The sequence below is a fragment of the Perca flavescens genome, chromosome 11 (genome assembly GCF_004354835.1).
Source record: "Perca flavescens isolate YP-PL-M2 chromosome 11, PFLA_1.0, whole genome shotgun sequence".
Classification (NCBI taxonomy): Eukaryota; Metazoa; Chordata; class Actinopteri; order Perciformes; family Percidae; genus Perca; species Perca flavescens.
Window position 1 is genome coordinate 9,270,471 of NC_041341.1, and position 71,735 is coordinate 9,342,205.

Consider the following 71,735-nt stretch of genomic DNA (forward strand, 5'->3'; position numbering starts at 1 on the left):
CAACGGTGCGCTGCCATTTAATATTTTATAAGTTAGCAGCAACACCTTAAAGTCTGCTCTGGCATGAACAGGGAGCCAATGGAGAGAAACTAACACTGGTGTAATATGTTCATATCTGGAGGCTCCAGTCAGAACACGAGCTGCAGCATTCTGAACCAACTGCAGACTCCGCAGACTTTTCTTTGGCAGACCCGACAGAAGCACATTACAATAATCTAGCCTGGATGACACAAAGGCATGAATGAGGACCTCAGCGTCCTTAAACGACAGTATTGATCTTATCTTTGAGAGGTTTCTGAGATGGAAAAAAGCAACTCTGGTCACCTCCTTAATATGTAAACCAAAAGAAAGTGTCTGATCAAAGAGCACACCAAGATTCTTAACTTGGTGTCTACGATTGATTACACAATCATCGAGAGACAAAGTAAAGTGATCATAAAGATGACCTAGTTTTGCTGGTCCAATAACCATCATTTCGGTCTTGGCAGAATTAAACAACAAGAAATTTGTTGATAACCACCTCTTAACAGCTGCAAGACAGGCCTCAAGTTTAGCTGTGTTAGACTCGCTTCCTACATCTAGTGGCATATACAGCTGCATGTCGTCAGCATAACAATGAAAAGCAATCCCAAAAGAATGGAAAATCTGACCCAATGGGGATAGGTAAAGTGAAAAAAGCAATGGACCCAGTACAGAGCCTTGGGGAACCCCGTGGTTAACGGCACAGGACTCCGAAAATATGTTGTCATATAAAACACATTGAAATCTTTCTGACAGGTAGGATCTTAACCACTCTAGAACTTGTCCTGAGATACCAAAGAATTTCTCAAGTCTATCCAGTAATATACAGTGGTCAACCGTGTCGAAAGCAGCGCTAAGATCTAACAGCAAGAAAACGCTTGTTGACCCCGAATCTATAGACAGTAGCAAGTCATTAAGGGTTAATAAACTAATCGACAGAAATGTTATTGATTTCTATGAACTAATAATCAATATTAACTAATTGATTAATAGTTGATGTCATCTTTTAAATAAAAGGTTCCGCTCTGTAGTAGGCTATACAGTGGATTTGCATGTTAAGAGCTTTGGGGTCCTTCTGTAAGTCATTTTGGGGTACAATTTGTATTTGAAGAATTCTACAAGCAGCACTACCACAGGCCAAGCAATCGGCCCTGTTCCCAAACAGGCACATTTTGAACAGGCACTGTACTAGTAGACCAAATGATTATCAGATGAATCAACAAAATAATAATGATCTATATTTAGTCGTGGCGCACAAGCAAAAAAAAGTGCAAAGTGAAAAGTGCCAGTGCATAAAGTCTCCTCAGATCAAGAATAAGAATTAAAATCTTATCTTATACAGTGTCAGCCACCTACTGCTGCCGTTGGCCCTTCATCATTTTGTGGCTATTAAATCACATCTCATACTTCATTGTATCTGCACTCAATGGCAGAGATTTACTTTACATTTACTCAAGTACTGTACAAGTTTTAGGTACAGTACCTACTTAAGTATTGTCTGACAGCTGGAGTTACTAGGTACTTTGCAGATTAATAATACAAAAACAAATAAACAAATAAACTGTTATATGCAATATTATAGACTGTGATACTTTATTGATCCCTGGAAGGAAATTCACAAACTACCCAGCAGTATATAAAGTATTTCAAATAATCTCCACCTTTACCTGCTGCAACAACAAAGTGATGGACACATTAATACATCAATAATTATTATTATATAGGTTAATATATACTGAAAATGAGCCATTCTGCATAATGAATACTTATGTACTTGCGTTTTACTTGTAACAGAGTATTTATATTCCTATTCATTTATGTTTGGTGTTTGATGTATTCTGTAAAGCACTTAGAATTGCCTTGTTGTTATTAATGGTAGTATTCAGCTTGCTGGTTAACTTATAAAATGGGCGGAGCCGGACGTGACGTATGCGGGGTCAAAGGTAATTTTGTACGTCGGCGTGGTGGTTTGGCGCCAGCAATTTCGCGGGGCAAGAAGAGCACACAAGGGAAGAAGGAAGCCAGAAATATTGATGAAAATAAAACCTAAAGAACATAGTTACAAACGCCACGAAGTGAACCGGACCGGTGGCCTTAACTGGTTTTGATGGTTTGTCTGTGGAGTTTCTGCTTCTTGCGTTTCGTCCTGAACTCCCGAGGTGAGCTGCGAGTGTGTATGCGTGTTGTGTTTAAAAAAAAAAAAAGTGTAAATATTTGTTCGGTTGCTGTGTCTATTTGCTTGTCAGTAAGTCAAAACAAAGAAGGACAAGTGAGCCGGGAGGTGAGGCGGTGTCACCCCGCTGTTAGTCCACTTTTCCCTGCATGGAACTTCGCTAGCTACAGGCTCGAACATTCAGCCTGTTAGCTAACTTGTTAAAGCTAGTTAACGTTAGCAGGCTGCTTGCTAGTGCTGTCTTGCAAGATGCGGTCAACGACTCGGGTCCCTGAGTAATTCACGTTTCTGAAATGTCGGTAGGGTTGTTTACAACCGGACACACTTGTCAGACTTGTTTTGGTTCCACTGGGTGTCCGAGAGGAAGTTGCTATTTAACTGCTGGCCTCCGGTAGCATCCACAAAACGTGTCAACACATTTGTTCAGGCGTAACCTTTTTTTCTCCTTCATTTATCTCGTGTTTACAGATCTGGATACAGTGGAGGGTGAACGCAGCTCTGCTTAAATCTTACTGAGGTAAGTTATGTGCATCTGTCTGCCTGCCTGTGTATTCCTTTTCATTATGGCAGCTCTGTGGCCATGGTGTGTATAAAAAGCTCATGCGAACCACTGACTATATTAACATCACCAAATCTAGGTCGCACACTTAATTATTTATACAGTACAGGCCAAAAGTTTGGACACACCTTCTCATTCAATGCATTTCCTTTTTATTTTCATGACTATTTACATTGTAGATTCTCACTGAAGGCATCAAAACTATGAATGAACACATATGGAATTATGTACTTAACAAAAAAGTGTGAAATAACTGAAAACATGTCTTATATTTTAGAGACCTCAAAGTAGCCACCCTTTGCTTTTTTATTAATAAGGGATACAATTTCACTAATTAACCCTGACAAAGCACACCTGCGAAGTGAAAACCGTTTCAGGTGACTACCTCATGAAGCTCATTGAGAGAACACCAATGGTTTGCAGAGTTACCAAAAAAAGCAAAGGGTGGCTACTTTGAAGAATCTAAAATATAAGTCAGTATATAGTGTATATATATAAGTATATAGTCATGAAAATAAAGGAACACATTGAATGAGAAGGTGTGTCCAAACTTTTGGCCTGTACTGTAAATATATCAGTTCTTCTTACATTAGGAATACGCCAATCTATGCACAGAACACTGCACCATCTGATCCAGATTAATATTTTTGCACACCCTGCACAAAACCATACATCCTTCTTTTCCTTTCTGAAGCAGTTTTATTGTACATGCTTGGTCTTTCACATCTCGTCTTTTTTATATTTATTGTAATATTTCTATTCTTTATTTGTGTTCTTGACTGTTGCAGTACTTTGCTTGATTGTTTGTTCCCTTGTCATGTGTTTATTGTATGCACCAGACACACACCTAGGCAAATTCCAAACTTACTTTGGCAATAAATCTGATATGATACTATAGTTTTTATTTATTTTTGTAAATCTTAACCCACTTGTGCCCAAAGACTACTAACTCTCATCCGCTCTCTGTTTTGTAAAGGCCTTGAGGAGGGGAGTAATAATGATGGCGTCGGCGGAGCCTCCGAGCAGTTCCAGCCTTCTCCCCTTGCTGGAGTCTCTGGAGGACAGCGCTGCTGGACTGTCTGAGCAGACGGACGCCTACCTCACCATCGCCAAGTACGATCCCTGTGCTCGTCTTTGACCATCCTCTGGATATGTCTGAGCATGTGCTGTGTCAGATTGTTTCCTCAGTTACAACTGGAATTTGTTGACTAGAAAATAACGTTAGTTTTTCCTTTCCAGTCGGCTCAGTGGAGAGGAAGGCCAGCAGTTTCTCCCTGCAGTTGAAAAGCACTTTTCTCATTTGGGTAAAGCAATCTTGGTGAGTGTTTTGCACATAAAAAGTTGGAGAACCTCTAAATCTCCCATATTAAAGTTCCTGATATCTATGATGCCTAATTCTGTTCTTGCCTCCTGTTGTTTCCAGGTTCACATAGCTAGTCCGAATGCAGAGCTGAGCCAAGCTGCCCTGCAAGCTTTAGGGTTTTGTTTGTACCATTCTCGCGTCGTCTCTGGAGTGCCTGGTACATGAATTTACATATTTTATTATACATCATTATTTTTTCACGTGTGACTTCTATGGTAATGCAATTGCCGCAGAGGGTAAGGCTCTCTTTTTCTTGTTTTCCAGAAACCTTTGCATCAGAAATACTATCGGCACTTTGCTCCCAGGTGGTGAAGTCGGCAGATAAAAACACATGCACCAGAGCATTATGGGTCATTTCCAAACAGAGCTTTCCTCCAGACGTGGTTGGCAAAAAAGTGAGCATCAGCAGAGGTTTAAATCCACGGAGATATGACTGAAAACGAGGCAGTGATGTTTTGTTTTTTCAAGAGTGAAAGGTGCCACAGCGCTGCTGTATTGATCCATGTTGCTTGACTCACTCAGGTGTCGTCTATACTGGGAACACTGGAGAGTGTGTGTAGCAGAGAGGACATCCAGTCTGTGGTGATGGAGCATGAGGCCTTAAACGTCGTCATCAGGTAAATGAACACCAAATCATGTTAATGCTTTACCGGATGGGAATATTTATATGAGCAAACGGTACATGAATCAGATCCTCCGTGGGTGTTGGTTCTACATTGTTATTGGTTACGGATCATTCTCCCTTTATTTGACCATGCAAGTTACAGGAATGTTCACATATGACATTGAATAGTAGGAAAAATACTATTACATGCGTATATAGTTATGAATACTGGAACGTTGATTGCGATAACAAGAGTTGGTTCTTATTTGTCCTGGTGTTTCCAGGATGCTGGAGCAAGCGCCGGCCCAGATGGGCGAAGGAGCGCTGCGGTGGGCGAAGCTCGTCATCCCGCTGGTGGTCCACTCGGCCTCCAAGGTGCGACTACGGGCCGCGGCAGCCATGGAGTTGGGCATGCCTCTTCTCCTGGAAAAACAGATGGAGGTGGCTGGTATCATCGAGCCAATGATGTCCTCTGTGAGTGTCTCTCTGTGTCATTAACAGTGCTTCAATAGTTTCATTGTGTTATTGTTTGCACTTTGTGGGATGTAACTAAATTCACTGCACCAAATGTCTGAAAACATTCAGCCCCAATAATTACACAACAGCAGATTGGGGCTGCAACTAACAATTTTTATTTTAATCGGTCTCATATTTTCTCTAATAATGGATTAGTTTGGTCTATGAAAAGAAAATAGTGACAAATGGCAATCAGTGCTTTCCAAAGCCCAAGATGGCTCAAATGTCTTGTTTTGTCCACAAGTCAAAGATATTCACTTTACTGTCATAGAGGAGAGAAGAAACTAGAACATGTTCACATTTAAGAAGCTGGAATCAGAATTTTTTTTTTTTTTTTTTCTCAGAACAAAGGACTCAAACTGAATAATCAATTACTACCGCAGATCTTGTATAGTTAGTTTGATTTTCAAATTGTTGATATTAATTAGGATATATCAATAGTCAAGGTGCATGCTTCATTACTGCCAGCCTTCCACATGTTGAACACCTGCGAAAAGGAATTGAGCAGTGTAAGTAACTCTGCTGGTGTGCCTCATTTTGTTTTCACAGAAACTGATCCCAGAGCTCCAGAAACTTTTCATGTCCAAGAATGAAACCAATGTCCTGAAGCTCTGGCCCTTATTTGTGAAACTGCTCGGGAAGGTAAAGTGTGTGTGTATGTGTCCGTGTTCTGTCTCTGAGATTACTGGCACATGAATGTGTGACTAAAGAACAGGCCTTTCCTACAAATCCCGAATGTCCATAAAGGAATCTGAATTTACAGTGAGGCACATTAAACTTTATAGAGCATTAGAAACACTTTGTATTTCCAATTTTAGTAGCTCCTCAGTTAGCAAAATGGTTGCAGATTTATTTCTGTCAATCCACCAATCAATTAATCATTTCAGTGCTAGTTGAGAGTAGATTCTTAAAATGAACATAAGTCTTGACAGTTCTCCGACATATTGAAACATATTTCCTACACAGTTGCTGCACAGAGGAGGTCCCTTCATCAACTCTCTGCTGCATCTGGAGGAACTTGGTTTCCGCAGCTCTTCTCCCACCATCAAGAAGATCGCCTTCATTGCCTGGAAGAGCCTCATAGATAACTTTGCCCTCAATCCAGGTGAGCCTCCACTCTCTGTTCCCAGTTTTTATTTCCTCAGACTAATCCTGTTTTTGAGCTCTTCGATTTAGCTTTGCTGGGTCTCTGTGGCTGAGTTTTAATTTCTTACATGTCAATCCTGAAGCCATCCTATGCAGTGCCAAACGTGTGAAGCTCCTGATGCAGCCGCTCGCATCCATCAACGTCAGGACGGAGGCCCTGATGCTCACCAAGGTGGAGGTCTGGTGGTACCTGGTGGTCCAACTCGGTCCCAACCTGTCACCCATTTTTGATCAGGTTAGACATGCCCCTCTTTTCTCTCTCAATTCAAGTTTATTTATAGTATGAAATCATAACAAGAGTTATCTCAGGACACTTTACAGATAGAGTAGGTCTAGACCACACTGTATAATTTACAAACTCCCAACAATTTCGTTAGTAACAAGCATTTCTGGAACATGAATGCACACAGATGGAAAGAGACAGGAGATCAGTGTGTCAAAGGAAGTCCCCCCGGGAGTCTAAAACTATAACGGCATAACTATGAGCTGGTCCAAGGCAAACCTGAGCCAGCCCTACAGTGGTTGGTAGATGAATCGGACGACTATGAAGAGAAGCAGACTACTGTAACACCTCATCACCTGTCCTATCCAGTCTGCACCAGTAAAAACAAGATGTAGATCCCACATTATGTCCATTATCTGTAGTGCTGATTTAAAAACAATATGAAGGAATTATACACTCTATCAAGGAGCTGCTGTCCCCTGTCAGCATGGGGTGGAGTCTCAGTGTCATGCACTCGATTTTTATATTTGAATCAGAAAAGGGTTTATTGCCACAATACGTTACACTTATGTGGAATATGCCTTGGTGAATGGTGCATACATAAACAAACCTATTAAACTTGATACGAAATAAACAATACATACAGAAACAAATCTATACATACAAAATAACTGTAGTCTTCGTCTATTTTTACTTTTTCACCATGAAACAATTTAAATTTTTCGCTTAAAGGCTCTGAACACCCACACAGGTGTTTTTAGTTATTCTGGCTGATTAGACTCTGTTCAGGTTGAAGGTGGGCCGGAGCTTAGATGCGAACGTATTGGGTCACAAATTCTTTCTACCAATAAGGATGATTTAAGGTGTAATTTGTCCCGCCCTAACAGGTGCAACAATAGTTAACAGTGGCCTAAGGAAGATGTCAGTCACTCAGTCTAACCACACCCTCACAGTCCTGGAAAAGGTCCAATCGGCCACATTAACTTTAAACACCTGTGTGGGTATTCAGGGCCTTTTTTAAGTTTTATTTTGATGCCGATATAAAGACTCTTCTTTATTTAGACACACTTAGTCAATGCAAAGTCAGAGAGCAGCACAAAGAAAGTTAGGCAGGTATAGTAGCATGCTGCCCAATAAAAAAAGATGTGTAATCTCTACCAAGCCCGCCTAGCAGAGCAGCAGCTTCAGTCCTCCTTCTGTGTGTACGCAGGATACGTTGAGGCGCAGTATTGAGTGTAGGTCACACACATATTAACATCCCTCAGAGCCCCACACACACACAATCACTGTAGTTAGAGCATGAAACAGAAGAAAATATGATTGTGATTATGTTTGTAAGCTTGATTGATTAAAAATAAGTTCCGTGAGACGGCTCCTGTGTAGACGAGAACAAAAGTCCCAAAAGATTTTAAAAGGTCTCCCATTTAGCCTCATGACAGCTGCCTCTTTTTGATATGAAGATATATGAAACATTAGATGATGTACTAACTTGTGTCATCCTGAGTAAAATGTGTTGTGAGTAAATAGTATTTGTCTCTCTCCAGGTTTCTGTTCCTCTGCTGCAGTGCACTATTGGATCCGACTCCTCAGTTCCAAGCACCCCTTCTAGAGCTGTCAGTCAAAATGGTGCTGTCGCACCTGGCACGCCAAAGACTAGTACGTTTACACATCCTTTTACACAGGCCTCTCAATCCCCTACAGTCTATGATGCTCTACACCATCTTACACAAAGACTGAAGTTGCACCAGAGTCAACAAGGACATTGTGTATTTTTTCCTCCTTTCCTATGGCAGGCACTTCAGTCTTGAACAGCTTCAGCAGCCCTGCCAATACGTCTCGGATGAACCTGAACTCTAGCGTCCAGATCCCCTCCACCTTCCCCTCCATCCAGCTGCTGGGCCTGGAGATGTTGCTTCACTATTTTCTGGGACCAGAGGTTCTTGCCACAGCAGCAAAGAAAAAACTCCCCCTCAGTCTTGGTAAGAATTGGAGCCACACATTACCTACTACCAGAGATGTTCACAAGTCATTTTTTTGGAAGTCCAAGTTGAGTCTCAAGTCTTTGAGCTCGAGTCCAAGTCAAGTTTTTTGCCACGAGTCATTGTTTTGAAAGTCCAAGTCAAGTCTCTGGCCATCTGATCTGGATACAACTATAAAGATACAATTTGCGATGGTTAGCTTGTTACCTGTGACGATATATGCTAAATTTAACATCTGATGACTGACCTATCTGGGTGTGTTTTGAGATGCCTGATGAATTTTGATGTTGTTGATCCTGCATCATTTATGTTGGTGCCGCACTCCTTGCATGTAGCTGTTCGCTTACTGACACTGTTTACAAAGTTATTGAAATCAAAACTAATGACCAAAGCCAAAACTCCGGGAGGACTTGGTGTTGCCATCGTCAATGCATTTTTTGATATTCAATTTTATTTATAGTATCAATTCATAGTTCCATTCAAGAGTTATTTCAAGACACTTTACAGATAGAGTAGGTCTAGACCACACTCTATAATTTACAAAGACCCAACAATTCCAGTAATTCCCCCAAGAGCAAGCATTCAGGAAAAACTCCCTCTCAAGAAGAAACCTCGGACAGACCCAGGCTCTGAGTTACATTGCACATCATGGCAGAGGGCAGGCGACATGCAGCTCGTCATACGTTTCCCCAACATTTATGCGCCAGTACAAGAAAACATAAATACATGAATACATTTAGATTTAAAAAGCAATAATTGCATGAAAACAGGTTGTTGACGAGTCTCGAAGCTCGACTCCGAGTCAAGTCTGAAGTCAGCTGTTTGTGCGACTCGAGTCCCCATCTCTACTACCTCCATGATGGCGTAACGGCCATTCATACATTGGCACCGACCTGCTCTGGAACATGGTGATCGTGAACCTGTTACTTCTTTATATGTTGCTCGTGTGTACTTTTTAACTGAAGGGTTGTATTGTACCTTGTGAAGTTTTTGACCACCACTAGAGCCATGAATAGAATACAGTGGGTCCTCAATTTGTTTGTAAGAGCACGCAGGCAGTGCAATCTTAACATTCTGCTTTTGGTTTCAAGCTGTTCTGCCTATCAGTAGTTAGAAACGTAACACACCAACAATTTTTCCTAGCAATCACCACTTCGCAATTGTGTCGACTGAAAATTAAATTGGCGGGAGAAACGCAAACTTTCTATTAATTGACCAACAAACTGTGAAAACAAATGGAAATTCAGTCTAATCGTGCTACCTTCAGCTGTTCAACCTTTTCATAATGTGTATGTGTTGGGTAGGTGAATCAAAATATGGCAGTTTAATTGCAACATATAAAGCCACATTCTCTTTTCTTTCCAGAGCCCTTGAACCACCCACTCCTCTCTGGCACTTCCGCTTTCACTAAACATTCTGCTGTGCTCATCTCGAACGTCAGAGATGGATTCATCAACATCGGCAAAGACGCTCCAGGTAAACGCCATAGCTCTACTGGACTGAGTTGATTGAAATTCACCACCAATCCTTTTTTCAGTTGTGTAGTTTCTAAACCGTTAAATGGAATACCCTCTCCACCTCCTCCTCGTGTCAGCCTTTGGCAGAATGTTGATTTAAGTGAGTTTTATTGTCAAAAACTCCATATAAACTGTAGGAGGCCATGCTTGTGTAAATGCTCAAGTTCACAAATATGGAAACTGCTGTTCTTGACAATTTATATTAATCTAATTTAAAAAATATATAATGAAAAGGAATAGTGTTGGTAGCTAGATGGCGGATTTAAAAGAATCAAAAGGACTTTTACATGTACTTTCATAACCTGGTTGTTGGCTTTCTGTAGCAACTTAATTTCTTAATGGGACCTGTGGGACAATAAAATATCAGTTAGTTCAAAGTGGTTTTTAAGATTGTGTAAGTGCACGATCGAGCCCCTTTCACACATGCATGGCAACCCTGAACTTATCTAGACATTACCCAGAGGAGCTCTGTGTGAGAACGCAAATCTGAATCAGTTGGACCGGACATTAAACCGACTTTACCCGGCCAGCTTCTTCTTCTTCTTCTTGTCGTCTGTGTATCGATTGAGCGCATGTGTGAAGAGAGCGTCTCATTGTTCAGAGAATTCACAGCCAGCTAAATTCTATCATGCGGATGGTGCAAATCTGGAGAAAACAAACCTCCAAAGGTGAAGAAGAATGGCTGTTATGGGAACACGGTAACAAAAATGTCTAACTGGAAAGACGACCAGTTTAAGCAATTTCTGTCAAGAGACTCTGCTGTTGATGACCAAATTACGAACCCGCTACTTGACCGCGGTGTAACTGTGTTAACGCAGCAGAGGAATGAAAAGGAAAGATGATTACTCATAGCCACTAAAATGTCTATGCCCATATAAGACCTCATCAGTGAAAGTATGCACACCTTGTTTCAAAAGTAGGGCTACTGGTTGCTGCTCATCATCCGCATAGACATCCGGATATTCCATTGAAAGTTCTTAGATTTCCGGCCTTAGGCATCTTTTGTCTGGAGCACACGTAACCTATTGACGTTCCATCTCTTTTTCTCCTACAGATTCTCTTTTGGCTGTCATATGGACGAGTCTTGTCCGGTTTGTCAACCTAACTATAGAGTCTGGTAAGTACTTGGATGTTAAGTCATCTTTAGTACACTCTATGTGGAGAACTACAAAAGAGCTCTCTGTGTTTATAAAGACACTTGCGGGGCTTTTATTTGTTTATTTTTTGACATGCCTTGTGGCTTTTTATTACCACAATAATACTTGTTTGGTTGTAGAATTGAAAACTTTGATTACTTGCAAATTCCAGCTTTGGAGTAAAGGGACAAATGGCATTCCCACTGCTTTGTCTTAATAGAGAACCATTTCAACTGTCATTGTGGCTGCTGCTCAGCAGTGTGGGGATCTTAAACTTGTGGTTCCCGCCTCAAAGCTCCACATAGAGCACCCTGATTGGGTCTGGGCTCTGTCATTTGGGAGGAGGACTAGTGAGACCTCGACCTCGTCTCCTGCCCGACCCACTCCCACTGTCACATCAGTTTAAGTTGGAGCGGTCAGATCCTCGTGGTCTGGACTGCGGTGAAAAGAAAAAAACACTGAGGGGTCCGTCCCCAATGATGACCCTCTTCTCTTAAATTAGACCCATTTCCTTCTCTCAAGAAAAGACCAGGTTTTTGTTTGCATTAGTCATTCTGCTGATGAGTTTCTGAGATGGATTTTGTCCCTGGCTCTCAGTAGGCAGTAAGAAGGATCGTCAGGGCAGTGAAGTTCTGACACTGATGCTTCAGGCTCTGCAGAGCATAGTCACCTCAGAAGCTCTGCCTGCTGACAAAGTCCTGGTAAGACTAAAACCTTCAAGTCTCATCACTCACTGTAGTTACACACGGAACAGATGGATGGATGGATGGATGGATGGATAGATCGATCGATCCTTGCTCACAATACCACCTGGTGGTCAAAGAGTGTAAAACAGGCCGATATATCAGAGATGATCTGTTATACTGTGTCAGAAGGTTTTTGACTGTATTTTGTGCCAGTAATAACAAAGAAATGTATTTCCATTTATATCAATGTCTTTTCTGGTGGTGTACTGTAACTAACGTAACTGTATAATAATAAACGGATTTCCTTGAGAGGAATGCAGCTATGAAACGTGTGTAAATCAATCCTTTTGGTCATAATATAATAATAGCAGGAGGGGCAATATTAGCATTCTAAAACCTGTAAAGTGCCTGTGGTTTTAACCGGGCAGAGGGCAGTGAATGTGCTCGTGTAAATCATGGATGTGTAATAAAACCGTGTAGATTCGAACCACCTCCTATTCCAGTGACCTCAATGACATTTGTCTACACCGATACAAGCCTAGATACGCGCCTCGCGGAAAACTTTTCTCGACAAACCGTTCGAAGCCTCGGCACAGACCCTAACATCACCATCTATCGCACCTCATTTTAATTTTCATATTTTCTTTGAGGTTTTCATTGACCTACGTAAGACCGTTACCGTACCATTTTAACTGTTTAATCTTTTACCTCCAGATTCTGTTTGAGGCCACGGTGAAAGGTATTCCCCAGAGAGTTCTAGGCTCTGCCTCCTATCAAGTGGGCAAGATGGATGTGCTGAATGTGAGTGATTCTTTCTCGTCTGTTAAGCAAATATTCATATTCAGTAGTCATGGGACTGCTCATAAAGAGAATTGGTTAACATTTGTATTTCATTCCTCAGGGAACGCCAGCTCTGTTCCTCATTCTTCTCCTCTACAACAGCAACGTGCTCTCAGCCTACATAGAGGACGAGAGGTGGGTCTAATGTTATTTATTTATATCAGTTGAATCTGTGCTCTCTCTACACCAAAGCAAATTTCCCAGGTATTTAGTCAGTTTTTCACCTCAGGACTGAAACCTGATTGTCATAATTTAGTGCAGAAGCTAAATCTGCAAGCACTTGCATGTCATGGCCTATTTTTTTATTTTTATTTTTTATTATTAATTGAGTAATGTTTAATATACAGTACTAAAACATGTTTGAACTGTGGTAGTTTTGTCAGAGAATGGTTTGGAGCCCTGTGACACTGCAAATGTAAACTGCCGGATTAGTTTGTTACTCCACCAATACAGGTCTGTTTTTTAGTTATATTGATTTAAACAATTGGATATTCTCCTAGCCCCCCAAAAAGAACTCCCTTAATACATCTTCAAGCTATATAAAACATTGTTCGTATATATTGTGCATTTGAGTTATTTGGGTCCATGAATGTGTTGCAAACTCACATCCCATACAAGTGTTACTTAATCGCTTTCCCTCTGCAGGTTTTTTCACTGCCTTCAAACGCTGGTGGGCTGCGGTCTGTCAGGCCCCACTTCCCCTCTGGCGTTTGGGGAGGCGGTGCTGGCTGCCATCAGACGCAGCGCTGGGTGTGTGCAGAACAAGGAGCAGCTGTGGAGGATGTGGAGCGTGATGGTCAGCCCCTTTACCGACACCATCACACAGGTAGGCAGAGAATCCAAGGGATTGACGACCCGTGTCGTTGTCAATAGGCTTGTTTGAGATGAGCCAGATCTGCGCAGAATCGATCACCGGCGTTCGCCGCCCAATGCATGCCGGTTAGATTTGTGTCCGACTTGATCCCGACTTCCTCTGACGTCATGCACACGTGGGCAACGATAACCTCACATCAAGGCGGCCACAATTTTTAGAGCCAGGCGCCGCAGTTGCTCTCCACAGACTGCGAGATCCAGGCGGACACAGTGCATGCTGGGAAACGCCAGCCTCTCAGCTGATCTAACAGCTGATTGGTTCAGAATCGATTCAACATGACGTTTTATATAAACTTTTTATTGATTTTGAATTGGAGGGACTTTAACTGCTATTTGTCTGATTTTAAAAGCTTATTCTGTGCAGATCACGTGTGGCTGATACGTTTAGAAGTCAGAGACTAGATCTGTTCAGATTACAGATCATCTATAGTGTGGTGTTAATTAACATCAGCAACAGATCGCATGTAGAGCATTTTGACAGCTACTCTGTCATAATAAAACCAACTGGAGACTGTATACAAGCTGATATATGGGTCTGATAACATTTCATTAAATCGGAATTGGACCACAGTGTTTCTGTGACTTCTTGTTCAGCCTGAAGGCTGCTGGAATCGGCTGGAAACTGTCCGACTTGACAGCGGATTTTTGTCACCTCCCCTGGCTGCTGCCGCCTGCTCTCGTCCACTTTACAAGCGAGGTGCACTTCATCTCGAACGAGCCTATTGTGTGGCTATATTTAACACGTTCTTAGTAGGGGAGTGCTCTGAAAGTTAGCTTGACTGTGTCAGCAGGAAGTGGAGGACAAAATGTAATTTCTTAAGTTTTAGTTTGGATTTTAGTCTTGCTCAAGCTGATCGTCAAGTTGGGTTTAATGGTCAATCGAGGAATTTTGTTAATAGGTCAGTATTTGTGAAAAGACCCACGAGCAACAACTGATCCCTGAGTTATGAAAAGAAGTTTTACCACCGAGCAGCAATTATTGAAACATTAGGTTTGTGATCATAGGAAAAGCTGCTAACTGCGAAGTGAGGTGTGCACTCAATGAACTTAACATTTTCAATCACTACTTTGTCTTTTTTTTGTTTTTGTTTTTTACAGTCTAATGAAGTCAACCAAGGTGACGCTCTGGAGCACAACTTCAGTGCCATGCACTCTGCCTTGTTGTTCCCCATCACACACCTACTAAATGGCACACCACTACAGCAGGTCTCTTAATCTTTTTTTTAATTTTTTTATCTTGCCTACATGACCACCACTTTTGCCATTTTAAAAACCATGAAGCATTGGTCAAAAATCCTGTTTTCACTTCAACCAAAGGACCCTATTCTGACACCTGTATTTTGTCCAGGCGCCCCAGAAGTCAATGCTGTCTTCGTGGTCCAAACTGTACAAAGTGTTCGCCCGCTGCTCTGCGCTGGTGGTCACAGCTGAGGAGAACATCTGCTGCGAGGAGCTCTGTGCAAAGATGGCGGCTGCAATAGACAGAGATGCCCTAATGGTGAGGAGAGGAAAACTGCCATCACGTTAAAGCAACGATAACCGTGATGATATGTAACATCTAAACAAAGATTATGTTTTGTACGATTACCACCGCTAGAAAAAGTCCATTGATTAAAGGGTTTTCAAAATAATAAAACATAAATGATGGTGGTTGCTACTTTGCCATCATCAGGAAAATGTATGCCACAAATAAATCTTCATCTGGAGGTTATGGTTCTTTCTTTGGTTTAACTAAACAAAAGCCGAAATTAAAAAGCTTTTTTATTTCTTCAAAAAAGTATTTGTGAAAAAAAACAGTTGTGAAAGTGTTAAATTATTTGTTTTGAAAACAACCTTGATTTGAGATATTGATGCTGTCTGATCTCTGCAGGTTCCTTCAACATTGCATGCCGTTGCAAGCATCCTCCAAGTCATTGTTGAGTGTGTGAACTTCTCGCCGTACACGCCACAATTTCAGCAGAGGCTGAAGTGTAAGAGAACTCAAGCTAACCTTATTTCAGTCTTCCCACTTGGATTAAATGGAGAATTTAATCTGTATTCACTCCGTGTTTCTTCCAGCTCCTCACACTCCAGTAAACTGGATGAAAAAGAGGAATAAGGTCCTGGGGAATCTGTCCACCTTCCAGTCCTTGCTGGTACAGTGTCTAGAGGTTTATCTGGAGGGCCCCGAGGCTTCCTCTGACGCCACAGGACTGGCCCTGGTCTCCATCCTGTCTGCGCTCTTCACCAACCTCTCTCTCGCCAACACTGTCAAAGAAGCTCTGAGTTCTCTGATTCAACCTCTCACCCTCTTCTACAAACAAGCAGCCAGTGAGCCGCCCAAATTCTTGTCGCAGCTTCTGGGAAAGGTGGGATCTTTGTCAAATGGTTACACAGTTTTTGAACATTTTTAACCATTTGATGTTAAAACAGTCTTGTTTTTTTTTTTTCAGCTGGAGAAGCTTCTCTGTGAGATTCTCGGCTGCCTTCAGACCCGCTCTACTCTGCCGTACGACGACGAACTCCTGGCTCTCCTTTGCCCTTTGCTTTGTGTGTCGTTTCCTCACAAGAACAAGCATCTCCGCACCTCAGTCGCTCAATTCTGGAACTCCACTTTCGGCAACTCAGCCACTCTCACGTACCCCGATGAGATTAGGTGAACATCTTCAGGTTACGTTTAATGCTGTAGTCCCATTTTGACTCAGAGGAAAAAGCCAAATTTGTATTGATTTGGTTTGAGATCAACCTTTAAGAAAAAATGCTAAACAGATTGGATCTTTGGCTCGTAATTAATTTTAATTTAAGGTGTTTTTCTGCTTTTAAATTTAAAATCATTCATCCTCACATTAAGCTATCAAAATATGTTACATATAAAAGTTATGGTGTGGGCACCTGTGCCATCATCAGGAAAATGGTTCCCACAAATTTCTTTTTCTGGAGGTTATGAAGGGCTGGGCGATATGGAGAAAATCAAATATCACGGTATTTCTGACTAAATACATCGATGCCGATACTACGGCGATATTGTAGGTTTGACAATTGGTGCTTTCACAAAATATTAACACAATGAGAGTTTTTAAATTGAATCACCAATAATGTTGAATAATGATTAAGTCTGTAAAGGCAAATAAAAAACAGTCTGGTAAATTCAGAAAAATACATCACTTTACTGTAATCCAGCCTTTAAAACCAGGAAAACACTTGTCATATCACAATATCCAAAATTTAAGACGAAGATATCTAACCACATATCGATGCCAATTAGGGCTGGGAAAAAAATCTATTTGATTTAAAAATCGAGTTGGTAGGTCAAATTGATTCATATTTTCAAAAAAAAACGATTCTTTTGATTTTTTTTTTTTTAATCCAAATACAGTATAAATAATTTGGATGTTTAACAATCTTTGTTGCACACTGCAAAGTAACTTTTCAATTAGAGAAAGGTTTTGCCTTTGCAATTTTGTTTATGTTGATGCACTTTAATTAAATACAATAAATATATATTTTTAAAATATATTTACAGTTCGCAGTTATTTTGTTTTAAATGGAAGGGGGGGGAAATCGAATCGTAAATCGAGTTTTTTATAAAAAAATTGCCTTTTTTTTTTTTTTTTTTTTTTTTTTTTTTTTTTTTTTTTAGGGAAACAAATCGCCCAGCTCTAATGCCAATATAATATCGATATATTGCCCAGCCCTAAGGTTATGGCAGTTTCTTTGGTTTGAATGAACAGACAAAAGGAAAAACCTTTTTTGGTTTTCAAAAGAAATCATGATTAAAGAAATAAATATATTAAATTTGCTACAACAGTAATGCAACAATAGAAAAGTTTGTTTTATGACTGGAACAAACAATACAAGTAATTGGATCGATCCAGGTGGCCCAATCTTATCAATGTTGCCAATTTCCTTACACAGACCAATATTGAGCCAAGTGAAGCAGAAGACCCCGATCATTCTTCCTGGCTTTGAGGTGGTCTGTGTTTCTGATGACCTCAGTGGACCGTATTCAGTGAGTTGCTTTTACCTTTAGTGTTGTAATTTCAGCTATATTCACTGCGCTCTCTGTTCTTATTGTCATTTGTGGCTGATCTTGTTTGTGTCTGAAGAGTGAGAGTTCCCAGTTGGAGACCAATCTCAGTGGGATGCCAGTTTCATCTGTGGGGAAGAGGGACTCACTGCTGGGAAAGGCTGCTGAGCTGAAGGACAGGAGCGCTGGGAAAACCTCTAAACCGGTTTCTGTAAGTTTAGACTCTAACCACACCAGGTAACCATGTGGCCTAGCTGTTTAAGGTGCTGACATGTGGTAGCAGTGTCTCGGTTTCAAGTTTGAGGCTTTTGTTGCATCTTTCTCCCCCACATATATCCTGCCAACTCTACTGTACTCTCAAGAAGACAAAACATATCTACTAACCTAAAAAATGCCCTATATACTTCCACTAGTTAACATGCATGCATACTTTGAGATGGGTTGATTGGTCATCCTATCATATATGTATTTAGATTAGTTAAGGTGCCATCTTCTGAGGTGTTTTCTGTGATTTCATCGGTTGTTCCAGCCTGCTGCTGTACTCCTAAATATGTTGCTCATTATATTGTATATCCTTATATTCATGCCTGATGTTCTGTGATAGAAACAGATTTATCAAGATCAAATCATTGCAAAGACAAAATGTTTAGGCTTGTATTGGAGGTAGAAATATATTTTTACATACTAAAACTAAATGTAAGATGTAGATTTTGGAAAAATGAGAAGTCTCCCATTCTGTAAGAAGAGAAAACATTTTGTGACCATGCGAGACAAGTTATTGTGCTGAGACTGTTTTTTTTAGTGCTCATCCCAACATTGCACAATTGTGTTCCTTTCAACAGACAAAACTGGACTTTGGCTCTCCCAAGCCTCCCCGCAGAGGAGTTTTGGAGGAAGAGGCCTCCATCGACTTTGTCTTCATTCCTCCTGAGACGAAGGAGCGAGTTCTGACGGAGCACCAGAAGGAAGTGAAGAGGACTAAAAGGTCAGATTTGTCCTCTTGACTGTCCATCAGTGGCGTTTAAAAAAATACAATGTTAGTTTCCATGTTGTCAGTCTTGTGTAGAGATAATGTTTTCTTTGGTGCACAGGGTTGACATCCCTGCCATGTACAACAACCTTGATGCTTCTCTGGATACAACAGCTTTCACTCAGTACACACAGAGCCAAGAAGACTCTTTGTAAGTTCGGAGCATCTGCTACCAGAATCAAGATAAATCCCTCTCATAAAAACACAGCAGTCACGTAATAAACCATGTTTTTCCCATAGGGACAAACTGGCAACTGAACAAGCTGACAAGGTTACCAAAGAGGCTCCTGGCAAGGTAATGAAACACACATCCTAATCATTGGAAAAACAAAAATCAGCACTGCCAGGAAAGACTCTACTGGGGGCTGTTTTTGTCCTGTTTTTCATTCTGCTAAAGTGAGAATGAACAAAACCGAAAACTTCTTGTACATTGTTACTTTGCATTTGCATCACCAACACAGCCCATGTGTATTTTGGGTCTCAGTTTTTGCCATTAATGGATTTAACACTGTTACTACAGAAATCATTCGGAGCATTAATTAAGACCGTAGCAGGATTGTGCATCAGTCGGCACACTTGAAGTCGCTCATTAATTGACTTAGTCAAAAAAATAAACTGTAGACTTGCTTTATGCCAGCTCAAATATGAACATACTTTATAAAAACATACTTAAAAAATCCATCTATCAATTTCCAGTGCTTACTTGTGTTGGGTGGCAACAGGCAAAGTCTACATGTCTTTCTCCCCAAATACACCATCCAGCTCTTCCTGGGGGTCGTGAGCTGTCCCAGGCCTGATGTGAAATCTCTACAGTATGTTCTGGATCTGCCCCAGATTCTCCTCACAGTTGGACTTGCCCTGGATACCTCCCCATGAGGCATCCAGGAGGCATTCTGATCAGAGGGGGGTTGTTGTTACGTTACACAATTTTATAATGAATCACAGTAGCTCCCACAGTGCATAAAAACGATGAGTCACGAACATTATTGTTTTGCTTTGGAATTATTTTAATTAGTACACGCACTTCTTAAACCTATTAAAGCTTTAGCACATTATCTTCTATAGTGTGCCCTTTCTCACACAGATTTGAAATTAGGTTACTGTTAAGGATTAGGGAAAGACTCAGAATATTCTTGTTTCAAATGACGATTTTTGGAGCAATGAAACATTTACATCAGTACACGTCTGTGATTTTCTACATATTCACACTTGCAGACAGATTTACTTACTTGCCTTTGGTTTCTTTCAGGTTCCTCAGGAAGATGTGGAAAAAGACGACACTGAAATTCTAATAGAAGACACTCAAGACTTTACTAGCCCAAAAGCAGTAGAGAATATGCCAGAAAACCACAAACCGGAAGAGATGATCCCTGAGTCAGCAGATGTTTCTATAGAGGATTATGTCAAGAGTGATGATAAAGCAGAAGACTTGGACATGCAGTCTAAAGAAGGCACAAGTCCTAACATCTCTAGTTCTTCAGATTTGGTATCAGGGACTCCCCAGAAACCCAACAGTCGCCGTCAGTCCTTTATCACCCTGGAGAAGTATGCTGAGGGAAAATCTGCCAGTCCCAGCAGTGCGTCCACATTCACAGGTCTCCTAAAGACCTCCAATAGCCAAGAATGCTCTAAGACCAACAATAAGTCTTCCTCTCAGGCCTCCCTGACATCAACTGGTCCTAATTCTCAGGATTCCCAGTCCTCAAGGACAGAAAAAACTTACTCGCAGTGTCCTGTGAACAATGCCCTTGAGTCCCCTGTAAGGCCAAAAGACTCTGGGACAAAAAGTGGGCCAGTAAGGCTGATTGAGAGACTGCCCAGTGACCCAACAGAGGATGAAGACGTTATTCCGGACACCCAGACTGAAGTGGAGGACAAAGAAGGTACAAAAGTGTCTTCCTTATCAGAGGAAATTAAACCCTCAAGCCAGGACGAAGAATCTGAACCGACTCTGGATGATTCTCACTCTTCTGGGACTTCTCCAGGCGAACCCAGACGGTCAGGACGCTACAGGGTCCGACCTCTGCTGCCTGGAGAGGACCCTGAGGAACGAGAAGAGAAATACACGCCGTTGAAAAGGAGACGTTCCGGAGAGGAATCCAAAAGTGATTCTCCAAAGCCGAGCTCAACGCAAAACAGACCAAACACAAGAGGTAAGCAGGCTGCTGAAGAGGACAGTGGCAGAAACAGATTACGAACGAGGGCCCAGAGGGACAAGAGTGAGTCAAGCCAAACCAACTCTCAGGGTAGAGCACACAAGAAGATGAAACTGTTCAGAAATTCTGAGAACTTCCTTGATAAACCTGAACCCAAAAGGAGATTCACCAGAGAGGATGAATCCAGCCAAACTGACTCGCAGTCTGATTTTGAAAGCCAGTCACAGGGTAGACCAAGACGGCAGAGCAAAGCATCTTTGGAAATCAAGGAGGAGGGTGGAATGAAGAAAAAGGTTTTGCCTGAAAAAGAAGAGTCCCTCCAAACTGCCAAACATGAGCTTAAGATTGTAGAACGGGCAGAAAAGGATGCTGATAAGCCGAAGAAAGATTCTCAAATGATTGCTCCTTCCCCTCAAACTGGTGGCAAATCCCAAGAGTTTGAGATTGTAGAACAGACTGAAAAAGATGGTGATAAGCCAAGGAAAGATTCTCAAATTGTTACTGCTTCTCCTCAAATTGGTGACCAATCCCAAGAATTTATAGAAAAGACCAACAAGGAAAAGAGAGATTCTCAGATAGTCACTACTTCTCCAACTAATAAAGAATCCCAAGATAGACCAAGCACCACAAACAAGTTGGTGAATGACTCTGAGGTAAAAGACAAACTCAAAACAAGTGAAATCACAGATGACCTGAGTCAAGAGGACTCTCAAGGGATCACACCCTCATCCTCTGACAGCCAGCCTCGGCGTAGATCCAGAAGAAGCAAGGCTGTGGAGTCTGAAGATAAAAGTGAAAATAAGAATTCATTAGAAAGGCAGACTAGGTCCAATTCTCAGCTAGCATTGTCAGCTGTCGGTCAGTCAGAGGCCAGCATTGGAGGTAGGACCAGAAGGAGCAAGGTACAAGAGGAGCAGTCAAAGTCAAGTCCTAGCTCAACCCCAGAGAGTTCTCAGTCATTAGATAGTGCAGGATCAATAAATTCTTCCCGAGGCAGGGGCAAATACCCACAAAGAAGATCTTCTCAGGTGTTAGCCAGTAAAGAGTCTTCAGAGTCTGAATCCTCGGAGGCCAAAGAAAGTCCCCCAATTCCCAAAAAGAGAGGAAGAAAACCTCGAGCATCTCTTCCAAGTCCTCTCACCCTTGAATCCGGAACCAAAAATAACGATATAGTTATAGTAAGTGATTCACAAAGCATAGAAGCTAAATCTGATTTAGAGGATTCCCAGGAATCTCAAGATTTGCAGTGTTCTGAATTACTTCAGGTTACACACAACGTTAAGGGGCAAAGTAATGCAGAATCCCCAATGAAGGTGAAGGTTGATGCTGTTGTAGAGAAAGCTGAAACGGACAACACAAAGAACAGTGAATCGCTCGGTGTGTCACCTCGCAACGAGCAAACGCAAAAGGAGTCGAACATCGATAATGCTTCCTCACAGGAAGCTGACGCTAAGGACATGCTGTCCGCTGAAATAATTGAATCGGTTGCTATCAGTACAGAACCAACTCAGCAAGAGTTGCCCTGTGACCCTGTGTCTGTGTTATCTGCTGTGGACACAGTGGTGCCCCCTGAGGAGAGAACAGAGAAACTCCAGGCCTCAGAGTCTTCACAGGAGAACGTAGAGAAACTCCAGGCCTCAGAGTCTTCACAGGAGAACGTAGAGAAACTCCAGGCCTCAGAGTCTTCACAGGAGAACGTAGAGAAACTCCAGGCCTCAGAGTCTTCACAGGAGAACGTAGAAAAACTCCAGGCCTCAGAGTCTTCACAAGAGAACGTAGAGAAACTCCAGGCCTCAGAGTCTTCACAGGAGAACGTAGAAAAACTCCAGGCCTCAGAGTCTTCACAGGAGAATGATGTAGAAGTGTCTGAGCCGGTTGACAATGTTACAGAAAAACAAAAAGATGATTTAAATTCAAACCAAGAACACCCAGTTGTTCCAGCGGAGGATACAGCTGAAGACATTCACAGTACCACTTTGGGACAGAACCAGATGGAGTGTTCAAATGTCATTGATCATTTTTCAAAGGACGAGAAACGGTCTTCCTCCAGCGAACGAGGCGAATCAACACACCAGCACTCAGAGGCTAGTGCCGGTGAGGACATCACACCTCTACAGGAGAGCGATAAAGACTGCAAGACTCAGATTGTGGACTGTCGGGATGAAGAGGAAACTCAGACCGCCAACACTGAGAACGATGTAGTCGCAAATTTGGATGCTGCACAGGATGGTGTTTGCAACGCTTCAGTGTTATCAGAATCGACAAACGATGTTTTCCTAAATTCTCCGGCGAAGCAGAAAGACCTGGAGGCTTTAATGGGGGCGGAAGGCGGCCAAAGCCCCAGCAGTGGCAGGAACCGAGGAACCTGGTCTCCTTCAGCCTCCCCATCGACCAGTATTCTTAAGAAGGGCCTGAAGAGACCACTAGAAGAGGAGAGTCCCTCTCCTCTTGTCAAAGTATGTGACAAAGCACTTGTAAAATGTCAAAATGCATCTCAAATACATAAGTTCCACTATAATAATCTTTATTTCAACTTTGCAGTCCAGGCGTGTGTCTTTTGCTGATCCAATCCAACGTCAGGAAATGGCAGACGACATCGATCGTCGCAGCCCTGCTATCAGAACCAGCTCCCCCAGAAGATCCAAAGTTAGCGCCATACCACAGCCTAAGGTATGAATGAGGCCAGCATTGTTCTTCATTGCCTTGTTTCTGATTCACATGAACCAAACTTTTTCTTCAGCGAATAATCTGCTTTGATCTAACATGACGCCCTTCTGCTCCCTATTCCAGTACGTCACTACTCCAACAAAGGGTCTGCTGATCCTGAGTCCCAGAAATCTGCACAGTCCAGGTTACAAGAGCTCCAAGAAATGCCTGGTATGCAAAATTGTAGCATTCATTATTGTCACCATTTTCTTTGGGGGGCATTTACTTGAGGGCAGAAGACCCCAAACAAGCTGACTGACACAGTCCTGGTTAACGTGTTAGCAAAGAACACACAAAGAATAGACTTTTTACACAGCCAGGAGACACAGAGCAACATTTACTCTCTCTCGCTCTAGGGATGGAAATGTCAGTCAGTCTATCGCTTCGGTCCAGACTGAAATATTTGAACAACTATTGGATGGATGACCATGAATTTTTGTACAGCCGTTCTAAAGGATGAACCCAATGACTTTGGTGACTGTCTTTCATCCAGTTATCATTCAATCAACAGTTTGAATTTTTTTTTTGTCCAATACTTTGGTTTATGACCAAATACCAGCAGAACTAATTACACCCCCACCAGCCTCAGTTCTACTTTGTGTTGATGGTACACATTATAGCAGCTAAACATCAACAAGCGATGATTACCATTCTTAGCATAGCACACATTCTTATTCCTTGTCAAAACCTGGTCCCTACCCACAATGCAACTTGAATCAACTTGATTGCAACTTTAATGCGCTGTAAACCCAGTATGGTGAGTGGGTGGCTTCATAAAGTTCAAACAACACTTCAAACCATACACACTTTCATTTGATTCAGTTTTTATTTAGAAATATTGATTGGAACAGCTTTTTGTTCACAGTTAAAGGCTTTTAGTCCTAATGGTAGATGCAACCCTTTTTTCTCCCTAGATTTCCGAAATGAGCCAAGAGCAGCGGCCTCCAGTCTCCAAAGACTGTATCTACCCGGCCCTGGTTGGCTGCTCTACGCCTGTAGAAGCTGTGCTCCCTCAGATATCTTCCAACATGTGGTGAGTACAGAACAGGGTTGATCAAAGGAAAATGTTTCGTATTGGGTAAAATATTGATCTATTGTCTAATGAGGTGCATTTATTTGTTGCTGCTCTTGATTCTCCTCACAGGTCTCGTGGTTTTGGGCAGCTTGTTCGAGCCAGAAACATCAAAACTGTCGGTGACCTCAGTGCGCTCACTCCCAGTGAAATCAAGACTTTGCCGATTCGCTCCCCCAAGATCTCAAATGTCAAAAAGGCACTTAAAAACTATGAACAACAGGTACGCCAGGGGATAGAGGGCTGCAACAGCATTGAGATCACACAGCACAAACACAAATATGTAACATCAATTTTACAAAAACGTTTAATCGAGAAATTGTTCTTGTGTTTGACATCTGAACAATTCTCTTTCAGCGTAAAGGACGAGGTGGCGATGAGTTGAAGAGTTTGGATGAAATAGAGATGACAAACTCTGAACTGGAGACCAGTGGTCCTCAAAACCTGGATGAGGAGGATAAGACCTCAGGAGAGACACTAGGTGTGTAAAAACTGGTTCGGTGCCACAGGGGTTTTATAATGCGACAAATACATTTATTTTCAGACTTTTTGTGCAAATCTACATTTCACCCATGAATTTGTTGGAATAGTTTGACATTTTGGGAAGCTTATTTGCTTTCTTGCAGATAACTGGATGAGAAGACCCGTACCACACTCATATCTGTATGTTATGCAACCAGCCAGTCAGCTTAGCTTAGCATAAAGACTGGTAACAGTTGACCCTGCTCTGTTCAGAGGTCACAACAATTTCCAACCTTTATGCTAAGCTGACCATCTCCATTCTCTACTTTATATTTCCTGTAAAGACATAAAAGTGGTGTTGGTCCTCTTATCTAACTCTCCACCGATGAGTATTTCTCAAAATGTTAAACTTATAGAATAGACCCAATCACAATGTTTGTTCCACAATAACTTCCAGGTAGAAAACTCTTGCATCCCGTACATACGATGTAACGGCGCTGAGCAAACCGGAACGACTGGATATACTCTTATCTCATTCATCTAAAATGCACGTTTGATGCTTTCGTATGTCAACATTGTCACTAACGTTATCCCGGAGACCTAATTTACCGGTTGGGCCACAGACCAAAGAAAATGACACCACCCAAACTAGATGTCAGTCCGACCGTTGGTGAGATGTTGCTCCTAGTAACGCTAGATTTGGTTTATCAAAGCAACACAAGACAGAAAATAAGCCCAGCAGAAACGTCAGATAGGTCGGACCTCCGTGTTTAACTGTATATCTTTAAATGCTTTTAATGCTGAAAATGACGACAAAAATAAACAAGTTTGCCAATTTCACACATCTCTGCAATTCAGTACTGCCGTTTGTGTCTGTGGTTGGGGAAACACAAAGTGATGTTTGTTAGCGCGTCATCACGGCGATTCAGTCTATACTTTAAGTTTCTAAACGTCATCTGTCCGTTTGCAGCAACAGCGCTGGTTGACGAGCCCGTTCTCGCAGCTGGGAGGCCGGAGCTAGACTGCCTCGGGGATCAGACACCTGACCCACCGGCCGGAGAACAGAGACCTGGAGTGCAGCCGCACCCTGAAGAGCTGCTGTCAGACGTGGAGGCCCTGACCGACCGGATGACGCACGTTGAACTCAGCCGCTGCTCCCCGCTGCAGCTCGTTCAGATCCACGATCAGTTAGGAGGCGTGATGAGGCGCTTGGTCGTCGAGCTGCAGACACGCCTCTGCCAGACCGATGGCAAACCCTGAAGAGACTCCAGCTGGATCAGACGGATGCATAGCTGTTGAAATGGCACATAAAAAGACAGAACTATTCAAGAGTAATCTGCAACAAAAGATAACATGATCTTCTATCCTAGATATCTTAAATCAACCGATTATATCGTTTTAACTCCCAATGCCTTGGCCTTGTCTAACCTTAGATATTTTTTTTCTTTGCTTAGTTTTTTTTTTTTTTTAAATAAATACTAGCAGCACTTTCCCATTTTTTTAGCTTAGCTGTTGAATAGTTTATATGGTTTTAAAGAAACACTCAAAGGGAAGCACAGTCACACTTTCTAAGCTGTGTCAAAAGAAGAAAGCAAATTTTTTTTTAACAGTTGTAGTCTCTACGTGGATGGTATCTAAAGACATTGTAATAAAGGACTGAAGACAAATATTATCTCTCTACACACGCTGTTCAAATATGTTGTACATATGCTTTCTCTCATGGCATTTAAATCCTTTATGTGCCTATTTTAGGCTGTTTACAATTCAACTTATCAGTACTCCTGTATATTTTGTACGTTCTTAGTTTGTAAGCCTTTTCTGTCACTTCAGTTTTAGTGCATTTTTAAAGTCATGAAGCGTATTGTAGATGGTATTCTGTACTTCAGTCCATCTGTGGTTTTAAATGCTTAAATAAAGACAGAACTTATAATGTTTGAAGTTCAATTACATTTTGTTTGACACAAATATTCATTGTTTCACATGAGGTGACAACCCATGCAGCAAGTTTTTGGGAGGGATACATTAGAACAAATGGATTTGCTTGATTTGGGTGCAATCTGGACATTGATGTACCAACCTATCCTACTTAAAGCACTTTAAAAGGCTTTTTAAAGACAGCCATTTGGCAGTGACAGTTGATATGTTAAACGTTTCAGATGTTTTAAACCATTGTTTTAAAATACTATTGAAAGGCTGCTCTAGTCTAAATTGATGATGCCCAAGGGCAAATCCCTTAAGTGATTTCTATGTAACTGATGGACAAAATATTTGTTTTGTGTATTCAAAGATGTATCCTAAAGGTCCCATGACATAAAAATTTCACTTTATGAGCTTTTTTTAACATTAATATGCGTTCCCCCCAGCTTGCCTATGGTCCCCCAGTGGCTAGAAATGGTGATGGGTGTAAACCGAGCCCTGGGTATCCTGCTCTGCCTTTGAGAAAATGAAAACTCAGATGGGCCGATCTGGAATCTTCTCCTTATGACGTCATAAGGAGCAAGGTTACCTCCCCTGTCTCTGCTTTGCCCGCCCAGAGAATTTGGCCCACCCATGAGAGAGAGAGAGAGACATCATGGCTTTCAAACGAGAAAAGTGGCAGTTGGTCAAGGCCACACCCCCACCCTCCACCTTGCCCCCCCCTCTCTCCTCCTCAATAGCTACAGACCCAGAAATGGCACATCCTAAGGAAAGCTCATTGTGGTACTGGCTCTAGTGGCTGTAATTCTGCACCACGGTGGAATTTTGGGAAAGAGACCACTAAGGGGACCACTAAGGCCTATATATGAGCATCCAAAGAGCACCATGTCATGGGACCTTTAAGATAATATGAGGCTTCGGCAGTCAAATCAAGTGGGTGCCTTCTAAAGTTACAGTCTTATGAGTATCAAATTCTCTCTTTTGTGTTTTCCTGCACAGTGTTTCCTGCAGTGGACAGATATTTCACATAAAATCTCATTTTAGAAGATCTCTACTTGATTTGTCTGACATGAGGAATCTGGTTTCCATAATCGGGTTACAATTTTAGAGTAACCTGATTGTCCCAGCTGTCTGCTGGAGAAACCATTTTGTAACGGTTTCTTATTGGCCTTCACTCCACAGTGCCACAAACAACAACAACTGACGGCACAAGGTCTCCCCATTGTGGGTTGGTTTTATGGTTTAGGGCAGGGGTCTGCAACCTGTGGCTCTTTAGCCCCTCTCCAGTGGCTTCCTGTGGCTTTGACAAAAGAATTATACATTTGAGTTTTTATTATTGTTCTAGGCCTAAAGTGATTCTTACATTCTCAATTGAAATAACATTTCAATATACTTAATCCATTAATTAGATGGTAACACTTTACTTGAAAGTATCTACATAAGAGTGACATGACACTGTCATGACACATGAACCCTAACCCTAACCCTAACATGACAAAAACTGAATGACACTTATAAAAGAAGCTTATGTCATGAGCGTTTATGACTTGTTTATGTTTTATGACATGTTCATGACAGTGTCATGTCACTCTTATGTATATACCTTCAAGTAAAGTGTAACCAAATAGATTATAGAATTTAAATAATCTATTCTTAAGACTTCAGAAACGAAACTGAGATAGTTAAAAAAATAAATAAAGGCATTTCTCTCTCTGCAAAGACTGGGCCATACAAATGGATACAAAATATCTTATATCTATCTATCAGTTTAGACTAGGGTTGTACCTTAATTATTGCGGCTCTTTTTCATGACCAAAAATGGCTCTTTTGATAGTAAAGGTGGCTGACGCCTGGTTTAGGAAAGCACTGAACTACAGGACATTATATGTGCAGTGACACAACACTCAGTAATTTACAGTACAATACATTGTTTCAATTATGTAACTCTGTTACTGTTCAGTATTTTGAAATTACATTACTTTTTATCCTATGATTATTAAAAGCGACTTCCAATTAAGTGCTTTCAACCCTGAAGGTTAGCTTTAAATAAGCAAAACTACAAAGATTTTATTTTATTTTTGTGTGTGTTTTAGTACAGCATGTATTCACATGTATGTACAATGTATTTGTCTCCTGTTGACTTCACTGTAAGGTCTCTCTGAATCAGAGCATCAGTAAGTTTTATAGAAATACATTAAACTGTGAGATCGCCGTGACGAACTTGGCTAAAAGCCTAGAATGTAAAAGGAAAGAACTAATGATAATATAATACAATCTGACAGAAGGTGCCACTGACTCCTTTTACTGCTCCATCCTCTCCAGTGCAGGCCTGAGGAGCAGGCTTCTCTTTGGCTCGGTGTGTTAGTAATTATCTGATTATTTCTGCCGAGCGCTGCCAGGGGCTGCGTTGCATTTCCACAGTTTATTGAGATAAAGTCGAACTCAGCGTGCAAGCCTAGCAGATTGGGCTCCAGCTCTGCTGGACGCTGACCAGGGGGGAGAAGCCGCCCCAGCAGACATCACTGCTGCAGGATTAGAGCTGCCGCACAGCGCTGGGAAGAGGAGGCATCACCGAGGTAAGACACCCAACGCACATCACAGGGCGTGTGAACACAGAAAGCCATTTTAACCTCCTCTGATATCTGAACTATGAGAAGCATCAGTTAGTAATCCCGATAACACAGCTGCATTCATTGTGTGCGACAAATATCTCGAGATGCACCATCATCATTTTGAGTGGGTTAGCAGTTTTCCAAACATATCACATCTTTAATTAGTATGCTGTTGAGTTGTATCTGTTGTTGAGGCTCATTTTGTAAATGTTTTGCCGTATTTGGCTATCAACACTAATTGTGTGAATCAGTTTGGGTGAAGACTTAAAAAAAATAATCAACTGTACCTTTTAGATAACAGAGTGATCTGTGTTATTTCTGCATAAAAATACGTTTTCTGAAATATGCAAACTGTAAACAAGTGGAATTGCATCTGAAGTTAGTGAGATTTTGTCCTCTACGGTATTTTAGTATTTAAATTGTTACGAGAACAAGAGATTTAAAGCTTGAATAGGAGACTTGTAATCTGTGTTTTGCAGTGCAGGTATATATGTTCACTGCAGGAAGGATTTACACCGCTCTGAAAGACAGAAGAATGAAAGATGAAGGTGTCAGGGGTCCTATTTATCAAAGTGTGAATGGAACAAGTTCTAAATCTGTCTAAAGGAACTTTCCATTACATAAAAGTCATCATATAACAAACATGCATTAATCCCAGCTGATCTACATCCACCTGCTGCTTCTCTACCACAACAGGGTTAGTTTGTGTGTGTGTGTGTGTGTGTGTGTATTGTCAGGAGTGGTTATAAATGCATGCACATTCGGGACAGCAAAAACGTAACGTGTAACGATGGTTTATTAACGAGGCCTCAGATCAGATCTTAGATTGTTTTAACAAAATATGATATTAGAAAAAGGGAACCTGAGTCAACACATTAAAGAAGTTCTGGTAGCACTTAACTTGAAGGTATCTACATAAGAGTGTCATGACAGTGTCATGAACACATTACACAGTCATGACACAGTCATGACACATGAACCCTAACCCTAACCCTAACTTTGTCATGACAAAAACCGAATGACACTTACTGACAGAAGCGTTATGTCACAAACGTTCATGACTTGTTTATAATGTTTATGACACGTTCATGACAGTGTCATGTCACTCTCATGTAGATACCTTCAAGTGTAACCCAAGTTCTGATTTTTCATCACGACCTTCAACTCGTTTAGATTCGTCAAATTTGGTTGCTGTTGCAGGTGAAGAGAGGACATGCTGACTCAGCTGGTTTTGGGATGGACTGCCTTGCTCAGCGGCTTCCAGCCGGCGGTTGCCTCCGTCACAACCAGTGAGTACACACATGAGGCAGAGGCAACCAGACGTTGAGATCAGACCCTAACAGCCCCCCCCGAGCCAGAAGCAGCTGAGATGTATTGCGGGGGGTGGGGGGGGGAGTGACAGGTTGTGTAAAATTGTTTCCACGACGGGGTTGCAGTAACGGTGGTTGGTGGCCCAATGTTTCTCATAACAGCGTGGCAAAAAGACCTCGCCAATGTATTCTGTACATTTATCGTCTGCTCACACAGGGAATTACAGTATAATGCTGGTTTTTCTCTTCTTCCTTTCTAATTTGTCTTAGTTACTAACTGGATGTGTCTAGTTGTTGTTATCCGAGTGTAGCTTTAGCCCTCTGAAGAAAAAGATAGCTGTCTTTGGAGCAGAGTTCACATAAACAGTCATTGTGGACCAGATGGGGCCCTGTGCACGGGTGGGGGGTGGGTTGTGAAATCAGAATCAGAAAAGCGTTTATTGTATATTTATTATACTCAAAACTACTTCATTTAACATGACCTATGTAAACACTTAAAGCATGGAGGAACATCAATGGGCCTGGGCAAGACTTTCATAAATATTTATTACGTCCGTTTGTCCATCTGTCTCTCTCTCTCTCTGTCTGTCTGTCTCTCTCTTTCCGTCTGTCCGTCTGTCTGTCTGTCTCTCTGTCTGTCTGTCTGTCCATCTGTAGGGTTTCTATCTAGCAGAGACAGTGGGTGTTCAGCTCCGAAATGCTTCATCCTTCCTCCACCTCCACCACCTGTGTTTCCTACAGTCAAACGGAGAGCAGGGCTGCTGGTGATGACACACACACACACACACACACACACACACACACACACACACACACACACACACACACACACACACACACACACACACACACACACACACACACACACACACACACACACACACACACACACACACACACACACACACACACACACACACACACACACACACACAAAAACACACACGCATGCACACAAATGTGCATGGCTGTATCAAGAGTGCATTTAAGTCTAGCTCAGTTTAAGCCCCTGTGTGTTTAATTCAGCAGCCTTCACTGCCGTTTACCTTCCCACAGTATCTGATCTTTACACATCCTCCACGTGGGGGGGCTTTACATTTAAAAATGTGTTAACAATCCGATCCTAAATGGCTGACTTCAAACTAAACCCTGCTGATTTGCCTTCGACTCCTCAGGTCGATATAACAGAACACATCACAGGAGCGAAAGGGGAAAAGGTATGACGGACCAATTTTGCTTCTGTTTGGCACCATTAAACAAGAAATGTGTCGTTTAAATTAATTGGTGCATAATGTAATGTAGTAGTCTCCCGTTTTTCCATACTCCTTCACCGTGTTTTTTTTTATGAGCACTATGCAGCAAACTTTAATGTTGTTTGTGTCTAAAGGGCTCCAGAGGACCCAGAGGACCCAAGGTACAGTGTATCAGCTTGCTGCATGTGCAACTGTGTAAGCATGGAGCTCTTCTCTACAACAAATTGAAAAGTCATGCTGTGTCAAACTGCTGAGTGTATTTTAGGGCCAACCTGGTGTACCGGGTCCAGATGCAGAACCTGGAACACAAGGAGCCATGGGACAGCCCGGTCAAAAGGTCACAGAAACACCATTCATGTCTATCTTACCACCAGCTATCAAACGCTGACATGCAGCGTTCTCACATCTAAAAGACAACTTATGTGATGTTAAAGGTGCAGTAGGTAAGACTTATTTATCTAACTTTCTGTCATGTTTTCTGAAACTGACCCTATGTTCCAGTAGAACTACAAGAAGCAGGTCATTTAAAAAACAATCCGGCTCCTCTGGCACCACCTACAGCCTGTAGTGCGATTTGCAAAAATCCACAGCTCCTTCCCATTCTCCCTCGTGGGGGGAGGTGCTTAGGAGACCATTTTGGGCTTTAGCAGAAAGGGGGGGAGGGGGGGAGAAGTTGTTGATGTTCAAATTCTTTGGCTGAATCCTGGATCTTCACAATCCTACCTACGGCACCTTTAACTCTTTCCTGCCACTGCAGCAATGTGTTTCATCTGTGTATTTACCTTATTTTGTCACGTATCAAGACACACATTTGTAGAATTTATTTATTTATTTAATGTTTATTTGACAGGGACAAATGCATAGAACATTGCTTTATAAAGAATACAAACTAGATGCCATGCATACAGGTTTATAGCCATGACTAATTTGCAACCCCTGTCCCTGGGTTGTCTGAAACTGCAGAGCAGAGAACTGTAACTGAACAAAGAACATGAAAACTACCCAGTCCCCAAATCAGCAGTCCTTATTCATGTGTTGAGAGAAATCACTGTTGACTTACCAAATGAGTCGTTAATTAGCAGTTTTAATTGTTTTACAGGCAGTTTGGATATCATTTTAGATTTTTCATTTTACCTCACAATCACAATCACAGAAAACTGCACCATGACTGCCAGAAATGCTGTTCATATTCAGTCTCTGGCTCACAAAAACTTTTTTTTCCATTACAGAAAACAAATGTAGAGCTATGAGGAAAATCTCTCCTCTGTTTACATTATCACAATTTGAACCATCAGGTGCAATACATTTTGAAAAGTCACAAATTATCCGTCCATGCCAAATCACATCTTAGTAATACACAGTCTTGTGACCGAGTCATCTTTGCTCAAGTCCCTGGTAAGTCTCAAGGCATTTGGTCCCAGTCTTACAGTTTTTTCGATTGCTAAACGACAGTGGGCACAACAGGAGACACATGTGCAAAACTCTAACCACAGTAGCAGTTCATGTGGACCAAACTCTAGTTCGTTTTTCATTGCTTGAACACAGTTTTCAAAACTTTACACACTTATCCCATGACTTTAACCACAACGTGCACAACACTGTAGATTTACAGCACTTTGTTCAAATGCTAACACACTGCTGTCAAAACTGTTAAGCACACATTCAAAACAGAATAGATTTCAGTCTGGTGCCATCAAACACTGCTGATTGCAATTTTAGCTGAAAGCCTAAGCAGGTGTCTTGTTTTAGACTAGTTAGTGAACATATATGGTATTTATACAGAGAAAGCTCAGAAAGCCTTTTATTGTACACAAACACCAAATAAGAATGAAACAATTATACACTGTACCGTTTGAGAGAAACAGGTAAAATATCAAAGATACCAACATGTCCAGGTAAGATGTCTGAGGTTATGTACACAGCTATAAAAAAAGTGAAAAACACTATATCTTTACAATAGTAAAACTGCGTTCTTACTGTTTTTCAGAAAGTAATGGTGGTGAAAGCAATAGAAACACCACATTAATTAGTATTTAGAGATGATGCAGACATCCAATGTGATGAAGAAAACTTGACACATGATGCTGGAGCGAGGCAGGATTAGTCACACTATTCTTTGGTACTGTTACGTATGTACCTTTAGTTTTTTTTCCCCAGTAATTCCATAAATTACTAGAGACAAAATACTTTATTGAAGAAAACTGCTGATTTTAATTCCTTCTTTTTTTCCTTAAATAAACTACTGAGTAGTGTCAAGTCACTCAAATTGTTCAAACTGTAAAGATGAGAAAGTTTGTAATTTCTGTATTGGTGTGTGACGCTAGTGTTTTTACCCTCAGTGTGTTCTGAGTGACAGTGTGTGTTATCTCAGTGAGGCTTGTGCATACTGTTTGGCTGCACTGAGCCTGTTTTGCTGTTGGTGATGTGAACTGTTTAGCTCAGGTGACTGTTGTGCCCACTGAGGTTTAGCAATCGGAAAAAACTGTAAGCAAGTCTCGAGTTATTTTTTTTGTTACAGTATGTCAAGTCAAGTCGAGTCGAGTCAAGTCCCAAATCAAGTCGCTTTTTTTCCATCTTGCTTGCAATTTTTAAATCCAAAAGGGATTAGTCGTGGCACAGATGCAACCATTGTGGCGGTCTGGTCTGACTAATGAGGCTTCATCAGGGGTCTCTGATGTTATGAGTTGCCATAGCAACTGACAGCCAGTCATCCAATCACGGCGATCACATACCGGGGAGTTTTTTGAGTCGTCCAATCATGATTCACAGTTTGCGCTGCTGCTGCTGCATAGCATAGTTGAAAGTTAGACAGAAACGTGACAACGTCACATTATATTATTTTATATTTTACAGCTAACATTTAGACTTATGAATACACATCCAAGTCACCATGCCATCATGTCAAGTCAAGTCTTGAGTCATTAACTTACAAGTCCAAGTCCATTTATTTTTTTGTCAAGTCGTCAAAACGGGGGGTCCAAGTCACCAAGTCTCAATTCAACATGTCTGAGTTATCTCTCACCACCATTAGGATTAGTTTTGTGAACTTTAGATGAGGCAAAACAATGTGTATTTACATTAATTTACTGAACTGTAGGATTCTAACAAAGCAACCCTTTGAACGCTGTGCCATGATGTTTTGATGTTTCCACAGGGAGAGAAGGGTGACAGAGGCTGGAGGGGCCTGTATGGAGACATAGGAACTCCCGGGATCATACAGGTACATTTGAGCTTTTTCATTCAGCTCCTGTTGACTCATACATTAGGAAAATGACCATGTTTCCACATCATATACCACCTGGTTTAATATATATTTCATGAACTTGCAAAACATGCGACATGCCCATGATGAAAGCCAGGCAACAAACAAAGGCAGCTTTATTTTTATTTGTATAGCACATTTCAGCAACAGGGCAATTCAAAGTGCTTTACATAAAACATTAAAGAGCATTTAGAAGACAATTAAAAACAATTTAAAAACATAATAATACAATTTACAGTGCAGTATAATAATTTAAAGAACTGAGAAATAAAATACGCAAATAAAAGTAACAGTGCAGTATAAGAAATTACTGTTATTTATTTTTCAATGTGATCGTCACCACAAGGCTAAGTTATTTTCTTCAGCAAACGGACTCACAGACCGTCTCTTAAATACCTCTAGATAAAAGACAAGAATAAAATTGACAGTGCAGTATAAGAACTGAGAGATAAAATACGTGAATAAAAGTTACAGTGCAGTATGAGAAATTAAACATTAAAGAGCAGTTACAGAATGTCATACAGTGTCATCAATGCCACTTCAGTATAACAATTGAACAGTTATTTAAAGAAAGGCAACATCAAAAAGATAGGTCTTTAGCTTTGATTTAAAAGAACTGAGAGTTGCTGCGGACCTGCAGTTTTCTGGGAGTTTGTTCCAGATATGTGGAGCATAAAAACTGAACGCTGCTTCCCCCTGTTTAGTTCTGACTCTGGGAACAACAAGTAGACCTGTCCCAGACGAGCTGAGAGGTCTGGGTGGGTCATAGTGTAGTAGCAGATCAGAAATGTATTTTGGCCCTAAACCGTTTAGTGATTTATAAACCAGCAAAAGTATTTTGAAATCTATTCTTTGAGGCACAGGAAGCCAGTATAGAGACTTCAGTACTGGAGTGATGTGATCCACTTTCTTGGTTTTAGTGAGGACTCGAGCAGCAGCGTTCTGAATCAGCTGCAGTTGTGATTGATTTTTTAGGGAGACCTGTAAAGACACCGTTACAGTAGTCAAGTCTACTGAAGATAAAAGCATGGACAAGTTTTTCCAAATCCTGCTGAGACATAAGTCCTTTAACCCTCGATATATTTTTAAGGTGATAATAGGCTGATTTTGTAATTGTCTTAATGTGGCTTTTAAAATTCAGGTCTGAGTCCATGACTACACCAAGATTTCTGGCTTTGTCTGTTGTTTTTAACATTGTCGTTTGAAGCTGAGTGCTGACTTTTAATCGTTCCTCTTTTGCTCCAAAAACAACTACCTCAGTTTTTTCTTCATTTAATTTAAGAAAATTCTGGCACATCTAGTTGTTAATTTGTTCAATGCACTTAGTCAGTTGTTGTATTGAACTATAGTCCCCTGGCGATAAGGTTATATAAATTTGTGTGTCATCGGCATAACTATGGTAGCTTATTTTATTGTTTTCCATCATTTGAGCCAGTGGAAGTATGTAGATGTTAAACAGGAGAGGCCCCAGAACTGAGCCTTGGGGAACTCCGCACGTCATATTTGTATGCTCAGATGTATAATTCCCTATAGACACAAAGTAGTCCCTATTCTTTAAATAAGACTCAAACCACTTTAGTACAGAGCCAGAAATGCCAATCCTGTTTTCCAATCGGTCTAGTAATATGTCATGGTCGACCGTATCAAATGCAGCACTGAGATCAAGTAATACTAAGACTGAAATTTTGCCATTATCTGTATTTAAGTGGATGTCATTAAAGACTTTAACAAGAGCTGTCTCAGTGCTGTGATGTGGTCGAAAACCAGACTGGAAGGCATCAAAACTATTGTTGAGTGACAAGAAAAGGTTGAGTTGTAGAGAAACCGTTTTTTCAATGATTTTACTTAAAAATGGAAGGTTTGATATTGGCCTATAGTTGCTCATTAGTGATGTGTAAATTGTTCTTTTTTAAGAGTGCCTTGATGACTGCAGTTTTCAGGGCCTGTCGGAAGATACCTGAAAATAGAGACGTGTTTACAATCTGCAGAAGATCTGTAGCCAAACAATTCGAAACATTTTTGAAAAGGCCTGTTGGTAGAATATCAAGGCAACAGGAGGAACAAACATGTACAGTACAGGCAAAAAGTTTGGACACACCTTCTCATTCAATGTGTTTCTTTATTTTCATGACAATTTTTTTTTTTTAATTCCTCAAAGTAGCCACCCTTTGCTTTTTTTGATAACTCTGCAAACCCTTGGTGTTTTCTCAATGAGCTTCATGAGGTAGTCACCTGAAATGGTTTTCACTTCACAGGTGTGCTTTGTCAGGGTTAATTAGTGGAATTTTTTCCCTTATTAATAAAAAAGCAAAGGGGGGCTTCTTTGAAGAATCTAAAATATAAGACATGTTTTCAGTTATTTCACACTTTTTTGTTAAGTACATAATTCCATATGTGTTAATTCATAGTTTTGATGCCTTCAGTGAGAATCTACAATGTAAATAGTCATGAAAATAAAAAGGAAACGCATTGAATGAGAAGGTGTGTCCAAACTTCTGGCCTGTACTGTATGTCATCACCACATACAGTAGGCTATAAGCTAAGTTATTTACACACATTATGACAGAGGAATTAAAGTTATATGGACATATTTACCATTGACCTGATACATTGATTGCAATTTGTCCATCATGTTTTTAAATCATACAAAAGAACATGTAAAATCCAGAAATGTACCGGTAATATTTGCCACCTCATCTGCTGTAAGAAGTGTGTGACATAACAACCTGAATGCACCACCGGTTTTTATGAATGGCAAATGTGCCTGCTTACATTCAACTGTGCAGCAATTTTGGGGAACTGACTTTTTACAGTGGGACAGCAGTTGGGAAGGGGGTCATGTTTTAAAGGGGGAGCACTGTTAATAGATACAGTAGAACCAAATCTTTTCTTTCATACCTCACTTACAATATTTACTGATTAGCACATACAAAAAATGCCAAAAAAGTGGCTGGGTGTCACCCTTGATCCAACTCTCAGCTTTAAAAAAACATCTCAAAAAGCTGGGCAACACACTGAAATTGAATCTATCAAACTACAGAAACATAAGAAATTCCCTTACTGTTGAGGCATCAAGTACATACCTATACACAATGATTAGTCCACATTTTTTTATATTGCATTTCACGTTGGTCTCATGCATGTAAAACAGCCCTAAGGCCACTTGAATCATTATATAAAAATGCCCTCAAGATCCATGACAAATAGCCACGTCATTACCATCACTGTTATATTCTCACTAAATATGACATGCTAAATCTTGAAAAGGCTATATTTCACTCAAATGTTGTGTTGGAATTTTAAACCCCTCAGATCTCTGCAGAGTAAATCCAGACAGCTAGCTAGACTATCTGTCCAATCTGAGTTTTCTGTCGCATGACTAGAACAACTTCTGAACGTACACATGTTCCACCAATACCAAGTTTCTTCCAGAGGCTGTTTTGCAGCGTCACAGTGGCTCCGTCCGGCACTTAGCGCCTAAGACGATTGTGATTGGTTTAAAGAAATGCCAATAAACCAGAACACGTTTTACCCCCATCCTGAATTGCTGTGTGGACTCGCCAGACCTTCCTCCGCAGCACTATGGAGGAGGGTCCGGCCCGTGGCCCTCTGCAGACCACACTAGTTAAATTAAAATGATTGAAATTAATAACACTGGTGTGTATTCACAGGGCACTAAGGGACGTAAAGGATCCAGGGTAAGTGACAGTTATGGCTTCTTTTTGGTTTTATATTACCTTTGAACACCACTGGCTTTTCTTTAGAGCAACACTCACTGTGTGATCCCCACTTATTTCTCATTTTTTTAATTTATTTCTATCCCTCCATCAGGGTGATAAAGGTGTGAGAGGAAACAGAGGAACCGGAGGAGAGAAGGTGAGGAAAAAAATGTTTCTTTCGCGAAATGTGACGCCATTCTATGAATGAATGAAACCGTATGTACCAATTGACCCGTGTGTCCCTTCAGGGTGAACGCGGCATCACTGCAGCGCCAGGAGAGAAGGTAGAAGACGTAATAAACACAAAGTCTGAAATAAAAGTGAGTTGAAACCATTCTGAATGGGAGTGAAGCTGTGAAGGCATCCTGTTCCGTGCTGTGCTGTTCCAGGGCGACCCAGGCCAGTGGGGAGATGCAGGGCAGATAGGTGAGCAAGGACCCAGAGGAGAGCCTGGAAACAGAGGAGGCCTGGTAGGTATATTAGATTAGATTGACTTTATTGATCCCAAATTGGGACATTTCAGCGCTACAGCAGCAAAATATAAGGCACACAGCACATGAGAGGGGGTTTGGGGGTCATCTGCCAGAAAAATGTTTTAGTTTTGAATCCCAGTTCTTGCATTTCTACATACATTTATAGGAACTATGGTGATACAGAATCCAGGAAATAATTAAGTTGACCATAATGAAATCATGCCAGAAAGAATAGTACTAAACTATGCATAAGAAAAATACTGTATGTCTTATTGCTTAAAATAGTGGCCAACCACTGAGACTTATAAATAAAATAATATCAAACTAATTTGAAAGTGTGTGGACACACACACACACACACACACACACAAAAAGAGGATTTTGAAAAGTGTGTGGGGTGTCCCCTCTGTCTCCAGTGGAAATGACGCCCTAGTGTATAGGCTGTAGCGCTGAAACTAATGATTATTTTCATTGTCAATTAATCTGTTGATTATTTTCTCAATTAGTCGTTTGGTCTATAAAATGTCAGAAAATTGTGAAAAATGTGGATCAGTGTTTCCCAAAAAGCCCAAGATGACGTCCTCAAATGTCTTGTTTTGTCCACAACTCAAAGATGTTCAGTTTACTGTCACAGAGGAGAGAAGACACTAGAACAATATTCACATTTATAGAAGCTAGAATCAGAGAATTGTTAACTGATTAATCGATTATCAAAATAGTTGGGGATTAATTTAATAGTTGACAATTAATTGATTTATTGATTCATCTTTGCAGCTCTAAAACCATATATTCATGTAGAAGGCTGACATGACGCAATGGTTTCTAGCAGGAAACTCGCAATGAATCCAATCACAATTGACCTCCATATAACTGGTTTACGTGTCTACTTGCTAACCAGCTAACTGTTTGATCAATCAACGATTCAATGAATAAAAATAAATCACTGTGTGCAGGCGTTGAAGGGATCTCGTGGAACTCCAGGAAAGCCCGGTCATCCTGGTCCTCCAGGACTGTCTGGTTGGACTGGAGAGCCTGGTCTACCTGGACAAGGTGCGTGATAGCAGGTTACAGATTAACTAGTTTATATTCTCGACGTTCCACTTCCGGGATTGCTCGGTTCCCCCGGATTTCACTCTTTTAGGCCGGACATCCATTACCTTCCCCTGTTTGTGTTGGCATTTAAACTCCGGTGAATTCATGAGGACTATGGTTAACTGCTCCTCAGATCTCTGCAGGGTAAATCCAGACAGCTAGCTAGACTATCTGTCCAATCCGAGTTTTCTGTTCCATGACTAAAACTACTTTTGAACGTACATGTTCCACCAAAACAAGTTCCTTCCCTTGGCTCCGTCCGGTACTTAGTGCCGCCCAAGACAATTGTGATTGGTTTAAAGAAATGCCAACAAACCAGAGCACGTTTTTCTCCACCTAAAAACATCTATATAAGTGATTCAAGGACTGACTATGGAGAAGTAGCTCATACAACCACACTTCAAAAGATCAGAACTATCCCTTTAATTATTATTAAATTAGTATAAATATGGGAGACTAGTACATGGATATAAGCATTGCTAATAAACGCAGATCAGAGCTGGGCAGCGGTAATTGATTTCGACCATCATCGACGTCCTCGTGTAGCATGAATATGTTGTCATACTGATAGTGTTAATGACATCTTGTTTTATATCTCTGGGTAACGGTACCTTGTGCTGTAGTGTACGTCCTAACAGGCCTGCAGGGAGACACAGGAAACCGAGGCCCTTCAGCCAAATGCAACTGTTCACAGGTTCGAATCCCAGAACGATTGTTGGACAGAGTCCAGACGGTCAGTGTCACACACACATATTCTATTACCACTAGTTTTACACTTATTTTTGGGTAATCTTTACTCTGTGTGTGTGTGTGTGTTTGTGTGTATATAGTTATAAACAATATGTATTTTAATGTGTTTTAAGTTCATATTTTTGCCTAAGTAGGTCCACAAGAACAGAATAAGACCTAGGGACTGTAGCACGCATGCACGCACACACGCACGCACCAATGCTGGCTGGCCCCTTAAAAATGTTATCTTGTCTCTCCAGATCTTTGTTGCGGACGGAGAGAAACAGATGAGGAGGCTGCGCGGGGAGAACGTGATGGTGCTGCGGACGGACAGAAAAGCTCTGTACATCTACTCTGACTCTCAATGGATCAACGTACTGGTAACTACTGCTGGAGAGAAATAAAAACGCCAGCATGGAGTCACCACAGAAACAGTAGTAAAGTTATATAAATACGAGGTTTGAGTAGCCCCTATATGGTTAACCAATCACGCCTATGTACATGTGGAGCTGGAGTGGGCAGGGTGAAGGTGTCAGAATGAGAGACAGATGTTACAAATGTTACACAATGGCGATATTCTCTTTCTGTTTTCATGCTGCCTTCTGATTGGACCAGGAGGACCCCAGACACTGACCCCCAACTCCATTCAACACAGGCTGAAGTGCCCTCGAGCAAGACCCTTAACCCCAACTGCTCCAGTGGCCAGCAGCTCAGACTGTGGTTATACTGGGAAGCTTCTGGGTGTGAATGTGGGTAACTTAGTGAGTGTGATCGGGGTCCTGAAAATCTACCCATGTTAAATAAAGGTTGGCCTGTTCTCTGTACAGATCCTCTAAGATGTATTATTATTTATACATATTTCAGCATTCCCTCTTATATGATTTATACGTGCATGTGCATTGTTCCGGTGTTTACATTTAGGTTAACATTATGTTACATTTCAGCAATCCTTAGTCATAGTGTTTCTCTTTTGTTAAAAATATATTAACTGTATTTTTCATTGTAATATTTCCCTATTTTCAATAGTTTTATTTCATGACTAGAATGCATCCATTATTCACTTAATGTATCGCTGCTGTGGCTGCAGTGATTCAGCTCATGAAAGAATACTAATACTCATATTGCAGATGTTATTCTCGGCTTTCCTATTATTTAGTCTCCATATTTTTCAGGGATTTATCAAATGTTTGTATGCAATAGGGAATCAGGAACCGAACGTGGGGACGAGTCTAAATACAGTACTTCACTAACAAGTTAATTTCAATCAGGAGAGATTTCGTTGCAGATATGCAAACATGTATTTGTAAGTTACAAGTGCAAAATAAGAAGGTACATAAACTTTGGAGATTAGACTCCATCGTAACAAAGGTATATATATTTTTGAGGTTTTGAAAACCCCAAACATATCCCCGATGGAGTGGTGGCGGCGAAAAAAGCCAACAGGGAGCCGTCAGCGGAAGAAGACCGAGAACACCATGGTCAAAGATGCCTGGAGGTGGAAGAGGAATAGGCGGGTCGCACTCTCGTCTGAAAAGTAGTGATGGTCAAATGAAGCTTCGCGAACCAGTGTCTTTACTTTCTGAGCTCACTAGATGGCGCTCTCGGTTCAAAAAAGGGTTTGAAAACCCATTGAATTGCCATTCATTTCACCTTTTTTTTGAACAGAGGCGCCATCTAGTGAGCTCAGAAAGTAAGGACACTGGTTCGCGGGCTTCATTTGACCATCACTACTGAAAAGACAACTGACAGAAGCAGGGAGAGAACAGATTTAAAACATGGTTGTCATGCTATGATTGGCTTGAAGATACATGCCCGATTCGGATTGGTTTACATGAACCTAATTCCCTCAAACCAGCTGATCAGTTTATGCAAAGAGTGTTAATGTTAATGAAGTCTCCCTGACAGAATTTACACTGAGCTACATTAGTACTTGCCTGAAAAAAGGAAGATTTTTTTTATGACATACTACACAATGACTTTTTTATGCTCAAAACATTTCATGAAAAGTCACAGTATAGTATGTCATTAAAAAGTCATAGTATTGTAGCTGTAAAAAGTGGTAAAAAAGTCATGGTTTATCTCTGTTCATCATTTTCCTGTAAATAAATGAACCATTGTTAAAGTGTTTCAGCAGCCTTTTCTTGTCCTTTTGGTCCCAAGGTTTAGGGTAAACTTCATGGTACTACATATACATTAAGTAAAGGTCATAAAAAGTCATAGTATAGCATGTCAAAAAATTATAAAAGAAATCATAGTATAGCATGTCGTAAAAATAGTATAGGATGTCATAAAAAAGTCATAGCATAGCATGTTGTAAAAAAACATAAAAAGTCATAGTATATTATGTTGTACAAAGATTCATAAAAAGGTCATAGTATAGTATGTTATAAAAGATTTATAAAATATTTGTAGTATAGTATGTTGTAAAAGAATTTATAAAATAGTCATAAAAAAGTCATAGTATAGTATGTTGAAGAAAATCATAGTATAGTATGTCAAAAATGTCATAAAAAAGTCATAGTATAGTATGTTGAAGAAAATCATAGTATAGTATGTCAAAAAAATCATAAAAAAGTCATAGTATAGTATGATGAAAAGAAATCATAGTATAGTATGTCAAAAAAGTCATAAAAAAGTCATAGTATAGTATGTTGAAAAAAGTCATAAAAAAGTCATAGTATAGTATGTTGTAGTATTGTAGCTGTAAAAAGTGGTAAAAAAGTCATGGTTTATCTCTGTTCATCATTTTCCTGTAAATAAATGAACCATTGTTAAAGTTTTTCAGCAGCCTTTTCTTGTCCTCTTGGTCCCAAGGTTTTGGGTAAACTTCATGGTACTCCATCTGTCCCCCTATACATTAAGTAAAGGTCATAAAAAGTCATAGTATAACATGTCAAAAAATTATTTAAAAAAATCATAGTATAGCATGTTGTAAAAATAGTAAAAAAAATTATAAAATATTTGTAGTATAGTATGTTGTAAAAGAATTTATAAAATAGTCATAAAAAGTCATAGTATAGTATGTTGAAGAAAATCATAGTATAGTATGTAGAAAAAAGTCAAAACAGTCATAATATAGTGTGTCGAAAAAATTCATAGACTAGTATGTTGAAAAAGGTCATAAATAAGTCATAGTATAGTATGTTGAAAAAAAGTCATAGTATAGTATGTTAAAAAAAGTCATAGTATAGTATGTTAAAAAAAGTCATAAATAAGTCATAGTATAGTATGTCAAAAGAAATCATAGTATAGTATGTTGAAAAAAGTCATAGTATAGTATAATGAAAAAATTCATAGTCTAGTATGTCAAAACAGGTCATAAATAAGTCATAGTATAGTATGTCGAAAGAAATCATAGTATAGTATGTTGAAAAAAGTCATACTATAGTATAATGAAAAAATTCATAGTCTAGTATGTCGAAAAAGGTCATAAATAAGTCAATGTATAATATGTCGAAAAAAGTCATAAAAAGGTCATAGTTTAGTATGTAGAAAAAAATCATAAAACAGTCATAATATAGTGTGTCGAAAAGAGTCATAGACTAGTATGTTGAAAAAGGTCATAAATAAGTCATAGTATAGTATGTCTAAAAAAGTCATAGTATAGTATGTTAAAAAAAGTACTAGAATAGTATGTCGAAAGAAATCATAGTATAATATAATATAGTGTGTAGAAAAAATTCATAGTCTAGTATGTCGAAAAAGGTCATAAATAAGTCATAGTAGTATAGTTGTATGTTGAATGTTGAATGAAAAAAGTCATAGTATAGTATGTTGAAAAAAGTCATAGTATAGTATGTTGAAAAAAAGTGATAAAAAAGTCATAGTATAGTATGTTGAAAAAATTCATAAAAAAGTCATAGTATAGTATGTTGAAAAAATCATTAAAAAGTCATAGTATTGTATGTTGAAAAAGGTCATAAAAAAGTCTTAGTATAGTATGTCAAAGAAAGTCATAGTATAGTATGTTGAAAAATAACATAAAAAGTAATTGTATTGCATGTTGAAAAGTTATAAAAAAAGTCATAGTATAGTATGTTGAAAAAATTCATAAAAAAGTCATAGTATAGTATGTTGAAAAAATTCATAAAAAAGTCATAGTATAGCATGTCGTAAAAATAGTAAAAACATTTATAAAATATTTGTAGTATAGTATGTTGTAAAAGAATTTATAAAATAGTCATAAAAAGTCATAATATAGTGTGTCGAAAAAATTCATAGACTAGTATGTTGAAAAAGGTCATAAATAAGTCATAGTACAGTATGACAAAAAAGTCATAGTATAGTATGTTGAAAAAAAGTCATAGTATAGTATGTTAAAAAAAGTCATAGAATAGTATGTTAAAAAAAAGTCATAAATAAGTCATAGTATAGTATGTCAAAAGAAATCATAGTATAGTATGTCTAAAAAAGTCATAGTATAGTATGTTAAAAAAAGTACTAGAATAGTATGTCGAAAGAAATCATAGTATAATATAATATAGTGTGTAGAAAAAATTCATAGTCTAGTATGTCGAAAAAGGTCATAAATAAGTCATAGTAGTATAGTTGTATGTTGAATGTTGAAAAAAGTCATAGTATAGTATGTTGAAAAAAGTCATAGTATAGTATGTTGAAAAAAAGTGATAAAAAAGTCATAGTATAGTATGTTGAAAAAATTCATAAAAAAGTCATAGTATAGTATGTTGAAAAAATCATTAAAAAGTCATAGTATTGTATGTTGAAAAAGGTCATAAAAAAGTCTTAGTATAGTATGTCAAAGAAAGTCATAGTATAGTATGTTGAAAAATAACATAAAAAGTAATTGTATTGCATGTTGAAAAGTTATAAAAAAAGTCATAGTATAGTATGTTGAAAAAATTCATAAAAAAGTCATAGTATAGTATGTTGAAAAAATTCATAAAAAAGTCATAGTATAGCATGTCGTAAAAATAGTAAAAACATTTATAAAATATTTGTAGTATAGTATGTTGTAAAAGAATTTATAAAATAGTCATAAAAAGTCATAATATAGTGTGTCGAAAAAATTCATAGACTAGTATGTTGAAAAAGGTCATAAATAAGTCATAGTACAGTATGACAAAAAAGTCATAGTATAGTATGTTGAAAAAAAGTCATAGTATAGTATGTTAAAAAAAGTCATAGAATAGTATGTTAAAAAAAAGTCATAAATAAGTCATAGTATAGTATGTCAAAAGAAATCATAGTATAGTATGTTGAAAAAAGTCATAGTATAGTATAATGAAAATATTCATAGTCTAGTATGTCAAAAAAGGTCATAAATAAGTTATAGTATAGTATGTCGAAAGAAATCATAGTATAGTATGTTGAAAAAAGTCATACTATAGTATAATGAAAAAATTCATAGTCTAGTATGTCGAAAAAGGTCATAAATAAGTCATAGTATAATATGTTGAAAAAAGTCATAAAAGTCTTAGTATAGTATGTCGAAAAAAGTCATAAAAAGGTCATAATATAGTGTGTCGAAAAGAGTCATAGACTAGTATGTTGAAAAAGGTCATAAATAAGTCATAGTATAGTATGTTAAAAAAAAGTCCTAGAATAGTATGTCGAAAGAAATCATAGTATAATATAATATAGTGTGTAGAAAAAATTCATAGTGTAGTATGTCGAAAAAGGTCATAAATAAGTCATAGTAGTATAGATGTATGTTGAATGTTGAAAAAAGTCATAGTATAGTATGTTGAAAAAAGTCATAGTATAGTATGTTGAAAAAAGTGATAAAAAAAGTCATAGTATAGTATGTTGAAAAAATTCATAAAAAAGTCATAGTATAGTATGTTGAAAAAAGTCATAGTATAGTATGGTGAAAAAAGTCATAGTATAGTATGTTGCATAGTATGTTGAAAATAGTCATAGTATAGTATGTTGAAAAATAACATAAAAAGTCATTGTATTGCATGTCGAAAAGTCATAAAAAAAGTCATAGTATAGTATGTTGAAAAAAGTCATAGTATAGTATGTTGAAAAAAGTCATAGTATAGTATGTTGAAAAAAGTCATAAAAAAATCATAGTATAGTATGTTGAAAAACGTCATAGTATAGTATGTTGAAAAAGGTCATAAAAAAGTCTTAGTATAATATGTCAAAGAAAGTCATAGTATAGTATGTTGAAAAATAACATAAAAAGTAATTGTATTGCATGTTGAAAAGTTATAAAAAAGTCATAGTATAGTATGTTGAAAAAATTCATAAAAAAGTCATAGTATAGTATGTTGAAAAAAATCATTAAAAAGTCATAGTGTTGTAGCTGTATGTCAAAAAAAGTCATAGTATAGTATGTTGAAAAAATTCATAAAAAAGTCATAGTATAGTATGTTGAAAAAATCATTTAAAAGTCATAGTATTGTATGTTGAAAAAGGTCATAAAAAAGTCTTAGTATAGTATGTCAAAGAAAGTCATAGTATAGTATGTTGAAAAATAACATAAAAAGTAATTGTATTGCATGCTGAAAAGTTATAAAAAAGTCATAGTATAGTATGTTGAAAAAATTCATAAAAAAGTCATAGTATAGTATGTTGAAAAAATCATTAAAAAGTCATAGTATTGTAGCTGTAAAAAGTGGTAAAAAGTCATGTTTTATCTCTGTTCATCATTTTCCTGTAAATAAATGAACCATTGTTAAAGTGTTTCAGCAGCCTTTTCTTGTCCTTTTGGTCCCAAGGTTTTGGGTAAACTTCATGGTACTACATATACATTAAGTAAAGGTCATAAAAAGTCATAGTATAGTATGTTGAAAAAATTCATAAAAAAGTCATACTATAGTATGTTGAAAAAAGTCATAGTATAGTATGGTGAAAAAAGTCATAGTATAGTATGTTGAAAAAGGTCATAAAAAAGTCTTAGTATAGTATGTCAAAGAAAGTCATAGTATAGTATGTTGAAAAATAACATAAAAAGTCATTGTATTGCATGTCGAAAAGTCATAAAAAAATTCATAGTATAGTATGTTGAAAAAAGTCATAGTATAGTATGTTGAAAAAAGTCATAAAAAAATCATAGTATAGTATATTGAAAAACGTCATAGTATAGTATGTTGAAAAAGGTCATAAAAAAGTCTTAGTATAGTATGTCAAAGAAAGTCATAGTATAGTATGTTGAAAAAAATCATTAAAAAGTCATAGTATTGTAGCTGTATGTCAAAAAAAAAGTCATAGTATAGTATGTTGAAAGAATTCATAAAATAGTCATAGTATAGTATGTTGAAAAAATCATTAAAAAGTCATAGTATTGTAGCTGTAAAAAGTGGTAAAAAAGTCATGTTTTATCTCTGTTCATCATTTTCCTGTAAATAAATGAACCATTGTTAAAGTGTTTCAGCAGCCTTTTCTTGTCCTTTTGGTCCCAAGGTTTTGGGTAAACTTCATGGTACTACATATACATTAAGTAAAGGTCATAAAAAGTCATAGTATAGCATGTCAAAAAATTATAAAAGAAATCATAGTATAGCATGTCGTAAAAATAGTATAGGATGTCATAAAAAAGTCATAGCACAGTATGTTGTAAAAAAACATAAAAAAGTCATAGTATATTATGTTGTACAAAGATTCATAAAAAGGTCATAGTATAGTATGTTATAAAAGATTTATAAAATATTTGTAGTATAGTATGTGGTTAAAGAATTTATAAAATAGTCATAAAAAAGTCATAGTATAGTATGTTGAAGGAAATCATAGTATAGTATGTCAAAAAAGTCATAAAAAAGTCATAGTATAGTATGTTGAAGAAAATCATAGTATAGTATGTCAAAAAAATCATAAAAAAGTCATAGTATAGTATGATGAAAAGAAATCATAGTATAGTATGTCAAAAAAGTCATAAAAAAGTCATAGTATAGTATGTTGAAAAAATTCATAAAAAAGTCATAGTATAGTATGTTGAAAAAATCTTCTTCTGGGTGTGAATGTGGGTAACTTAGTGAGTGTGATCGGGGTCCTGAAAATCTACCCATGTTAAATAAAGGTTGGCCTGTTCTCTGTACAGATCCTCTAAGATGTATTATTATTTATACATATTTCAGCATTCCCTCTTATATGATTTATACGTGCATGTGCATTGTTCCGGTGTTTGCATTTAGGTTAACATTATGTTACATTTCAGCAATCCTTAGTCATAGTGTTTCTCTTTTGTTAAAAATATATTAACTGTATTTTTCATTGTAATATTTCCCTATTTTCAATAGTTTTATTTCATGACTAGAATGCATCCATTATTCACTTAATGTATCGCTGCTGTGGCTGCAGTGATTCAGCTCATGAAAGAATACTAATACTCATATTGCAGATGTTATTCTCGGCTTTCCTATTATTTAGTCTCCATATTTTTTCAGGGATTTATCAAATGTTTGTATGCAATAGGGAATCAGGAACCGAACGTAAGGACGAGTCTAAATACAGTACTTCACTAACAAGTTAATTTCAATCAGGAGAGATTTCGTTGCAGATATGCAAACATGTATTTGTAAGTTACAAGTGCAAAATAAGAAGGTACATAAACTTTGGAGATTAGACTCCATCGTAACAAAGGTATATATATTTTTGAGGTTTTGAAAACCCCAAACATATCCCCCGATGGAGTGGTGGCGACGAAAAAGCCAACAGGGAGCCGTCAGCCGGAAGAAGACCGAGAACACCATGGTCAAAGATGCCTGGAGGTGGAAGAGGAATAGGCGGGTCGCACTCTCGTCTGAAAAGTAGTGATGGTCAAATGAAGCTTCGCGAACCAGTGTCTTTACTTTCTGAGCTCACTAGATGGCGCTCTCGGTTCAAAAAAGGGTTTGAAAACCCATTGAATTGCCATTCATTTCACCTTTTTTTTGAACAGAGAGCGCCATCTAGTGAGCTCAGAAAGTAAGGACACTGGTTCGCGAAGCTTCATTTGACCATCACTACTGAAAAGACAACTGACAGAAGCAGGGGAGAGAACAGATTTAAAACATGGTTGTCATGCTATGATTGGCTTGAAGATACATGCCCGATTCGGATTGGTTTACATGAACCTAATTCCCTCAAACCAGCTGATCAGTTTATGCAAAGAGTGTTAATGTTAATGAAGTCTCCCTGACAGAATTTACACTGAGCTACATTAGTACTTGCCTGAAAAAAGGAAGATTTTTTTTATGACATACTACACAATGACTTTTTTATGCTCAAAACATTTCATGAAAAGTCACAGTATAGTATGTCATTAAAAAGTCATAGTATTGTAGCTGTAAAAAGTGGTAAAAAAGTCATGGTTTATCTCTGTTCATCATTTTCCTGTAAATAAATGAACCATTGTTAAAGTTTTTCAGCAGCCTTTTCTTGTCCTCTTGGTCCCAAGGTTTTGGGTAAACTTCATGGTACTCCATCTGTCCCCCTATACATAAAGGTCATAAAAAGTCATAGTATAGCATGTCAAAAAATTATTTAAAAAAATCATAGTATAGCATGTCGTAAAAATAGTAAAGAAATTTATAAAATATTTGTAGTATAGTATGTAGTAAAAGAATTTATAAAATAGTCATAAAAAGTCATAGTATAGTATGTTGAAGAAAATCATAGTATAGTATGTAGAAAAAAGTCAAAACAGTCATAATATAGTGTGTCAAAAAAATACATAGACTAGTATGTTGAAAAAGGTCATAAATAAGTCATAGTACAGTATGACAAAAAAGTCATAGTATAGTATGTTGAAAAAAAGTCATAGTATTGTATGTTAAAAAAAAGTCATAAATAAGTCATAGTATAGTATGTTGAAAAAAATCATAGTATAGTATGTTGAAAAAAAGTCATACTATAATATAATGAAAAAATTCATAGTCTAGTATGTCGAAAAAAGTCATAAATAAGTCATAGTATAATATGTTGAAAAAAGTCATAAAAGTCTTAGAATAGTATGTCGAAAAAAATCATAAAACAGTCATAATATAGTGTGTCGAAAAGAGTCATAGACTAGTATGTTGAAAAAGGTCATAAATAAGTCATAGTATAGTATGTCTAAAAAAGTCATAGTATAGTATGTTAAAAAAAGTCCTAGAATAGTATGTCGAAAGAAATCATAGTATAATATAATATAGTGTGTAGAAAAAATTCATAGTCTAGTATGTCGAAAAAGGTCATAAATAAGTCATAGTAGTATAGTTGTATGTTGAATGTTGAAAAAAGTCATAGTATAGTATGTTGAAAAAAGTTATAGTATAGTATGTTGAAAAAAGTGATAAAAAAGTCATAGTATAGTATGATGAAAAAATTCACAAAAAAGTCATAGTATAGTATGTTGAAAAAAGTCATAGTATAGTATGGTGAAAAAAGTCATAGTATAGTATGTTGAAAAAATTCATAAAAAAGTCATAGTATAGTATGTTGAAAAAATTCATAAAAAAGTCATAGTATAGTATGTTGAAAAAATCATTAAAAAGTCATAGTATTGTATGTTGAAAAAGGCCATAAAAAAAGTCTTAGTATAGTATGTTGAAAAAAGTCATAGTATAGTATGTTGAAAAAAGTCATAAAAAAATCATAGTATAGTATGTTGAAAAAAGTCATAGTATAGTATGGTGAAAAAAGTCATAGTATAGTATGGGTCATAGTATGTCGAAAATAGTCATAGTATAGTATGTTGAAAAATAACATAAAAAGTCATTGTATTTCATGTCGAAAAGTCATAAAAAAAGTCATAGTATAGTATGTTGAAAAAAGTCATAGTATAGTATGTTGAAAAAAGTCATAAAAACATCATAGTATAGTATGTTGAAAAAGGTCATAAAAAAGTCTTAGTATAGTATGTCAAAGAAAGTCATAGTATAGTATGTTGAAAAATAACATAAAAAGTAATTGTATTGCATGTTGAAAATTCATAAAAAAGTCATAGTATAGTATGTTGAAAAAAATCATTAAAAAGTCATAGTATTGTTGCTGTATGTCAAAAAAAAGTCATAGTATAGTATGTTGAAAAAATTCATAAAAAAGTCATAGTATAGTATGTTGAAAAAATTCATAAAAAAGTAATAGTATAGTATGGTGAAAAAAGTCATAGTATAGTATGTTGCATAGTATGTCGAAAATAGTCATAGTATAGTACGTTGAAAAATAACATAAAAAGTCATTGTATTGCATGTCAAAAAGTCATAAAAAAAGTCATAGTATAGTATGCTGAAAAAAGTCATAGTATAGTATGTTGAAAAAAGTCATAGTATAGTATGTTGAAAAAAGTCATAAAAAAATCATAGTATAGTATGTTGAAAAACGGCATAGTATAGTATGTTGAAAAAGGTCATAAATAAGTCATAGTATAGTATGTCTAAAAAAGTCATAGTATAGTATGTTAAAAAAAGTCCTAGAATAGTATGTCGAAAGAAATCATAGTATAATATAATATAGTGTGTAGAAAAAATTCATAGTCTAGTATGTCGAAAAAGGTCATAAATAAGTCATAGTAGTATAGTTGTATGTTGAATGTTGAAAAAAGTCATAGTATAGTATGTTGAAAAAAGTTATAGTATAGTATGTTGAAAAAAGTGATAAAAAAGTCATAGTATAGTATGATGAAAAAATTCATAAAAAAGTCATAGTATAGTATGTTGAAAAAATTCATAAAAAAGTCATAGTATAGTATGTTGAAAAAATCATTAAAAAGTCATAGTATTGTATGTTGAAAAAGGCCATAAAAAAAGTCTTAGTATAGTATGTTGAAAAAAGTCATAGTATAGTATGTTGAAAAAAGTCATAAAAAAATCATAGTATAGTATGTTGAAAAAAGTCATAGTATAGTATGGTGAAAAAAGTCATAGTATAGTATGGGTCATAGTATGTCGAAAATAGTCATAGTATAGTATGTTGAAAAATAACATAAAAAGTCATTGTATTGCATGTCGAAAAGTCATAAAAAAAGTCATAGTATAGTATGTTGAAAAAAGTCATAGTATAGTATGTTGAAAAAAGTCATAAAAACATCATAGTATAGTATGTTGAAAAAGGTCATAAAAAAGTCTTAGTATAGTATGTCAAAGAAAGTCATAGTATAGTATGTTGAAAAATAACATAAAAAGTAATTGTATTGCATGTGGAAAATTCATAAAAAAGTCATAGTATAGTATGTTGAAAAAAATCATTAAAAAGTCATAGTATTGTTGCTGTATGTCAAAAAAAAGTCATAGTATAGTATGTTGAAAAAATTCATAAAAAAGTCATAGTATAGTATGTTGAAAAAATTCATAAAAAAGTAATAGTATAGTATGGTGAAAAAAGTCATAGTATAGTATGTTGCATAGTATGTCGAAAATAGTCATAGTATAGTACGTTGAAAAATAACATAAAAAGTCATTGTATTGCATGTCAAAAAGTCATAAAAAAAGTCATAGTATAGTATGCTGAAAAAGGTCATAGTATAGTATGTTGAAAAAAGTCATAGTATAGTATGTTGAAAAAAGTCATAAAAAAATCATAGTATAGTATGTTGAAAAACGGCATAGTATAGTATGTTGAAAAAGGTCATAAAAAAGTCTTAGTATAGTATGTCAAAGAAAGTCATAGTATAGTATGTTGAAAAATAACATAAAAAGTAATTGTATTGCATGTTGAAAAGTTATAAAAAAAGTCATAGTATAGTAGGTTGAAAAAAATCATTAAAAAGTCATAGTATTGTAGCTGTATGTCAAAAAAAAGTCATAGTATAGTATGTTGAAAAAATTCATAAAAAAGTCATAGTATAGTATGTTGAAAAAATCATTAAAAAGTCATAGTATTGTAGCTGTAAAAAGTGGTAAAAAAGTCATGTTTTATCTCTGTTCATCATTTTCCTGTAAATAAATGAACCATTGTTAAAGTGTTTCAGCAGCCTTTTCTTGTCCTTTTGGTCCCAAGGTTTTGGGTAAACTTCATGGTACTACATATACATTAAGTAAAGGTCATAAAAAGTCATAGTATAGCATGTCAAAAAATTATAAAAGAAATCATAGTATAGCATGTCGTAAAAATAGTATAGGATGTCATAAAAAAGTCATAGCTTAGTATGTCAAAAAAGTCATAAAAAAGTCATAGTATAGTATGTTGAAGAAAATCATAGTATAGTATGTCAAAAAAATCATAAAAAAGTCATAGTATAGTATGATGAAAAGAAATCATAGTATAGTATGTCAAAAAAGTCATAAAAAAGTCATAGTATAGTATGTTGTAGTATTGTAGCTGTAAAAAGTGGTAAAAAAGTCATGGTTTATCTCTGTTCATCATTTTCCTGTAAATAAATGAACCATTGTTAAAGTGTTTCAGCAGCCTTTTCTTGTCCTTTTGGTCCCAAGGTTTTGGGTAAACTTCATGGTACTACATATACATTAAGTAAAGGTCATAAAAAGTCATAGTATAGCATGTCAAAAAATTATTTAAAAAAATCATAGTATAGCATGTCTTAAAAATAGTATAGGATGTCATAAAAAAAGTCATAGTATATTGTCGTACAAAGATTCATAAAAAGGTCATAGTATAGTATGTTATAAAAAATTTATAAAATATTCGTAGTATAGTATGTTGTAAAAGAATTTATAAAATAGTCATAAAAAAGTCATAGTATAGTATGTTGAAGAAAATCGTAGTATAGTATGTCAAAAAAGTCATAAAAAAGTCATAGTAAGTCTAAAAAAGTTATAGTATATTTAGTAGAAAAAGGTCATAATATAGTATGTCCAAAATAGTCATATTTCCGTGAACCATCTCCGTGAACCATCACCTTATCGTGGTGGAGAGGTTTGTGTGTCTCTGTGAACCTGAGGGCTGTGTTGTCTGGAGCTTTGTGCTCCTGGTAGGGTCTCCCAAGGCAAAGTGGTCTCAGGTGAGGGGCCAGACAAAGAATGGTTCAAAAACCCCAATGAAGAAGCAAGGTAGAGATGGAGTGACCCTGCCCGGAGGAAGCCCGGGGCCCCGCCTGGAGCCAGGCCCAGACGGGCGGGCTCGCCGGGCGAGCGCCCTGGTGGCCGGGTTTGCCACGGAGCCCGGCCGGGCACAGCCCGAACAAGCTACGTGGCTCCCATCTCCAGCCCATGGGCCCACCACCTGTGGGAGGAACCGTTGGGGTCGGGTGCGATGCCACATGGGTGGCAGTGAAGGTCAGGGGCCTCGACGGACCAGACCCGGGCGGCAGACGCTGGCTCTGGGGACGTGGAACGTCACCTCTCTGTGGGGAAGGAGCCGGAACTGGTGCGGGAGGTGGAGCGCTACCGGTTAGATCTGGTGGGGCTTACCTCACGCACAGTCTCGGTTCTGGAACCATACTCCTGGATAGGGGTTGGACTCTTTTCTTCTCCGGAGTTGCCCAGGGTGTGAGGCGCCGGGCGGGTGTGGGGATACTCACAAGCCCCGGCTGAGCGCCGCTGTGTTGGAGTTTACCCCGTGGACGGAGGGTCGCCTCCCCACGCCTGCGGGTTGTGGGGGGAAAACTCTGACTGTTGTTTGTGCATATGCACCAAACAGGAGTTCGGAGTATTCGGCCTTCTTGGAGACCTTGACTGAGTCCTGCATGGGGCTCCAGTGGGGGACTCCATTGTTCTGCTGGGGGACTTCAACGCACACGTGGGCAATGATGGAGACACCTGAGAGGCGTGATTGGGAGGAACGGCCTCCCTGATCTAAACCAGAGTGGTTGTTTGTTGTTGGACTTCTGTGCTAGTCATGGATTGTCTATAACGAACACCATGTTCGAACATAGGGATGCTCATAAGTGTACCTGGTACCAGAGCACCCTAGGCCAAGGTCAATGATCGATTTCATAATCGTTTCATCTGATCTGAGGCCGTATGTTTTGGACACTCGGGTGAAGAGAGGGCAGAGCTGTCAACCGATCACCATCTGGTGGTGAGTTGGGTCAGGGGTGGGGAAGACTCTGGACAGACCTGGTAAGCCCAAACGTGTAGTGCGGGTAAATTGGGAACGTCTGGAGGAGGCCCCTGTCCGACAGACTTTCAACTCACACCTCCGGGCGGAGCTTTTCGGCATCCCTGTGGAGGCTGGGGGCATTGAACCCGAGTGGACAATGTTCAAAGTTTCCATTGCTGAAGCTGCGGCGAGGAGCTGTGGTCTTAGGATCTTAGGTGCCTCAAGGGGCGGTAACCCACGAACACCGTGGTGGACACCAGTGGTCAGGGAAGCCGTCCGACTGAAGAAGGAGTCCTTCCGGGATATGTTATCTCGGAGGACTCGGAGGCAGTTGCAGGGTACCGGCGGGCCCGAAGGGCTGCAGCCTCTGCCGTGAAAGAGGCAAAGCAGCGGGTGTGGGAGAAGTTTGGAGAAGACATGGAGAAGGACTTTCGTCGGCACCAAAGTGTTTCTGGAAAACTGTTCGCCACCTCAGGAGGGGGGAAGGGGGAACCATCCAAGCGGTGTACAGTAAGGATGGGACACTGTTGACCTCCACTGAGGAGGTAATAGGGCGGTGGAGGGAGCACTTTGAGGAACTCCTGAATCCGACTAATACGCCCTCTATGTTAGAGGCAGAGCTGGAGGATAACGGGGATTGTCGTCGATTTCCCAGGCGGAAGTCACTGATGTAGTCAAACAACTACACAGTGGCAAAGCCCCGGGATTGATGAGATCCGTCCAGAAATGCTCAAGGCTCTGGGTGTGGAGGGGTTGTCCTGGTTGACACGCCTCTTCAACATTGCGTGGAAGTCTGGGACGGTGCCAAAGGAGTGGCAGACTGGGGTGGTGGTTCCTCTTTTTAAAAGGGGGACCAGAGGGTGTGTGCCAATTATAGGGGTATCACACTTCTCAGCCTCCCTGGTAAAGTCTACTCCAAGGTGCTGGAAAGGAGGGTTCGGCCGATAGTCGAACCTCGGGTTGAGGAGGAACAATGCGGATTCCGTCCTGGTCGTGGAACAACGGACCAGCTCTTCACTCGCAAGGATCCTGGAGGAGCCTGGGAGTATGCCCAACCGGGTCTACATGTGTTTTGTGGATTTGGAGAAGGCGTATGACCGGGTCCCCCGGGAGATACTGTGGGAGGTGCTGCGGGGAGTATGGGGTGAGGGGGTTCTACCAGGGCCATCCAATCTCTGTATGACCAAAGTGAGAGCTGTGTCCGGTTCTCGGTAGTAAGTCGGACTCGTTTCAGGTGAGGGTTGGCCTCCGCCAGGGCTGCGCTTTGTCACCAATCCTGTTTGTAATATTTATGGACAGGATATCGAGGCGTAGTCGGGTGGGGAGGGGTTGCAGTTTGGTGGGCTGGGGATCTCATCGCTGCTCTTTGCAGATGATGTGGTCCTGATGGCATCATCGGCCTGCGACCTTCAGCACTCACTGGATCGGTTCGCAACCGAGTGTGAAGCGGTTGGGATGAGGATCAGCACCTCTAAATCGGAGGCCATGGTTCTCAGCAGGAAACCGATGGAATGCCTTCTCCAGGTAGGGAATGAGTCCTTACCCCAAGTGAAGGAGTTCAAGTACCTTGGGGTTTTGTTCGCGAGTGAGGGGACAATGGAGCGGGAGATTGGTCGGAGAATCGGCAGCGGGTGCGGTATTGCATTCAATCTATCGCACCGTTGGACGAAAAGAGAGCTGAGCCAGAAGGCAAAGCTCTCGATCTACCGTCAGTTTTCGTTCCTACCCTCACCTATGGTCATGAAGGCTGGGTCATGACCGAAAAGAACGAGATCCAGGGTACAAGCGGCGAAATGGGTTTCCTCAGGAGGGTGGCTGGCGTCTCCCTTAGAGATAGGGTGAGAAGCTCAGTCATCCGTGAGGAGCTCGGAGAGAGCCGCTGCTCCTTTGCGTCGAAAGGAGCCAGTTGAGGTGGTTCGGGCATCTGGTAAGGATGCCCCTGGGCGCCTCCCTAGGGAGGTGTTCCAGGCACGTCCCAGCTGGGAGGAGGCCTCGGGAAGACCCAGGACTAGGTGGAGGGATTATATCTCCAACCTGGCCTGGGAACGCCGATCCCCAGTCGGAGCTGGTTAATGTTGCTCGGGAAAGGGAAGTTTGGGGTCCCCTGCTGGAGCTGCTCCCCCCGCGACCCGACACCGGATAAGCGGACGAAGATGGATGGATGGATGGATGGAAAATAGTCATAGTTATAGTACATGTCGAAAAAAGTCATAGTATAGTATGTTGAAAAAAGCCATAGTATAGTATTTCAAAAATAGTCATAGTTATAGTACATGTATGGTGAAAAAAGTCATAGTATAGTATGTAGAACAAAGTCATAAAAAATGCATAACTAGTATGTCGAAAAAGGTCATAAATAAGTCATAGTATAGTATGTAGAACAAAGTCATAAAAAAATTCATAGACTAGTATGTTGAAAAAAGTCATAAAAAAGTCAAAGTATAGTATGTTGAAAAAAAGTCATAAAAAATTTAAAGTATAGTATGTCGAAAAAAGTCAGTGCAATATGTTGAAAAGTCGTATAAAAAGTCATAGTCATAGTATGTCGAAAAAGTCATAAAAAAGTCACAGTACAGTATGTCGAAAAAAGTCATAAAAAAGTCATAGTTTAGTATGTCGAAAAGGTCATTTTGATTTGAATTCTTCATCCTGGAAAGTAGGTCTCAAAACCCTCGCACCCCACGAGGTTCAAACACATGACCTGGGACACAGGGCTATGTTTTGACATGTATGTCAAAGGTCATAGGATGTCATAAAAAATTCATAGAAAAGTCATGTCACACAACTATGTCGTAAAAAAAAAAAAATCATAAAAAAGTCAAAATATAGTATGTTGTAAAGAAATCATAAAAAGTCATTGTATAGTAGGTTATAAAAGAACCATAAAAAGTAATAGTATAGTATGTCATAAAAAAGTCTTAGTATAGTTTTTTATAAAAAAATACATAAAAAAGTCAATATATGTTATGTTATAAAAAAAGTCATAATTTAGTCATAAAAAGGTAATTTTATGTCAAAACAAAGTGAAAAGTATGAGCCCCTTGTCTGCGTGGTCCACTTGGTTGGCTTGCTGTCATTCAGGAAGGACACGACTTGGCAAGGTGGTTAGCCATTTGGTGTGAAAAACCTGACAACCTACTGTTAGGAAAGATCTATCTATAATGTTTGTTTGTAAAGCGTCTTTGAGTTCCATGTAAAGCGCTATATAAAACTTATGTATTATTATTATTATTATTATTATTATTAATGTTGTGCTCCAGCAACATTATATATTTTAGTTGCTATAAATCAGTGGTCCTGAGTCTGAATAACATGAAATGAAGCACAGGTCATCCTTGTACAGCACCCTAATACTCCGGGACAGGATTCAGGTGCTCTCACGGCCACAGCTTCAGTCAGCATCAATTCAATCAAAGTAGATCTGTGTAAAAACTCTGACTTCAGTTTGACTCATTTCCTCATTTATTTTAAATGCAACAGCAGGTTTGACACCAATAGCAGCAGCCATGTGCTCTGCTGGGTGCCATTGAGCAAGACATTGATCAGTTTTAAACTGTATGTTGATCTCGAGTGTCTCTGAAATACATCATGATGTAGGAGGCCTAGGGATTACTTTCCTGCAGGGCAGTGGACGTAGGGAGTACTTCTCTCCCCTCCAACAACATCACAAAACACATTTGATGTTAAAACTAATTGAAATGATTTTGTAACCATAATAATTATACATTCAAATTAAATAGGAGTACTTGAAAAACAAACAATTGCACGTTAAAATTCAAACCTGGAGTAGTAAAGATCACCTTTTTTTTGGCATCTGTGCTGTTGCACTGGTGGTGACATGTTATGCAGATAATTTGAATCTACTGCAACAGAGATAATGGCAAGGTAGAAACAGACCTAGGTTCAGCTGCACATAAAATAAAAAATAAAAAAAGAAACTTTATTTAGAAAACTTTTAACAGCTGATCAGGACACCTTTTTTTTTTAGCGTGGAAGGATGCTTGGATGGAGCAGCAGACTAGCTAACTATTTAACCGACTGGTCTATCTAGCTATCTAAATCGGATGTATTCGCCTCGCTGAAACATACTATGTGTGTGTGTAGGAGTACTGACTGACAAACTAAAAACAAGAATCATCCCTATCTGACGTTATGTACTGACTTTCTAGATAGCTAATTCCCAAAGTGGCTCAGCGTGTATCCATTAAGCATCTCTCTCTAAGTGCCCACTGCTTTTAGAGTGCCTGATTCCAACTGCCTCCTGGCACAGCACTCAATGTTAATGTCAGTGGGCTCAGAAAGCAGTTTCTTCCCAGATCCCAAACTGACATATATAAAATCATCATTTTGTCTAAAACCCAAAAAAAGATTTCACTTCACTTTCATAGTGACTAAGAAAACCACTAAATGGAAATATTTGAGATGCTGTAACCAGTATTGACGTTTTTTTTTGCTTAAAAACTTAGACAATTATAAAATGTGTCAAAGATTAACTTCCTGTGGGTTAACTAATCAGTTAATCGACTCATTGATTTAAACTCTAAATCTGGTTGAAATGCGGCTAAAAAATTCAAACAGGCTCGGGTGTTTATCACTTGTTTAAATACCTATCACAGTAGAGGAGGCTGGAGCTTAAAGTTACAACAATGGTATTGTTTACAACAGCAGAAACCGAGGCAAAACATAGAAATTACCCCAAGTATGAAATAAAGAATTGGATACGGGAGCTAATAAGGAAAGAGCAACTGTAAAGATCTTGACAGGAGACTCCTGTTCAGTTCCTGAGGCCTCAGGGCTGTCGGTCCGAGTGTCTTTTTTTTTTTTGATACTTCAACTGGGTGGCGATAGAGTAGCACCCATTAGCTGCTGCTTGTTGTCCCACATCAGCTCCTCCTGGGCTTCCTTCTTTTTTTTTTTGCCCAAATCCAGACATCACTGGCTGCAGTATTTAACAAAGATGGCAGTGTGTAAATGGTAAACCTAAACTCCAGGCTTCAAAATGTCAAAAAAGCTAACGGTTGACATCACAGAAGTTACAGTCGAGGGTGTCAGCGTGGCACGATGTCACCACACACCTGTGAGCAGTTTGAGCGTTGCGTTTTTCAGGCACTTGTTCCCAGGGCTTCTCTGATCATTTAAAGATTCTTTGAGTGGACACACACCTTTAATAACTAACTAACAAAAGGGACTGAACCAGCCGTTAAGATGACAAACAAGTGACTGATTTATTGACTAGCAAATTGATGATCAACTTCCTTAAGACAGAGTTCATTGTAGCCCGATTAGCTGCGTGGTTTAATAGCTATCAAACAATTACCTAACGGACTGACTGCGAATCTGACCGAATCTTTTAAATCAAGTTTATCCAAATTGTTATTTATTTATTTATTTTTTATGTTGCTGACTGACTCACTTGCTAAGGCTGAGCTCAGATTAAAGGAGGTTCTGGTTGACAGTCTCAATAATTCAAAACTCATTGATATTAACACAGTTAAATTGTAATGGGTTAGTTGGACAGCTGAGATCAGGGAAAGGCAGATCTAAATGTGCAAGCTAGGTCCTAAGACGTGAGAACAACAGGTGTAATAATATTGTTTGAGGCAATGGGATTTCATAACGCCTGTAATCTGAGCACAGCCTAACCGGCTGATTTACAAGTATTTGTTCAATCAGTGTGCATTTAAAGGAACACGCCGACTTATTGGGACTTTAGCTTATTCACAGTAACCCCCAGAGTTAGATAAATCCATATGCACCCTTCTCATCTCTGTGCGTGTTGTAACTCTGTCCGACTCCCCCAGCGCTAGCTTAGCCTAGCACAGATGCTGGAGGTAACCGGTTCCAACTAGCCTACTGCTCCGAATAAGTGACAAAATAACACCAACATGTTCCTATTTACATGTTGTGATTTGTATAGTCACAGCGTGTACAAATAACAAGGTCACATGAGACACAGCCATCTTCTAACCGTATACAAACTGGGAACTATATTCTCAGAAAGGCGAAGCACTGCTACTTCTGCTACTTGGGCGGAGTGATTTTCTAGCAGCACCTGAAGCCCTGTGGTGAGGAGCAGAGAGTTCGCTCAGAGTTGGAGTAATAGAGTCAACAATTACTAGATAGTAAAATATATAGTGACTTTGTTATTTGTACACCCTGTGACTATACAAATCACAACATGTAAATAGGAAAATGTTGGCGTTATTTCGTCACTTATTGGGAGCAGTAGGCTAGTTGGAACCAGTTACCTCCAGGATCTGTGCTAGGCTAAGCTAGTGCTGGGGACGTCAGACAGAGTTACGACACGCACGGAGATGAGAAGGGTATGTATCGATTTACGGCGAATAAGCTAAAGTCCAAATAAATCGCTGTGTTCCTTTAAAGATTAAATCTTATCCTGTGGGAGTCACCAACCAATCAGCCAGGAATCTCTAAATTTAAATTAATATGATTAGATGAAATGATCCAAATATATACTCAGTTTGGTAACTCCGATCAACACTCTGACATTATTTTGAGAATACAGACCCAGGTCCAGTCAAACTCATTCTCTTTTGACACTTCTTAAAAACTTAAAATAATTATAATAATAATAATAATATCTTTCCAGTATTAAATAATCTTATATAAAAACACACACACACATACACACAAAAGTTTGAAATAAATGGCAATGCTCCCCCTCCCCCTTCCCAGTTCACAACATACAATTCTATACACGTCGTCCCACTTTCGCATCTCTTGTTCCTTCCGTGGATCCCACCTTCCCTTCATCGGTAACGTTACTTCCATTGCCACGGCTCCATGCAGTACCAGTTATTGTGCAGCAAATTGTCCCTGTTGCTGTTGTCATTCAAGTCTCGTCTTTTGTATATTTCAATGCAAAGCTGCACAGACATTGTGAAAAAAGCTCGATAGGTGATTTTTTTTCTGGCTTGCTTGTATACAGATATATATACACATACTATATATATATATATATATATATATATATATATATATATATATATATATATATATATATATATATATAAAATATGTATTTTTTTTTACTCATGGCATTGGGTTAAACATGTATTGGTAATGATAGTAATAATGAGGATAATAGGAACAATCATAATCTGAGATTAAGAGTAGGAAAGAACGGTTTGCTACTAGCTCGGAATTCAAAGGGGTGGATGAGGAGAGACGGACAAGTCAAGACAAGACATTGATTATTTCTTCTCTGCACGAGACCTAAATAGTCACTTTAGTTCTTTAGGCTCCGCCCAGTGTCATCGCTCCCTACCAGTCACTGGTCAGTTTGGTGCTTTGGTCCCGTTTTGGAGGAGCGGGAGGTGGGCCTCGCCGCAGCGTTGCATAGCCTGAGATGTTGGCATGTTTGGTGGAGTGGGAGTGCGTGTGGTGGCGGGACAAAGTGTGGGAGTGTCCTCGCACGCCGTGCTGCTGCTGCTGCAGGAGCTCGGGGGGAGGAGGCGGTAGGAGCGCCATGTCGTCCATGGTGGCCACGGGCTCCATCTTAGAGGAGGGGATGAGGTGGGAGGAGGTGAGCGAGCCATGGCGAGACACCGACTTCCGCTTCAGGGTGCGGTTGAGGTCTTCCAGGAAGTGGGGCTTTAGTGCCAGCGTGCTTGGCCCCGGGGATTTCGGGGAGGTGGCGGGGATGGGCGAGGAGGAAGAAGAATAAGAGGACAGGGAGGGAGGCGGGGTCTGAGACAGAGGAGGCGGCGACAGGGGCATTGCGGTGGTGATGTCATACTGGGCTGTGTTGCTGGTCCGCCGGTTCAGCGTCGGAGGAAGGATCGCCCCCTTTTTCAGCGAACCTTGTTTCCATGTCGATGACGACAGAGAGGAAGGCACCGGCTGCTGAGGCGGCTGCATCTGAGGCTGGGGGTTCACCACGGCGACCTTCGGGGGGGGATGGAACTCCGATGGGTGGGGAGGAGGAGGGAAAAGCTCAAAGTCACTGGGGGGCGGCGGGAAGTAGTCGGGCGACAAGTCGACGCGAGGAGGCTGCGCGGGGGGAGGCGGGGGCGGAGGGGAAGGGAACTCAGAGGGCTGGTGGGGCTGGCTCGTCTGCAGCCCCTGGAGGGCCAACGGGAGGTTCGCCAAGTTCAGCTTCCCCGGCTTAGGAAGCGGCGCGGGAAGCGCGGAGGAGTCCTTCGAAGGAGACCCGGTCGCCGACGAGGAGCTGGAAGAGGTACCCGTTTGAGGAGCTTGGCCGAATTTGTTGACCAGGCTCTCCACCTTCTTTGGCCTCTCATCCTGGGTCTCGCCTGAGGAGCTGGACCGGATGGAGGAGGCTCTCTGTGGGGCTGGCGGAGGCCCCCGCTTGGTGGACCCCGTGGACGAGGTGGTAGGCGACTTCTTTATGGGTGAGCCCGTCTTGGAGGACGATGAAGAGGGAGGAGGAGGGAATTCTCCCAGGGAGCTGTCGGGAGGGGGAGGAGGGGGGAACTCTGGGGACGGTGGCGCCACAACGCCTCCGGGCTGCCACTTTGGTTTGGCCTTGACCGCCGGAGGAGACTGAGGAGCGGTGAACTTCGATCCTTCGGCGGAGTTGGAGGCAGGCAGAGAGGAAGTAGCCGAGTTTCCCGGGAACTGATTGACAATCTGTTTGACCAGAGAGGAGGTAGCGGCCGCGATGGAGACTGAAGAAAAGGAGGAGGAGGGAGATATGGCAAGGTTTTTGGAGGAGAGGCTGTGCTGCTTTGGCAGAGTGGGAGGCGGCTGATTCGGGGAGTGTCCCGTTGAGAAGCTTTGCTGCTTTTTCACCGGCCCGTGGCCGCTATAGGGCTGCGTTGGTGACACAGGCGAGAGGGCAATTGGGAGGGAAGAAGGACCCGAGGGCTTGCGAGCAGTTTGAGGGGGGAAACCACCGGTGAAGGTTTTGGGAGGCGCAGGAGGGGGCGCATTGGGGGACAGAGGCCGGAGAACTTGCAGTGTGGATGGGGGAGAAAGCTCAGCTGGAGGTGGAGGAGGGGGAGAATTATCATCACTCATTTCTGGGCTGAAGTCGTACACCATGTGTGGAAACTTGTGTGCCAGGAACTGCTGGAGGCCACTGTTGGAGAGGTGACTGCAGGAGTCCGGGACGGGCTCGGGAAGGGGAGGCAGAGGCAACCCGTTGGCCTCCGGGCTCTCCGGTGGAGGAGGCGGGAGGTAGGAGGGCTCCTGCAAGTCCTCCTCCAGCGGGGGTGGCGGTGGGAGAGCAGAGGGGCTCGGTGGACCATATTTCAGCGCGGCCATGGCTGAGCCAGGAGCCGGTGCCGCAGGTGGGGGAGGAGGGGGAGGAGATGGCGGCAGGGGAGGGGAGGAGCTGTAAGCAGCCGGGAGGGTGTTGTAGTTGGATTTGACAGACTGGATGGGAAGGGCCAATGGGGCGGCTCCCATCGGCTGTGTCATGGACTGGTTCTGGCTCTGCAGGCGAGCCAGCGTGCTGTACTTGACGTATGAGGGGGTCGCGGCTGGCTGATGGGCGACACTTGCGATGGGGGGAGGAGGCGGAGGTGGAGAGGGCGGTGATGGAGAGGAATCCTCAGATGGGAGGAGGCCCTCTGTGTAGCTGGTCCGGGTGGGCTGGGGGGAGGGTATCCGCACAGGGATAGGTCTACTGATAGGGTCGATCCTCATCATCTGGAGAGAGGAATTGGACAGGAAGAGGAGAAACTAAATTACAACAAATAACAAACAACGCCACCATTCTCATGTTTTCGGAAACCACACGATCCAAGACGATGCAAGTTATCAAACACCAAACCAACGCAGTCTGAGAACACACAGATATTGAAACACCACGAAACACACTGCAACATCAAAGTAGCTCAATTATAGTCAGAACACCAAACTTTTTCACCCATTGAAAAAAACTCTGCTGTCCTACAACCATCATCTTGAGACTTTATATTTATCCACTCAGAGGAACCTGAAGGAGGTACTGTGGGCCGACTGAGGCCAGTCCATCTATCCATCCAGTTTCTTAACTGTAACAACTGTAACAAAACTAAAATAGGCTCTAAACTGGATCTAAAATGTGACAAACATACTCCTAATAGTGTCAATCTGGTCACAGATGTGTCCAACTAGTTGTAGGTTGCAGTGTCATTTTTCGTTATATCATTATATGTTGGTTAGGACATTCCATCACACCACGAGGTCAGAAGAAATGACGACAAAAAAAGACAAAATGATTTTTGTTTCTTACAACCTAATTCATCCTAATCTAATGTATGTCATCAATAGTTGTATATATCCACACTAAGGAAAGTGCAACTCCAGAGATATAGTTGCGTTTAGCAGCTTATTAACTATTTGCTGCAGAGTGAGAAAGGCGAAACACTGGTTTTCCTCCCTCTAAGAAATTTGACCTCCTCTGAATGTTCAGATCATCAGATGAGTAGTCTTGCTTTGCCAGACCTTCCTCCACAGATCTGCGTGAAGCACGTCATCCAAAAATGATTAAAAACACTGCTATTTGTTTGTGCCGTAAAAATTATCCTATGTGCTGTTAAGGGTTTTAAGTAATTAAAATTTACATTTTCTGGCCAGTGACGTCACCCAGCCCCCCATTAATGTCCACATCTACCCAAAATGGTCTCAATCGTTTGTGCTACGTATGTGCTGATTTGTGCTGTTAGAAAAACACTTGTGCTACTATATTATCAGACTTTATTTGTTACACGGCTATTTGCGCTGCAAAGGCTTCTGACACCAGCCATCACTTCCATGAACGGGACATTCTATAACTCACTTAACGTGAAAAAGCTTAACGTGGTTTAATGTACCTAAACAACGATCAATCATCACAACATTTCTCTCTCATATTGCTCCTCATAACCACTGAAAATTGTCAAAAAATCTAACCCAAAGTCCAGTTATTATTGAATAAAGCCTGATAACGTAAAAAGTAGCACAAATGTTTTTTTTTAACGGCACAAATCAGCACAAACGTAGCACAAACGATTGAGACCATTTTGGGGAGATTCAGACATTAATGGGGGGCTGGGTGACGTCACGCGTGTAACCTTTAAAGCGTTATAACTTAAAAAACATAGTAGCACAAATGTTTTTTTTAACAGCACAAATGATTGAGACCATTTTGGGGAGATTTGGACATTAATGGGGGGCTGGGTGATGTCACTGGCCAGAAAATGTAAAGTTTAATTACTAAACTTTATTTTTGAATAACATGGGGGACCAGCTTCATGCAGGTCCTCCACAGCACTGCGGAGGAGGGTCTGGCTAGTCCACACAGCATTCCGGGATGGGAGAAAAACGTGCTCTGGGTTATTGGCATTTCTTTAACCGATCACAATCGTCATGGGTCGGAGCTACAGTAAGTGCCGGACGGAGCCGCGGTGCCGCTGCAAAATAGTCTCAGGAAGGAATGTGTTTTGGTGGAACATGTATACGTTCAAAAGTAGTTTTAGTTGTGCAACAGAAAACTCAGATTGGACAGATAGTCTAGCTAGCTGTCTGGATTTACCCTGCAGAGATCTGAGGAGCAGTTAACCATAGTCCTCAGATATCCACCGGAGATTAGAACACAAAGAAAGCGGAAGGTAAAGAAAAGGAAAAGAAAAGGAAAAGAGTGATATAGCACTGTGTATGCTCAGCTACTTAACATAACGAGATATATTACTGTGCAAATCAAGCTTTACATTATCTACCTCTGTAACGCTATGTAAAGCACCTGGCGGTGAACGGTTCTTGTATAATTTGCTGAATACTGTTCAGAAAAATACTCTGATTATTGGCAACGTTCAAAGTCCTGTCTTACAATCATCCGTAGCCTAGAAATCTAAACGCACCCTAGCGGCAGCCAATGTAATTTGCAGACAGGGGGGTCTAGGCACTCTCCGTTGGCTTGCGAGCTTGAAAAACCAAACTCTGGTCAGGCCAATTACATTGTGTATGGAGTCGGTGGGCGGGGCTTATGGCTGCTGCTGCTGGGAACAGTGGCCTTCTGGAAGACTTGGAGTTAAGCTTTTCTTTGAGAAAAGAACGGCAATGAAATCATTCTTAAAAAAGGAAGATGTGTTCCGAATTTTGCCGACCGGACATGGCAAAAGTTTAATCTATCAAATAGCTCTGCTACCTTCTTCGTTGCTCCGCGATGTAAATACAGTATTACTGCTAATTAAATTAGTGCGATAAAACAGGTCACTTCAAAGCACCAACACAAACATCTTAGTGTTTTAAAGGCTGCAGCCAAACTGTTAGCATGCCTGCATCACTTCCTGTCTAACCTCCACTCCCTCCTCCTCCTCCTGCACAAAGAGGAACTGGCATACGTCCCTTCACCTTTGACCGCTGGCAGGGAAACAGAGGGGAAATATGGGAAATGTAGTCCTCAAGTAAACAGGACAATGCAAAGACAGAGCGTGTTTGTGCGAGTTCCCACCTCTCCTTGCGTTCCTCTCCTCCAGGCGTCGGAGAAGACTGAGCTGACGACACTCTGCGAGCGGGCGTGGCCTGATGATGTCATCTCTGAAACGCCACTGTCCGATTGGCTGGAGTGGTTGGACTGGGACTCTGGGGTGTGGACACGTGCAAAAGTAAGTTTTGTTTAACTTTTTTTTGATGCTAATTCTATTTGATTTATTAATGGATATTATTAATATTGCAAAACGACTGTAGTTTGTGTTTGCTACTTTTGGTAGAAAATCTTGTTAAACCAAACCAGACCGACAGACAGACCTGGAAGGCTGGAGGAGCTGGATCCTGACTTGATGGAGGAAGAAGAGAGGGAGGACCAATCGTAGGCCGCCTCTGTCCTCCTCATTGCCTCCTGGAAGTTGATGTACAGCTGCTTCCCGTACTGACAGAGAGACAGACAACAGGTGTTGTGAGATGTGCAACTACATCACAATGACAACAAACACAAAAACTGCATTAAAAGGTCCATGTGTGGGAATTTCTCCCATCTAGTGTTGAGATCATATATCGCAATCAACTCTGTTGCGCCACCCAGTTCAAAGTACGTATTAGAGCTACGGTAGCCTTCACGCTTTTTTTCTGACGACGGCGGTCTCTTGCTCTTTTCAATCTTTTTCTTTTTCTGGGCGAAGAAGAAGGAGACTGCTGTTCCTGAAATTTGGATGTTGAATACGTGTGGTCCTCCATGTTTCCTTCTTCAAACTTGCCGGGGGCCGGGAAGCTACGATACCCATTAGCAGCATTAGCAGCACCTGGGAGTTTATCATGTGACCGTGAAAACGTGAAAGGTGGAGCAGTATGTCCTGTATGTCCCTTACAGGCTAACGTATTTCAAGATGGAGCATGAATATGGAGCGTCTACCCCAGTTCATGCAAACACAAATGTCAAATTTCAAGCCATAAGGAATACTTGGAATTGATGGTGGTGGTATTCATGAAAAAGGACAAGTTTGTGAACGGTCAATACAGATTTTGATAATGAACAATTAAACACGTTACACACTGGGCCTTTAAACCCAGTTTGAATTAGGCAAGGATTTAATAGTACGGCATCTTCATCAGACTGAACACGCTGCAGCACAGAGACTGTTAAGGTGTAAATGACACTGTTTCTACAGGATGAGCATATGGGAATATGAGACGGGCAGCAACAATTTTGTTTTTTCAAAAAAGGAAACGTTTTTACCTTGGCGATTCGAATACTGTGGATCCACTGTTGGAGGGTTCTGACATCATCACAGCAGAGGTACTTGATGTACTGAGACTTCTTCTGGATCTGAGGGTGCTACACACATGCACGCACGCACGCACGCACGCACGCACGCACGCACACACACACACACACACACACACACACACACACACACACACACACACACACACACACACACACACACACACACACACACACACACACACACACACACACACACACACACACACACACACACACACACACACACACACACACACACACACAGCATTACTCTGTGTAAAGGATACTTAGTTTACTAGTAGCTTGCATCTTTTTTTCTTCTTTCCATTTCATTAATGTGCTATTTACTAATTGTACTTTTACTACAACTCCTGCCACTTTTGCTGCCACAAATACCCCAATGTATTTAATATCAAACCAATGCAGTATAAATACATTAAACAAAAATATGATTGTTCGATTAATTGTTATAGTATCTGTGTTTTCTTTGAAATAGCTTCCATTACTCTGTCACACCACTAGGTGGCATTGCGAGAGAACAGTGCCACAAACCAGACAATTGTAATTTATGTCAAACCCCATCGCTCCTACATGTGTATGTAAATGTATTTGTGTGTGGACGTACCTTCAGCACCATGCAGTAGTCAGTGGGAGCCTTGTACTTGCTCTTGTAGTCCTGGCCAAGGTAGACGTTAACGTGATCCAGCTGGAGGAAACACACCAGGTCTCTGGACGCCTACACAAACACACGCGTGTTCAATTTCAAGTATCTTTTTTTCAGTTTTACAAAAAAGAAAAATTAAAAAAAATCAGCCAAATCAATCAAACCAAACAACAAAATGCTGTTGTTTTCTGCATATTGCCCTCGGGGCTTCTTGTCATTACACACACACCTTGGCCTTTCCCTTGGGAACATAGTAGATGCCAGAAGCCCTCAGCAGGAAGTAGCGTTTCTTCCACGACTTCTTCCCGTCCTCTTTCAGCCACAACACTCCCTCCATCTCGGGGACAGACACTGTGCTGCCGCCAAAACACTCCTGGCACACACACACACACACACACACACACACACACACACACACACACACACACACACACACACACACACACACACACACACACACACACACACACACACACACACACACACACACACACACACACACACACACACACACACACACACACACACAGAGAGAAACAACAGATGCATGGGATTGTTGTTCAGTTTCAGGGTTAACAACATTTTAACCAGTTGAACTACAGAACATATGAGACTGAATGACTTGTTCAAAGCAAAACAAAAGTTTGCTGTGTTCTCACATTCATCCCAACATCATTTCTTTCTACCTTGATATTATAAAGATTGACTGTAAAGCGCCATGGCAGGTGAACATGAAAGCGATAGGTAATAGGGCTGCAACTACATTTATTTTCATGGTTAATTAATCTGTCGATTATTTCCTTGATTAATGGAATAGTTATTTATTATTATTATGTTGTCTATAAAATGTCCCAAAATGGTGAAAAATGTCATTGAGTGTTTCCCAAAGTCCAAGAGGACATTCTCAATTGTCTTGTTTTGTCCATAACTCAAAGATAAATATTCAGTTAATTGTCACAGGAGTGAAGAAACTAGAAAATATTCACATTTATAGAAGCTGGAATCGGATTTCGTTTGACTTTTTCCTCAAAGAATGACTTAAATCAATAATCGATTATCAAAATAGTTGGCGATCAATTTGATAGTTGACAACTTATCAATTAATCAATTATTTCTG

The 71,735-nt window shown here is 39.9% G+C and overlaps 3 protein-coding genes across 9 annotated transcripts in view; 2 read left to right on the forward strand and 1 right to left on the reverse strand.

Moving 5' to 3' along the window:
* Positions 1-1,970: 1,970 nt before the first annotated feature.
* rif1 (replication timing regulatory factor 1) lies at positions 1,971-27,006 on the forward strand. 4 transcript variants are annotated; one of them, XM_028590836.1, is made up of 37 exons: positions 1,971-2,180; positions 2,663-2,711; positions 3,730-3,866; positions 3,993-4,071; positions 4,177-4,273; positions 4,381-4,511; positions 4,639-4,733; positions 5,005-5,194; positions 5,786-5,878; positions 6,203-6,341; positions 6,466-6,617; positions 8,150-8,261; positions 8,399-8,584; positions 9,950-10,060; positions 11,156-11,218; positions 11,835-11,938; positions 12,638-12,724; positions 12,825-12,898; positions 13,409-13,589; positions 14,735-14,842; positions 14,985-15,134; positions 15,507-15,606; positions 15,695-15,984; positions 16,069-16,271; positions 17,531-17,624; positions 17,722-17,853; positions 18,485-18,627; positions 18,734-18,823; positions 18,913-18,967; positions 19,922-22,441; positions 22,481-23,284; positions 23,370-23,498; positions 23,619-23,705; positions 24,449-24,567; positions 24,679-24,829; positions 24,964-25,087; positions 26,039-27,006. In XM_028590836.1, exons 3-37 carry the CDS (start codon positions 3,751-3,753, stop codon positions 26,326-26,328), a joined length of 7,599 nt encoding a protein of 2,532 aa, XP_028446637.1. In that variant the 5' UTR covers positions 1,971-2,180; positions 2,663-2,711; positions 3,730-3,750; the 3' UTR covers positions 26,329-27,006. The 4 variants fall into 4 exon arrangements, with proteins under 4 accessions (XP_028446637.1, XP_028446636.1, XP_028446634.1 ...); XM_028590835.1 differs by having other exon boundaries at positions 19,922-22,423; positions 22,463-23,284; XM_028590833.1 differs by having other exon boundaries at positions 19,922-23,284.
* A 5,427-nt stretch (positions 27,007-32,433) lies between these two features.
* On the forward strand, positions 32,434-40,700 carry LOC114563560 (macrophage receptor MARCO). Its single transcript, XM_028590356.1, has 7 exons — positions 32,434-32,497; positions 35,315-35,380; positions 39,094-39,120; positions 39,254-39,298; positions 39,390-39,425; positions 39,531-39,611; positions 40,568-40,700. Exons 1-7 carry the CDS (start codon positions 32,477-32,479, stop codon positions 40,670-40,672), a joined length of 381 nt encoding a protein of 126 aa, XP_028446157.1. The 5' UTR covers positions 32,434-32,476; the 3' UTR covers positions 40,673-40,700.
* A 22,650-nt stretch (positions 40,701-63,350) lies between these two features.
* The window catches only part of raph1a (Ras association (RalGDS/AF-6) and pleckstrin homology domains 1a), an 89,399-nt gene continuing 81,014 nt past the window's right edge, over positions 63,351-71,735 (reverse strand). For all 4 annotated transcript variants that reach the window (XM_028591812.1, XM_028591809.1, XM_028591810.1 and 1 more), the window contains 6 exons: positions 70,848-70,991; positions 70,580-70,690; positions 69,925-70,023; positions 69,000-69,120; positions 68,704-68,834; positions 63,351-65,936 (listed from right to left, as the gene is read on the reverse strand). In XM_028591812.1, the coding sequence (XP_028447613.1) occupies positions 63,585-65,936; positions 68,704-68,834; positions 69,000-69,120; positions 69,925-70,023; positions 70,580-70,690; positions 70,848-70,991 (2,958 nt within the window). In that variant the 3' untranslated portion in view covers positions 63,351-63,584. The remainder of the gene's footprint in view (positions 65,937-68,703; positions 68,835-68,999; positions 69,121-69,924; positions 70,024-70,579; positions 70,691-70,847; positions 70,992-71,735) is intronic.

Coding starts and splice junctions, on each gene's coding strand:
- rif1 (XM_028590833.1), top strand. CDS start 3,751: ATGATGGCGTCGGCGGAGCCTCCGAGCAGTTCCAGCCTTCTCCCCTTG. Junction 11,939..12,637: donor TGCCTGCTGACAAAGTCCTG/GTAAGACTAAAA, acceptor TTTTACCTCCAG/ATTCTGTTTGAGGCCACGGT. Junction 17,625..17,721: donor ACCTCAGTGGACCGTATTCA/GTGAGTTGCTTT, acceptor TTGTGTCTGAAG/AGTGAGAGTTCCCAGTTGGA.
- LOC114563560 (XM_028590356.1), top strand. CDS start 32,477: ATGGGACAGCCCGGTCAAAAG. Junction 32,498..35,314: donor TGGGACAGCCCGGTCAAAAG/GTCACAGAAACA, acceptor ATGTTTCCACAG/GGAGAGAAGGGTGACAGAGG. Junction 39,612..40,567: donor CTGGAAACAGAGGAGGCCTG/GTAGGTATATTA, acceptor CACTGTGTGCAG/GCGTTGAAGGGATCTCGTGG.